The 72089-nt window shown below is 42.9% G+C and overlaps 1 long non-coding RNA gene across 2 annotated transcripts; it reads left to right on the plus strand.

Annotated features, from left to right (window-relative positions):
* Positions 1 to 35245: 35245 nt before the first annotated feature.
* Positions 35246 to 50441, plus strand: LOC147906368 (uncharacterized). Of its 2 annotated transcripts, none has more exons than XR_015542082.1 (2): positions 35246 to 35602; positions 50375 to 50441. It is a non-coding gene; the product is annotated as an uncharacterized LOC147906368 (long non-coding RNA). The 2 variants fall into 2 exon arrangements; XR_015542081.1 differs by lacking the exon at positions 50375 to 50441 and adding an exon at positions 48569 to 48921.
* Positions 50442 to 72089: the final 21648 nt, after the last annotated feature.

Here is a 72089-nt window from a genome sequence, read left to right on the forward strand (position 1 = left end):
GTCTAATGTTGCGTCTACCAGCGCGTCTAAATGCCCGTCTACTATGTGTATTTAAACGCGCCTGTAGATGCGCTAATAGACGCGACTATAGACGCGCTTACTCTGTGTATTTAGACGCGACTATAGACGCGCTAATAGACGCGACTATACCCGCTACTTTTAAACCTGCTTTTCGGCGCGCCGCTCGCTTTGCTTTTCTTTTAACTACTTAAACTTCGCGAGCGGCTTTCTTCCTTCTTTATTAGCAGTTCTATAGATTCGAAGCTTAAGAGAGAGCCTCCCATACACACAGAGTTCCAAGCTTTCACTCAAGACAAAGGGACCGTACCTACACAGCTTGCTTCCAAGCCTAAAGAAGAGGATCGGAGGAGTACGAACAAGGAGAAGAAACAAGTTTGGAAAAGAAAGATCCTTCCATACCTTTTTCCAAGTAAGTCCTTTTGAAGTTGTTCTTGCTTGCTCTTTCCAGTTTTGTACTTTTTCGCATCCACGAAACGCAGCATCTAGGTATGAGCAACACATTCTTTTGTTGGGCGAAACGTCCTTTTTCACTTTTGAGTATTCTCGACTGTCGGAGCGCGTGTATACAGGCGTCTGGGGCGCGTCTAAACGCGCGTCTATAGATGCGTCTATTTGCACGTCTGGCTTGCTACAGACACGCACAGACGCGGATATAGACGCACAAATAGACGATCTGTTAAACGAAAGTTTAAATGAATTGTTAGACGCGCTGTTAGACGGATGTTTGGACGGGCTATTAAACGCGCTTTTTAACGAACTGTTAGACGGGTGTTTTGATGGTCTGTTAGACGCGTTTATAGACGCGAAAATTAGACGGGTCTATAGATGCGCTCTGACAGAGCCTCTTTTTTTTTTTCCCCCCTTTCTTCTCAGCTCCCAAAGTAATAGATTTGTTTATTTTTTTCCAGTTTAACATGTGGGGAGGAAGTGCTTCTAGCTCACCTGATCCGCGTGAATCGATATGGAAGGATTTATATAATATTTTAGGGCACCCTCCTAGTCCTGCGGAGTTATACGGGTACATGACGGGTACCCTTAACACTCCCCAGGAGTCGGCAGTACAGACTCCGAGCCACCCCACACCGCCTGAGATCACCCCAGCGGAGTCCGCACAGCCGTCTTATGCCCCGTCTTATGCCCCTTCCCCCGTACCGTCTTATGCCCCTTCCCCCATGCCATCTTATGTCCCTTCTGCCATCCCGTCTTATGCCCCTTCCCCCATGCCTTCAGGAGGTCCTTCTGCCTCAGCGAGCCGTCGACGTACTCCCCAGCCGTCGAGACTCGGTTCTCCCACAACAAGACAAAGCACCCATAGACGCGCGCACAGACGCGTTTCATGAACTAAATAAAAAACTTACGGGCGCGTCTATTTGTGCGTCAGGAGACCTGCGTCTATTAGCGCGTCTATATATCAGACTTACGCATGTATAGATGCGCTTATACACGCGTAAATAGATGCGCAAATAAACGCTTTGGTAGACGCACGTATAGACGCATCTCGAACAGACAGACGCGAATATAAACGCGTTTTTAAACGCCCTTATAGACGCGCCTTTTTTTTTAAAAAAAAATTTACAGAATACTGTGTATGTTGTGTATGCTATATAGTTACAAGAATCCCATATCCACATTTTGTAATTCAATTCTTACAGCCAACCTCATTTTAATTACAATTCCAAATAAAATATTACAACTCCAAAACGCAATAAAATTGAAAGCTCAAAAAGTGCTTGTATATACATATAGCACGAAGCTAAGCCACGTCATGTGGCTCCAAGTACAAAAAATAAGGAAGCTAAGCCATGTCATGTGGCTTCAAGTACAAAAAATAAGAGGAGTCTATATACAAGAGGCACGAAGCCAAGCCAATGGCTTTAAGTACAAAAAAGAATAGTAGCACTACTTCTACGACTAATCCTCGCTGCCTTCCACGCTCCCTGATGCGCTGCCTTCTGTGCTCCCTTCTGCACCTCCTTCCTCCTCTTCCTCATCGTCTTGTGCAGGGGCGCCCTGTAAACAAGGGACAACATATATCAATGTATGAAAAATCAAATCTTTACTTATAATTTTGGCATTATTTAATTAGTTTCAAATACCTGGGGGGCATGTCCAGTCGCTCGGGTATACTGCTCCTCAGTAATCAACCCGTCATCATAGAAGTGCCTCCATGTATCTCCTCTGCGATGGTGGCGGTGGTAGGCTGTCTCCACTGGAGTAGGGTATCTGCCCACGATCTCAAGCTGCATGACCGCGATACACTTTGTGGAGGGATTAGTACAAAGAAACAACCAACCTCCTAATAAACTACATAAGCAATATAATTTGAGATCGATACTTACAAATTGGGCCTCCCATGATTCAACACCCCCTGCTCCAAAATGCGCGCTCCCATACTCCTCCATCTGGATCCTCCGTGCCTCCACGTGCTGCAGACTGGGCTCCTCCCTCGCTGACTTCATTGCCTTCTTCCACTCACGCTTCTGAGCGGTGTGGGGCGGGCCCCTTGGAGGTTGACCTGCCTTAAGTCTGGCAAGCTCCGCTAGTGCCTGCCTCTTAAGGGAAGATCTTTTATTGCTAAGTATCGTAACAATCTTTGACTTGGCCCATTTATCTGTGAACTGGCGATTGGGGGGGTTAGGATACCTAGAGCGAACAGTAGCGAGGGTCTCATCAGCCAACCTCTTTGGGTGGTCTTTATAGTGGATAAAGCAATCTCTGTAATTGTTAGCAATTACAGAGCGCATGAAGGCCATTATATCCTTCCCCCGTGCATCTAACAAGATGCCTCCTGTCTGATTGATGTCATAATAAATCGTACCATCACCCAGAGGCACGTCTAAATCATCGGAATCATCATCCTCGGCCTCACCGCCACATGGCCCAAAGCACTGTGCCATGCATCCGCCACCGCTCTCCCTGCTACTACGCCTGCCACCCTGTCGTGTCGAGCTCGTACGCTGGCCACTCGTAGCTGGGGACTGCGCGGGACTACGCTGACCACTCGTAGCTGGAGAACCGAGTCTCGATGGCTGGGGAGTACGTCGACGGCTCGCTGAGGCAGAAGGACCTCCTGAAGGCATGGGGGAAGGGGCATAAGACGGGATGGCAGAAGGGACATAAGACGGCATGGGGGAAGGGGCATAAGACGGTACGGGGGAAGGGGCATAAGACGGGACATAAGACGGCTGTGCGGACTCCGCTGGGGTGATCTCAGGCGCTATGGGGTGGCTCGGAGTCTGTACTGCCGACTCCTGGGGAGTGTTAAGGGTACCCGTCATGTACCCGTATAACTCCGTAGGACTAGGAGGGTGCCCTAAAATATTATATAAATCCTTCCATATCGATTCACGCGGATCAGGTGAGCTAGAAGCACTTCCTCCCCACATGTTAAACTGGAAAAAAATAAACAAATCTATTACTTTGGGAGCTGAGAAGAAAAGGGGGGAAAAAAAAAAGAGACTCTATCAGTGCGCGTCTATAGACTCGTCTAATCTTCGCGTCTATAAATGTGTCTAACAGAGCGTTTAACAGACCGTCAAAACACCCGTCTAACAGTGCGTTAAAAAGCGCGTTTAACAGCCCGTCCAAACATCCATCTAACAGCGCGTCTAACAAGTCGTTTAAACCTCCGTTTAATAGATCGTCTGTTTGAGCGTCTATATCCACGTCTGTGAGTGTCTGTAGCAAGCCAGACACACAAATAGACGCGCCTATAGACGCGCGTTTAGATGCGCCCTCAGACGCCTGTATACACGCGCTCCGACAGTCGAGAATACTCAAAAGTGGAAAAGGACGTTTCGCCCGACAAAAGAACGTGTCGCTCATACCTAGATGCTGCGTTTCGTGGATGCAAAAAAGTACAAAACTAGAAAGAGCAAGCAAGAACAACTTCAAAAGAACTTACTTGGAAAAAGGTATGGAAGGATCTTTCTTTTCCAAACTTGTTTCTTCTCCTTGTTCGTACTCCTCCTCTTCTTTAGGCTTGGAAGAAAGCTGTGTAGGTACGGTCCCTTTGTCTTGAGTGAAAGCTTGGAACTGGGTATGGGAGGCTCTCTCTTAAGCTTCGAATCTATAGAACTGCTAATAAAGAAGGAAGAAAGCCGCTCGCGAAGTTTAAGTAATCAAAAGAAAAGCAAAGCGAGCGGCGCGCCGAAAAGCAGGTTTAAAAGTCGCGGGTATAGTCGCGTCCATTAGTGCGTCTATAGTCGCGTCTATTAGCGTGTCTACAGACGCGTTTAAATACACATATTAGACGGGCATTTAGACGCGCAATTACACGCGATATTAGACGCGATGATAGATGCGGCGATAGACGCAACACAGAGTTTTTAAGTTAAGCATTTGAAGAAGAGCAAATTTGGTGGGTTGTTTGTTTGTAGGATGTCTCCATCTTCAACAAGCAGCTCCAGTGAGGATGAATCCCTCCGTATCCACCATCGCGAAATGTGGTTGGAGCAAAAAATCAAATGTCTGTGTGATCGATGTCGAGGAAACATGTATCGTGCACGCAGGATTACGCTCAATCATATCTGAAAGTATGGAGAATGGGATGTGACTGTAAACAGGGTAAGGATTTGTAAGTTAAGGTTGATTGAGATACCTATGGGTGTTCATATGTTTGAGTTATAATGATCCCGTTTTAATTTGATACAGGATGCAGTGCCACACCCGCACATGTTACCCTATGCCCGTCGTGAGGAGGCGAAGCGTCGGCGATATGAGGTGGGATCTTCAGGAGGGACCGTTACGGATGCATGGAGTGATGGTGATAGTAGCCCTCCACCATTACCTCATGAAGCCGTGGAGGAGGAGGTGTTTGATGATATGGTGCGGGATTTATATGTCCATCAAGGGAGGGATAATAGCATGGAGCAGGATAATCTTTTTACTGCAGCATCGACTCCACTGTTTGAAGGGTGCACATTCTCTGTTCTACGTGCCTCCCTTGAGTTACTAAACTTGCAAACCATCTATGGATGGAGCAATGCAAGTTTGAATGCATTACTTAAGTAAGCTTTAATTTAAAGTCGATTTTGCAAACATGATGAATTATGCGCGTGGGTCAATTACTCGAATGCTTTTCCTCATTTATGGTCTTCACATGCAGGCTATTGTGTAAAATGCTTCCAAGGGAGAATAAATTACCGACCTCAAGAGATATGGCAAGGCAACATGTGACCTCTCTTGGAGGATTAGATTACAAGCGCATCCATGCATGTGTCAACGATTGCGTTTTGTTTCGTGGACTACATAAGGATGCAAGAGAGTGTCCTACTTGTGGAGAGGCAAGATATAGAGCAGATCTCAAAACCTTGGACGTGCCTCGTAAGGTAATGTGACATTTTCCCATAATCCCTCGCATCCAACATATGTTTAAGTGCAAATCTATTGCAGAGCTCATGTCATGGCATTCCTCCCATCGATCAACCGATGGCAAGTGGAGAACTCCCGCGGACTCTCCTGCGTGGAAGCATATTGAAGACACATGGCCAAGCTTCAAGGAAGAACCTAGGAGCTTGAGACTTGGATTGGGTATGGATGGTGTGAACCCATTTGGTCTCAAAAGCACGTCTTATAGTGTATGGCCAGTGGTATTGGTGAATTACAATCTTCCACCCTCTATGGCTATTAAGAAAGGACATGTCATGCTGTCCCTTCTAATTCCAGGGAAACATAAAGTCAAAAACCCTGATGTTTATTTGGAGCCTTTGATTGATGAGCTAGAGATACTTTGGAGAGGTATCGAGGTGCATGATGTGAGCAGGCCTCCCTCGTCACGAGACTTCAACTGCAAAGCAGTCTTGATGTGGACGATGCATGACTTCCCAGGCTATGGCGAGTGTTCAGGTAAGAATTGCATTTTTTAATTATGAATAGGCAAGGACGTGGCACACTAAATCCACCTTCCACTCTTAATTGCATCTATTGTTTCAGGTCTCACTACATCGGGTTACCATGCATGTCCTGTTTGTGGTCCTTCGCTAGTTGCCTCACGGGCAGACGCATTGAATAAGGTCATCTATGAGAATCACCATCGATTTCTCCCACCTGATCATCCTAGATATGTTGCCCCTTGGAATGAAGTCCTCCCACAATCACTCACCGCGGGAGATTGGATGAGAATTTGGGACGGATCCACGACTCCTCCACCACTTGGCATGAGCCGGTAAGGATTTGTAACTATTGGCTGGAAGTAAAGATTGGCTATATTGATTGAAAGTGAAGATTGCACGCTAACACTTTATTTTGTTTAGATACTCCATCTTTTATCGTTTACCATATTGGTCCCACCTCAAGATCAATCACCTGCTCGATCCCATGCATATCTTCAAGAATGTGGCATCTACCATTTGGGAGCATTTGAATGGGACACGAGATTCGGCAGGCATAAGGGAGAATCTACGTACCATAGGGAGGATGCGTGAAGCTTGGCCTCAAGAGAGACCAAATGGGCGTGTTTTTTTACCTCGTGCACCGTGGATGTTATCAAAGCTAGAGATGGCGACGGTGAAGCGTGCTATTACTACAATTCGTACTCCCACTGGATGCATGAGGTGTTTGAAGGGAGCCTTTACAAAGAGCAAGAAAAGAGGTGTAGAGCAATTATATGGCTTGAAATCTCATGATTGGAACAAGATGCTCCAAGTAAGTATTTTATATGCATAATATCTTTTTCCTTTCAAATTTGTGAGTGAATAGCTATAAGCAACTAATCAACCACCTCCTCGCGGGTTCAGTTCATACTACCTACTAGCATTTCACGTAGTGCATCAAAGGACGTGAAAGATTGTATTTACAAGATGGGCGAGCTTGTGAGGTATGTGAGCTCAAAGGAAATAGATCCCACCACGCTTGAGAATGCTCGAGTTATGTCAGTGGAGGCGGTTTGTTTAGTGGAGGAGACATTTCCACGTTCTATTCTCACAAGCCAACTACATCTCATAGTGCATTTGGTGGATGAGATTGCTATATGCGGTACTATACATGCACGATGGTTGTTCTTCCTCGAGCGCTTCATGAAGACCTTGAAGGGCTTCGTGAGACAAAATGCAAGACCCGAAGGTAGCATGGCCGAGGGTTGGTTGGTACAAGAGTCACTTGTATATATTTCTGAGTTTCTTGTTGATGTGGATAGCTCTCTCCCACGACTATGGAGAGATGATGAAGACCTAAGGATGACCTCTATTGTGCCTCAAGGAAGAGGACGCAACAAAGTAATAGACACGGAGTTGCGTAATAGTATCAACCTCTTTTGCGTGCTTAATAGTGATGTGATGAAAAGATGGGTGACAAGATACGAGGATGCAAAGGCAAGAAGACAAGAAGAAAGGGCCCTCTTTCGTACACGCCACGGATCTCGTGTGCCATACCCTCAGCGTCTAAGAGCACTTCCAAAGGATATTCATGTGGATTGGCTACTTGATGAAATGGAGAAAGCAGAGAAAGACGAGGGGATGCATATCACAATGGAAGAATGGGAGTATGCTAGGGGATGCATGAGCAAGGTCGGTATATAGAATGTTATGCATAAGTTAGGAGGTTTTTATAATTTAGATTGCTTATTTAATTGATTTTTTCTTGGTGTAGTGCACTATGTTCAATGCTATATGGTGTGAGGGCAAGCATTTTCGAACACAACGGATTGATGATAAGAGAAACACACAAGATTGCGGCGTCATTGCTAGCTTTGAGGGAGCCAATGGAGTCATGGATGATTATTGTGGCATAATCCAACATATCATTATGCTTGACTTTCGACGCTTCTTTGTGTATGTTTTGGATGTAAAGTGGTTTAAGGACGTGGTAGAAAGAGGCCCTAATGCAACAATCAAACGCCATGCAAGTGGCTTTGTAACTATTGACTCCACAAAGTTTTGGCAAAGTAGGAAGGACACACTAATACTACCGCAACAATGTGAACAGGTATCGTGCACACACATAAAAATACTCGCTTTTAAATATTTGATGCAAGAAAAGTAACATGATTGTATTTGTGTTTGAATTAGGTTGTCTATCAACCAATGGTGGATAATAATAGGTGGTGGCATGTCATACCTATTATGCCACGTTCCAAAGTGATGTATAGTACATTTACTAATATGGAGCGTATGGAGGATGATCATGCCCATGGACGTGATGATGACCGTGATCCAAGAGAGGAGGATGATCATGAGATAGGAGATATAGATATTGAGGCCGGCATTACCCGTGAGGACGAGCCTACCATTGGAGATCTTGATTTCGATGAGCACATGAGTGGCACAAGTAGTAGCGGGTTGAATGTATTTGTAGATCTAAACACTTGTTTGGATTTTGAAGTAGATAGTTTGGCAAGGGTTGATCTCATTGAGGATGAGATTGAACCGTAGCCCCACAATTGATATTGGCAAAACTATTTTACATATTGTCTCATTCTCCTCATTTCCCTTAATTCTTGTATATGTGGGCTTGCAAAAAATTATGTGCTTTGGTAATCATGGGCAATGTTTGGAAAGCAATGATGTACACCAAAATCTCACTTTCTGTATTCTCTGGAGCGCGTCTAACAACGCGTCTAAATGCGCGTCTGATTCTCAGTGTAAACGCGCAAATACAAGCGCAAATAGACGCGCTAATAAACGGGATGTTAGATGGGCCCGTATTTTCTCAGGTCTAACGCGCAAATAAACGCGGTGGTTAACGCGTAAATAGACAAGCATTTAGCCGCGCTAATAGACACGCCCGTAATTTCTCTACTAGAGCAACGCCTTTAGACACGCCCGCTATTTTGCGCGTCTACCAAGCATGTCTATAGTTGCTTTGTGTTGTTGTGTCCAGCTACGAGTGGTCAGCGTAGTCCCGCGCAGTCCCCAGCTACGAGTGGCCAGCGTACGAGCTCGACACGACAGGGTGGTAGGCGTAGTAGCAGGGAGAGCGGTGGCGGATGCATGGCACAGTGCTTTGGGCCATGTGGCGGTGAGGCCAAGGATGATGATTCCGATGATTTAGATGTGCCTCTGAGTGATGGTACGATTTATTATGACATCAATCAGACAGGAGGCATCTTGATGGATGCGCGGGGGAAGGATGTAATTTCCTTCATGCGCTCTGTAATTGCTAACAATTACAGAGATTGCTTTATCCACTATAAAGACCACCCAAAGAGGTTGGCTGATGAGACCCTCGCTACTGTTCGCTCTAGGTATCCTAACCCCCCCAATCACCAGTTCATAGATAAATGGGCCAAGTCAAAGATTGTTACGATACTTAGCAATAAAAGATCTTCCCTTAAGAGGCAGGCACTAGCGGAGCTTGCCAGACTTGAGGCAGGTCAACCTCCAAGGGGCCCGCCCCACACCACTCAGAAGCGTGAGTGGAAGAAGGCAATGAAGTCAGCGAGGGAGGAGCCCAGTCTGCAGCACGTGGAGGCACGGAGGATCCAGATGGAGGAGTATGGGAGCGCGCATTTTGGAGCAGGGGGTGTTGAATCATGGGAGGCCCAATTTGTAAGTATCGATCTCAAATTATATTGCTTATGTAGTTTATTAGGAGGTTGGTTGTTTCTTTGTACTAATCCCTCCACAAAGTGTATCGCGGTCATGTAGCTTGAGATCGTGGGCAGATACCCTACTCCAGTGGAGACAGCCTACCACCGCCACCATCGCAGAGGAGATACATGGAGGCACTTCTATGATGACGGGTTGATTACTGAGGAGCAGTATACCCGAGCGACTGGACATGCCCCCCAGGTATTTGAAAGTAATTAAATAATGCCAAAATTATAAGTACTAAAGATTTGATTTTTCATACATTGATATATGTTGTCCCTTGTTTACAGGGCGCTCCTGCACAAGACGACGAGGAAGATGAGGAAGGAGGTGCAGAAGGGAGCGCAGAAGGCAGCGCATCAGGGAGCGTGGAAGGCAGCGAGGATTAGTGGTAGAAGTAGTGCTACTATTCTTTTTTGTACTTAAAGCCATTGGCTTGGCTTCGTGCCTCTTGTATATAGACTCCTCTTATTTTTTGTACTTGAAGCCACATGACATGGCTTAGCTTCCTTATTTTTTGTACTTGGAGCCACATGACGTGGCTTAGCTTCGTGCTATATGTATATACAAGCACTTTTTGAGCTTTCAATTTTATTGCGTTTTGGAGTTGTAATATTTTATTTGGAATTGTAATTAAAATGAGGTTGGCTGTAAGAATTGAATTACAGAATGTGGATATGGGATTCTTGTAACTATATAGCATACACAACATACACACTATTCTGTAAAATTTTTTTAAAAAAAAGGCGCGTCTATCAGCGCGTTTACAAACGCGTTTATATTCGCATCTGTCTGTTCGATATGCGTCTATACGTGCGTCTATCAAAGCGTTTATTTGCGCATCTATTTACGCGTGTATGAGCGCGTCTATACGTGTGTAAGTCTGATATATAGACGCGCTAATAGACGCGGGTCTCCTGACGCGCAAATAGACGCGCAAATAGACGCGCCCGTAAGTTTTTTATTTAGTTCATGAAACGCGTCTGTGCGCACGTCTATGGGTGCTTTGTCTTGTTGTGTCTTGATCCAGGATGAATTTGAGGGCGCTCCAAAAAGGAAAAACGCTCAATTTTTTGTGCTCTATGTGCTCGTCACATCACACATAGATTTTGATGCAAGTATCATACATATTTTAGCATCGGCATCAAATCCACTTCTTGCACACACATAAGCCTCTGTATTGATGCATCTGTCCTAGCACCTAAAACGAACAAAAGAAACGAAATCTTTTGAAGCTTTTCATCGCTCAAAAATTGGTCTAGATCTAGATCAGAGTAGATTAGATCATCCTTAGAGGAGAGAACTCCAAAGCATCCAATTAAAGCCGTGTCCAAAAATTCCAAACAGTTCCTACTCGGAGTCCAGTTCCTACGCTCACATGCGGTTTTACATCATCACATTTCCTGAAACCCAACCACCATCAGTTCAATGAGCAGACTTCAGAGTTTTCAGAGGAATTGGCTAATTGTTCAGTGGGCAGATTGTACATTATTTCTTTTTGCGCACACATGCCACCATTGTAAAGCCCTTATTGGTTATTTTCAAGCATTGTGCACATCATTTTGAGCCTTGTAAAGCCTCCTAGCTATTCCCAGCATCATTTTCTAGAAGCCTTTAATAGATTGGATATATATTATAGTTCTATCTTCATCGACAGTTCACATTTTTCAGTTGATATAGACAGTGTTTTGCAGTTGATTCAGACAGTATTTTTGCACAGGCACTTTGAGTACTATCTTGCACCATGTCTACCACTAGCAACCTAAATTTGGAGATAGCTGCTAAATTGGATAATTTAAATTACGGCACATGGAAATACTGAATGGAGACCATTCTTGTACTTCAAGACAAATGGGAGAATGTTAATGGGTCTACACCTAGACCATCTAATGGTCCAGCAGCAGCTCCCATGGTTGCCGCAGCACAAGCAGAAGGATCTACACCTGCACCAACAGTGTCTGCACCTACCCTAGATCCTACCATTGCCCGATCACAGGAAAAATGGGACAAGAAAGACAAATACGCATATCATTTGATCAAACAAAATGTAAAAGATGTCATGCTTGGAGCTACTCAACATAGTGAAGACATCCAAAGAAGCATGGGATATGCTCGCAGCTCTTTAGGAGTCCAAGAACACATCCAAGATTCTCATACCAAAAAACCTAACACCTGCACCAACAGTGTCTACACCTACCCTAGATCCTACCATTGCCCGGTCACAGGAAAAATGGGACAAGAAAGACAAATACGCATATCATTTGATCAAACAAAATGTAAAAGATGTCATGCTTGGAGCTACTCAACACAGTGAAGACATCCAAAGAAGCATGGGATATGCTCGCAGCTCTTTAGGAGTCCAAGAACACATCCACGATTCTCATACCAAAAAACCTAATCAACCAGAGTTTCTGCAACAGCAATGAAACTGATCATGCTTACGTACTCAGAATCAAGGATTACAATAATCAACTCGTAGCAGTAGGAGAGACCATGAATCCCACAGAAATGGTTCAAGTCATCCTAAATGGACTAGGAGAGGGACACGAGAATCTAGTCCAGAGTATTGCCATTCAACGGCAAATTCCAAAACTAGAAGAGTTATAGTCAATGTTACTTGGTGAAGAATTCAAGACTCAAGCCATTCAAGCATGCAAAGGTCATTCTAATGATCAAACATTCACAGCTTTAGACAAAGGTAAAGGTAGAGGTAGAGGTAGAGGTATAGCATCTCAGAGAAGTGGTCATCATTAGTCAAATCACCATCGTCATTAGCATCTACAACGGCATCAACATCAGCATCCAAGAGGAAATCATTCCAATAGAGAAGGATTCAAGGACAAGGGAATGTATCCACCAACATGTCAAACATTCAGTGCAACTACTCTCATAAGTTTGGACACTCGAAAGAGATTGCCGCAAGAAGCAATACGACCAAGGAAGTCAATCTAGCAACAATCAAGGGAATTTTTATGGAATAGAAAATCATCATGGTGGACATTCAAGTCACAGTCATTATGCCAATGAACCTCAGAATATGTTTCTTGCAAGTGAGGATATGCAAAAGACTAATACAATATATCTTGACATTGATTACAATTCAAAAGGGAAATGCAGTTATCAAGTCGATCAAGCATATCAAGATCCTTGGTACATTGACAGCAATGCATCATCTCATATGACAAGGCATCAGGAATGGTTCATAGAGATTTAACCATTAGAAGGACAAAAGAATGTTATCTACACTGCAAATAACACACCAAATCCAATTCAAGGAAAAGGCATTTTTATATGAACAATTTCACGGGTACATAAAGATTGGTACATAAGGATTGGTGAAAAATGTACTCTATGTTCCAAAGCTCAGCAAGAACCTCTTGTCAGTTGGTTAAATGACAAAACACAACTACAGAGTCATCTTTGATGGAGATAAATCAAGAGGATATTAGCTAGTAGGAAAATCAATCAAGAAAGGATGCTTATTTAGAATGCTAGCTTTACTACCAAATTTACATGCCAGGTCAACTCAAAAGAAACCAATGCCACTTTCCACAATATGCCATAAGAGATATGGACATGTCAATTTCAAAAGCTTGATGCAGTTAAGAAATCAGAATATGGCAATTGGAATTCCAAAACTATAGCTTCGTGGAAAAGTTTGTAAAGCATGTTACTTTGGTAAACAAAAGAGAACCAATTTTGGCAGAAGCACCTCTCGAGCAAGAGGTATTCTTGATTTTATTCATACATATGTATTGGGTTATGTACAGACCCGCATCATCAATGGTTCACTATACTACCTGACTTTCATCGATGACTATACTACCTGACTTTCATCATCAATAACTATAGTAGATATAATTTGTTGGATCTACTTTTTGAAAGAGAAATCTGAAGTCTTTTCTAGATTTCAAGAATTCAAATCCATGGTTGCAGGTGGAAAGATAAAAGTCATGAAATCAAATAGAGGAGGTAAATACATGTCTTTAGCATTCATGAACTTTTGCAAAAGTAATGGCATTCAAAGACAATTCACTTGTGCAGGTACTCCTCAGCAGAATGCAAGATCCAAAAGGAAGAACGGTACTTTAATAGACAATGCTAGAGCAATGCTTAGTGAGAAGCAACTTCCAAATCAGCATTGGGTAGAAGCCATTGCACTGCAAACTACTTACTTAATCAGCTTTTGGCTGAACCAATTCAAGGTATGACACCTTATGAAGCATTCACTGAATACAAGCCACGCATTGGGCATCTCTGCATATTTGCTTGCATAGCATATGCCCACATAGATGACGATCATTGTAGAAAGTTGGATGTGAAGTCACGTAAATGCATCATGGTTAGCTACACTGAAGAAAGCAAAGCGTACAAGTTGTATAATCCCATCAACCGAAAGGTCATAATCTCGAGAGATGTAATATTTTCAAGATAAAGAATCAGAATGGAAAACATCAAATACACAGGAGATGATCACACCGATCACTCAGTCACCTACAGAATTGGTTGATGAAGAAGAGCAACAATTGCCAAAGATGCCCCGAGAAGAGCAATGACAACTCAGACGGTCTACTAGGGAAAGCTGACCACCAACCAAATTGACATATGCTCAGAAAAGGCAAAGCAGTTCGTATTAAGACTAAAAATTATGCTCTTATGACTACATCATAGCCACAAAAGAGCTAGTGTACTTCAAAGATACAGTTGAAAAGCCAAAATAGCAAACTCCTATGAATGAAGAAATGGAAGCTTTATACAAAGATAACCCTTGGAAATTATGCGACCTTCCACTAGGAAAGAAGGCCATAGCAAACAAATGGGTTTACAAAGTGAAGTACAATCCAGATGGAAGCACTGAAAGATACAAAGCCAAACTAGTTGCAAATGGATTTGCACAACAATATGGTCAAGACTATGATGAGACTTATGCTCCAATAGCAAAGATGGATTCCATACAATTTTTTATATCCCTAGCGATATTCAGCAGATGGAATGTTACCAGCTAGATGTTAAGGATGCTTTTCTCAAGGGTTACCTAGATGAAGAAGTCTACATGCGGCAACCAATAGGTTCTGTTGAACTAGGGAAAGCGCATCAGGTTTTCCATCTCAAGAAAAGTCTTTACAGCTTAAAGAAAGCACCCAGAAGTTGGTACAGCAAAATCGACAAGTATTTTGCTAATCTAGGATTCCATACAATTTTTTATATCACTAGCGACATTCAGCAGATGGAATGTGTACCAGCTAGATGTCAAGAATGCTTTTCTCAAGGGTTACCTAGACAAAGAAGTCTACATGTGGCAACCAGCAGGCTCTGTTAAACTAGGGAAAGTGCATCCGGTTTGCCATCTCAAGAAAAGTCTCTACGGCTTTAAAGAAAGCACCCAGAAGTTGGTACAGCAAAATCGACAAGTATTTTGCTAATCTACGATACATGAAGTCCAATGCAAATCATACTCTCTACTACAAAGTTCAAGGGAAAGATATAATTGTTGCACTTTTGTATGTAGATGATCTGGTTGTGATAAGAAGCAATGATAACTTCATTAGCAAGCTTAAACAAGACTTATCTGCAAAGTTTGATGTGAAAGATCTTGGACTTATGCATTATTGTCTTGGAATTGAGTTCTGGAGAGACTCAAACAGCACCTTCATGAGCCAGCAAAAATATGTGGATAGTCTCCTGAAGAAGTTTCATATGGCAAATTGCAAGATTGTAGTCACTCCCATGGAACGGAGTTTGAAACTTACTAAGATAGCGTACAGTCAATGACAAGTACTATCGGTAGCTCATCGGGTCTCTTATATATCTGACTATCACAAGGCCAAATATTTGCTATGCAGTAAGCTCACAAGCACAGTTTATGGCAAATCCAAAATAGTCTCACTGGAATGCAGCTAAGAGAGTCTTGAGATACATTAGAGGTACACAACAGTTTCAAATAGAATACAGAGGAAGTCATCCAAGGTTGCATGGATACTGTGATAGTGACTATGCTAGAGATCTTGAGTCCATAATATCCATACAAGGATATGCATTTTTCCTTGGTCAAGGTGCTATATCATGGTTGTCAATTACCATTTCTTTGTCTTCAATAGAAGCAAAATATAGGGCACTCACAACAAGCGCATGTGAGGCTATATGAATCAGAAGACTATTGTTAGAAACAGATTACTTTGATGAGACAAAGCCAACAACAATATACTGTGATAATTAATCGGCTCAAGCATTAGCCAAGAATCTAGTATATCCCTCTAGGACAGAGCACATTGATGTCAGAGAGCACTTCATCAGATAAAGAGTGTTACTTGGTGACATCACATTACAACATCATGCTAGCAAGGAAAATGTTGTAGATATTTTTACCAAACCACTTGGCAAAGAGCTTTTTGAGAAGCACCAACAAGCTCTTGGTTTGATGTAGAGGAAGAACATTCCCATTAAGGGGGTGTGATCGAATCTAATGCTCAGTCCTTCTTCGATTCCCTAGAATCATCATCTTGAGGGTAGGCCTACTTCATGATGTTGATCTTGAGGGAAGGTGTTGAGGATTCATCTCAACATCATGTTCAATATGTGGATAGCATTAACCCAAAAGAATGCTAAAAGGAAAAGGGTTGGAAACCCTAACCCTAACCCTAAAGGGGTTTGTATATATTCATCATTTTCATAAATATCTAGTGTACAGCTAGTCATTTGTGGTGTGCTCTCTAGCTTTTCCCTCTCTCCCATTTCCACTCTTCTCCTCTTCTCTCTCCATATTTGTTCAGATGGGAAACAAGAAGTACAATAAAAACTTCACATAAACTTACCAATTGTAATCTTTGGAGTGCAGGAAACCAAGCTTGAGTATCCCTGCCTAGCATAAGTGTTGATACAACGAAGAGGATTGAGGGGATGGAGAACTAGATGGAGAGGATGGAGTGTGAGGAAGAGGTAGTCTGTTTACCTAAATGGGAGGAGAGTAAAGAATAAAAAAAGGCACCACAATGTTGTAGCAATTAACTAACCTATTTAGAAAATTAACATTAAAAATACCATTGACATAAGCGTGAATTTTTTTTCTCAAAGATGTTTTGATAGTTTTATAAATAGTATTACCAACAATTTATCTAGGCCATATTGAAAACTATATATAAGGTTATGTCTATGCTTAGGATATTAAAAAATCATTTATTTAACTCATTACGCCATCCTAAAAGCTTATTCTATATATAAAAATTTGATGAATGTGTAATATAATGCTAGTACTAAAGGATTTTGGATGGCTAAATGAACTCCAATGGTGGTAAGGCATTGCATGGGATACTATTTGTGTATGGTAGTATTTATGTTGAAAATTAGCCTATGAGATCTTGAAGAGTGGCCTATGATCCAAAAGCTTAGTACATTCTATGTTCTTACTCCACAAAAAAATGTTGGGATAAAATGAAAAATGTCACATGGAACCATAGGATAATAAATTTCATGGTTCTAAATAGTCTCTAAAATCAATTGGTCCTTGTAGGTATTTTAACGATGGAAAGTATAAAAGATTTCACTTTCCATGCTCTAATTTGATTTGTTAGCCCACTGTACATCAGAACCTATTGTGAAAGTAGTTCCGAATGAACACTAACTTTTCTTCCTCTCCTTCAAAGGCGAGGTTGATTGTTTAGATTTTGGCTGAGCCGTCATATACTAGAGTCTCACCAATGCTATCACTTTCTTGTACTTTTGACTCCTGTAGTGGTCGTGGCATTGCTATGGTGGCACTACCACTTGTATTGTTCTTGACGTAATTTGGTACTTCATGGATATCCACCTCTGATTGTTTTGAATTAGTTGAACAAATGGTATCATCATTGAGGGCCTTATTATCATCATCAATCCTTTTAGTACCTTGGGGCATTTCTTTTACTGTGGTGTCAGGATCGCTCTTCATTCAACCATGCGGTTTGAATTTCTGAAACTTTTTACATTGGGATTGTGGAGTTACTTTTCCACTAGAAAAGTATTTTCAAGTAATGGTTCATCTATTTTACATGCTTCTTCAAGACCTTATCGGTCCCATTCAAGTTTAGGAGGCTCAGCTGTTGGTGGTACTGGCTTGGTGAGGTATAGCTCCACATTCCTTTGTTGCACTCTTTCAGACTCATTGTAATGCTCAACCTTGGCTTTGCGTCAATTCCCACAATCATTGTTGAAGACATGGTCTTCCAATTGAGCATTTGTAACCTTTAGCCCATTGGCACTTTGTTGGATTTAGGGAGATGCCATGCTCCTTGCATTTAATGAGAAATGCTTCAAGGCACTATAGGTGGTCTTGCTTGTTGGAATGGATGCACGAGTCATCCAAGAAGAACTGAAGAAACTTATTGAGCAAAGACTTGAAGGTGGTAAACATGACTCTTGGAATGTGGCAAGGGCCTTGCATAATCCGAATAGCATGACTCTATAGGCAAAGATTCCCCATTGTGTTGCAAATGGTATTTTAGATTGATCTTTAGGATCTATTTGCATATAGCCACTAAATGCATCTAAGAAGTTGTATATTTCTTATCCTACCACCTTTTCTAATACTATTTCTATTAGGGGCAAGGGATAGTGAGCCCTGATGGTAGCAGTATTCACATTCTTTAAGTTCACACATATTCAAAGTGAGCCCTGATGGTAGCAGTTTTCACATTCTTTAAGTTCACACATATCTGTAGCTTCTTGTTACCTTTAGGCACAATCATGATGGGAGAATCCCAATCGGTGTGCTCTATCTCATAGATGAATCCTACATCCAAGAGCTTCTCTAGTTCATCATACACCATGGTGCCATACTTTTGTAGTAGTTGTGGCATTGCTATGGGGGCACTACCACTTGTATAGTTCTTGACGTAATCCGTACGTCATGGATATCCACCTCTAATTGTTTTGCATTAGTTGAACACATGGTATCATCATTGAGGGCCTTATTATCATCATCAATCCATTATAGTACCTTGGGGCATTTGTTTTGCTATAGTGTCAGGGTCGCTCTTCATTCAACCATGCGGTTTGAATTTTTGAAACTTTTACATTGGGATTGTGGGGTTATTTTTCCACTGGCAAAGTATTCCCAAGTAATGGTTTATCTGTTGTGCATGCTCCTTCAAGACCTTCTGGGTCCCATTCAAGTTTAGGAGGCTCAGCTGTTGGTGGTACTAGCTTAATGAGGTACACCTCCACAATCCTTTGTTGCACTCTTTCAGACTCATTGTAATGCTCAACCTTGACTTTGCGTCAATTCCCACCTTCAATTTTCTTTCGGGATCTCCTGCTACTATGTAACTTTGGAGGTTCAACTTTGGTTAGCTCAACAACCATGAGGGCATGTAGGATGGCTAAATCATTATTGAAGACATGGTCTTCCAATTGAGCATTTTCAACCTCTGTCTCAAGGTCCCATGGTCCGTCGGATTCGACTACACAAATATTACACCATAGCCTTGGAGGTGGATTTGATTGTGCATTGATCCTAGACCCCAAGGCGGGGCATTCACTTGCCCTATTGTTTGCCATGCAATGCAAGCACCATACATTTTTGCACCGTGGGTATGTTGGGGGTTGCGGTTGAGATACCTAAAGCTTTTGCTCCATTGCTTGCATTATTTCATCTTTTAGCTTCATGGTCATGGCCAAGAAGCGACCTTCATCAAATGTTTCTACAGTTGATTTAGATTTGCCTTTTTCTTGAGTGTCTGTCTTTACTGTTATCACTGTCAAAGTCTGAATAGGTCATGCCATCTTCAATGTCCACTGTTGTCGTCGCATGAGCAACACTGAACGTCTCATAATTGCTTATCTTCTTCATTTATTTGCAAATCTTCTTTTCTAGACTGGCAATGAGCTATGCCATTAGGTATTTGTCATTTGGGTGTGGCTTGCATTTGGCAATCAAGCACTTCATTTGGCCCAGATATGTGCGGGCTTCTTCTCTACGGCCTTGTTTGATCTTGCCCAGTTGGAGAGCTAGGTCATCTTAAAGGTGTTCCATTTGGAATCGCCACTTCAATTGGCTTGAAAGGAGGGCCCATGTGGCACATTCCTTGACAAGAATATCTAAGTACCATTTGGAGGCTTTGTCCATCAATACCATAGGGAACCATGTGGCTATTGTCTCATTAGACAACCTCCTGCTCTACCTATGGCATCAAAGAGTTGAAGGGACCTCTTTGGATCACCCTGTCCATTGTACTTTGGAATTTCAAGCTTTCCGAGGGGTCTTCTTCCATTGTTGTTGAAGTTTGGGTGATTGAAGAAGTTATTTTCATCGTTGTCCAAGTTAAGGTCATCATCATTACGATGAATATTTTCCATGTTGGGGATTGGAGGAGGATAAGGGTTTTGATTAATTAGAGGAGGCATATTCGGTGAGGATGGTTGTAGATAACGGACGGATTGTAGTTGGATGCACCCTTGCCGAGTGGTTGATTGAGTGTGTCCTCCTTTGGTCCAAAATTTAAATTGTGTGCATTATGGGTGTTAGAGATGTGTTAGTATTTTGGCAAATGTTGTGCTAGAAAATGTGCCTGGGATTGTCCCCCTTGAGAGTGGGAATCTACCAGTGCAAATGGATCATCAATCGGAGGTCACGAGTAAATGTTATGAGCGAATTAGTGCAAAAATTAGCCCACATGGGAGTGCAAATCAACGAGTGCTAGAGATGCCAAAATGGTATGTAATGGGGGGTCAAGGGGGCTATAGGGTGGTAGAGGAGGGGAAGTGGCGGGAAGAAAAAGGGGGGATGGTGTTGGTGGAGAGGGAGGCGATGATAGAAAACTTGACAAAATTTGAAAGGGAGGGGAAGATGAAAACCTACAACACTTTCCAAAATCTTTGTTGATTTAATGGGATTGTTGAGGGTGACAATGGGGTGGATGGCTAGGTCATCACAGTGAGAAGGGCTTGAAGCAAACCCGACTATGAGGATGGGAGTAGGATGGTGTTAGATGGAAAGGGAGTAGGGTCTTGCATGGGGCTCAGAATTTGGAAGAGGATGGAGGCTAGATGTGGAAGAAGAAGAGTGAGAGCATGGAGATGGTTTTTATAGGAATAGAGGTGGGAGGGGTTTAGCGTTAGGGTTAAACCCTAGAACCTTCCCATGCCCATAACCTTCCATAGTTATCTCGGATCACTTTTATGTAAAAAGGAGAAATGTTCAAAATTTTGAGCTGCACACGGTGATGTCAATTAGATGTCTTAATTTGTTCTTTAAGTGCTATTTTTTTTAAAGAAATATAAAATTTATTAAGCTACTAACTAAAGGTTTCTGCTTGGGATTCTTATTTTTTGCTAGAGTTGGAAAAATAATTTACTCTCCTAGCCCTTGAGTGATATGTCCGAGATAGTTCATGGTGGTTTGTTTTTCAGATTAACTTGTTATGTCTACTTTTTACTTAAGATGCTAGTCTCCCCAGCAACAGCGCCCAATTTTGGCTATATCCCACAACTTCCACAAGATGATCAAGGTGTGCAATTTTGAGGCTTTTTGTCACCTACTGATATATCAGTGTCATTGTTGTTCTAGTATACGTGTAGCTTAGGACCTTGGGTTGTATTCTAGTGAGAGACATAGGCTCAAGTGTGGGAAGAAAACATTGCACATGCTTGTGTGAAAGGAACACTGATCAACATGGTTGGGGTAATGATGACTTTCACTCCATTGGGGGCTTCAAGGTTTAGAAAAAGTTTTAGGGTTCAGAAGGAGGTTTAAGGTTGAGAAGGAGTTTCAGGCTTCAAAAGGGGCTTCATGGTTAGAAGGAGTTTCAAGGTCCAAAAGGAGGTTCTAGGGTTTGGAAACGGTTTCGGGTTCAGAAGGAGGTGCAAGGTCTTAGTTTAGAAGGGGGATCTAGGGTTTAGAGAGTAAAGTACATGGTGGAGAACTTGTCTCCCTCATAGGTCTTGGAGGTCAAGGGTTGAGGAACTACTCTAAGAGGGTAAGGGCTTAGGGGAAGCATAGGAGTCATAAAGAAAGAAGGTGTAAGAGCATGGGAATGGGAGAAAGAGAGGAGAAGGAAGGAGGAGAGGGAGAGGAGGAGTTGTAAGGTTGGAGAAGAGGGGACTAGGAGACAAGGTCAGGACATGCTTTTGGATGTGGAGTGCCACTTGGAGACAATTGCATAGAACACCAAAATAGAACTCAACACAATGCCCCAGAAAGTGTGGGATTCATTCCATCATGGGGTATTTATAAAAGTTGGAGAGCTTCTCTCTCTGCATGTAGAAATTGTAAGACTTTTCTCTCTCTACATGCAGAACTTGCATCTAGGATGCACACGCATTTAGAACATGCATGTAGGAACTCCAACTGCATGTAGAACTTGCATGTAGAACATGCATGTAAGAGTTGCATGTAGGACTTGCATGTAGGAAATTCATATAGGAATTGCATGTAGAAACTACATGTAGGAATTGTATGTAGAACTTTTATGTAGGACATGCATGTAGGAGTTGCATGTAGGACTTGCATGTAGGAACTGCATGTAAAAATTGCATGTAGGAATCATATGTAGAACTTGCATGTAGGACATGCATGTAGGACTTGCATGTAGAACATGTATGTTGGATTCCTAAGAGAGATTGTTCCTAGCCTTATGCAAGTACAAGCGGAGCTTTGCCTCTACCTCTCACACACATTCTGTGCCACTTGAGTCCATATTGACACAGAGTTAATAGTGACTAAAGCACATGAATATGGTAAAGATCATACCTCAAGTGACATAAAAAATTAGAGGCAAGTAGGGACCATTGAACAGGGTTGTTATACCTACAAGCATCATTATAACCATCAATTTTCTATGGTTTGATTAACAAATATACCTACAAGCATCATTATAACCATTAATTTTTTATGGTTTGATTAATAAATATATCGAGACTATCTTTTTTTCAATGGTTATATCAATGATACTTTCTACCATAGATAAATGTTATTTTTGCAAATTTTATAAGAAAATCATATTTTTAAAAATTGGCTAATTTGAAAATGTCATCAAGCACCTCAAAAACTGCAAAGCAATGCCGAAATAATTGCGATCACCTACATGAAAAAATATTATGTGAATGTGCATGATATAAGGGTACCATAAGTAGATAGGTTTGCATAGCTAATAAGAATATTTGAGCCTATGGGCATCTCAAACCACAAACACATGTCCAAAATAATGAAGTTCATTATTTCCTAAATAATTGGCTTTATGTGACAGTTGAAATCTTTTTCAATATGTAGATATTTTATTTTAAGGTGGTAAAGAGGAACCAGATGAAAGATGACATGTTGCATTACATTATCGACCCTCTGAATCACAATTACACCAAAACTATCGATGTTTGCTAAAAGAGGCAGACATAGCTATTACATTGAAAAGACACAAATAAACAAATAAATAAAATTGAATTGACAAAAATTAAATTGCAAAATAAATAAAAATGAATTAACAAAATTTAAGTTGCAAAACTACTAAAGTTGGAGGGAAAGAGGAGAAAAAAAGAGGCGAAGGGAAGGGCTAAAATAGAGGAAAAAAGAGGGATGTAGAAAAAAGAGGGATGCATTTGTACCCTAAATATTGTTGACAATAGCCCATTAGTAGATCTTGGAAACATGGTTTGTAAGCCTTGGAATATGATTGCAACTTCATTAACTGAGAGATACTCTTCTTGAATACCATGTATCCACTGCTTATCTTTAACCTATTAACCACAGACACAAGGGGAAAAAAATGAGGACACATGGCAGCTTGGAGGAGAAGAGCTTGCCACATGTGACAAAGAAGGAGCTCTTGGATGGAGGCTTGGATAGTAAAGGACTCAAAATCATACTCTCTTCCTTAGGGCTAAGAGGGATGTTTGACTTTTTTCTTTAAAATATCTATGGTTTTTTTACGCAAGTGACTAGATTTTTCCAAATCAAATCCATACACAAGGATATCTACATTTTGCACATTGAGCATGTCCACATGTAGATGACTACAACTTTTCTTTCCCTTTTTGCTTTATTTCAACATATCTAGATCATAATTTCCTTTGAGAGAATCTTTTCATGTTGTTCAGTGCCAATGCACTTCCACAGCAGAGCGAAAACATTGAGTTCTCAAAAACCTTTCATGACTTTTGCCAACCAAAATGGATGATTTTTGCAACCAAATTGGATGATTCTTCTCATCATTGGTGGGGCAAACATAGCAATTATTGCTCCCTCATGGAGCTCATTTACATTTCCCTCCCACATTTATTTCTCTTGTTGTCAACAATTTGAGATCTTTCTAAGTCCAACATACATTTCAATTGTTTCTCCATGAATCATTCCTCTATACTAAATAATTAGAACCACTAGTTGCCACTGTATTGGTTTTTGTAGGAAGTCCACTTTGGGCCACATAAATTGAACAACTTGTTGAAAGGAATTGTTTTCCAGATCTTCAATGAGTTTCTCTTGCTTCACAAAAAACAATCCCCACCATCCTAATGAGCTTGCTACAAAATATGCATGCGTAGCATTTATTGTTTTAAACAAGCTCTAAAGAAAATCAATCAAGAGATTCTCCTTTTGAGACTTTAGCATCTCATTCTTGGAAGAGAGAAACATTTAGTTTGCTCGGGTAATCCCATGTCATAGAACAAACAATAAAAAGTTGAGACTTTCCTCTATAATTTCTATACTTGGTCGTGGAATGTATGCATAATGTAACAAAGAGCAAATTTGAGGAAGATCAAAAGCACTTTTCTTTGCCAATTTGATAGAGAATCTACTAAACATTTGGTCAATCTAATCATGTGTGTGCCCCACCAACGAAAACCCATGCACTAACATATTAAAGCATGCAAGCAACACTTGATTTTTGTTATATCTACTAGTGTTATCTAGTTGTAAGTATAGAAAAATCGGTACATCACCCTACACTCTCTAATGAGCTTTTGAATAAATGTGACTATCAAGTTTGGATGATTGTGAATGCTAGGAAAATTTATAAAGACTTTATCTGACATGACACCATTGAATACTAATGCTCCAACCACATGAAGTTGGATAATATTTTCTTCCTTCAAAATTTTTGGCAGACATAGGAAATGAAGCAACATGGTTTTTTTTAATCCATTCCATAAATGACCAAGCCCAAGTACTTATCCTTTTAATCCAAGTTTTTTTTTCTATGTTTTGTTAATTTTTGGCACTCTATGGTTCGTTGTTTTCTATGCATCTTCAAAGCTTGTAGAATGGGCACTACAACAAACATTAAAAGGTTTAATAAACAAGTGCAAAATAAAACCATCATTCATTATAACACAAGACAAAGCTCTAAATTTAATTATTCAATCTTACCCTTTTCTTGTGCACTCTTTGTTGTATCCCACTTTGCTTTCAATTTGCATAATTTGGCAAACACCCATCCTGCTCTTTTTGGGAATTTTCACATTTGAAAAATATTGTCTCCATAACCATAGGAATGAGGGACATGAAAGAGTGCGGTTCACTTTGTCCCTCATTAACTCCACATAAAGACTGTACACTTCTCTTTAGTAAAATTGTTTGGCAAATGAGTGAAGCTAGAGTTAGGGAGTACTTCCCCATTAAACAATACAAAATTTTCTAAACACTTCCTTAGAATACAAAGTTGTGATGTCTCATCAATATTGAAAGCCTTAGGGATGCAACAAGTGTAGCTTTGTACCTTATTTATGGAAGTCATGATCCCATTTAAAACCTAGGTTGTATTTTATTGGAGGCAACTCCTCAATTGTGGTTGTCCACGCTCACTAGGGATTCCTCTTCCATGGTTGCTTGCCATTCAAGTTGTTTTATAGCTTCTTGACAAGATAAACATCACGGATCTCCATGACCTTTCCCATAGGGGCATATTTGGCAGTGTAACTCCAATTGTTAGGAATCTTCTTATCTTCTAAGCTATACAAGAGCTCTTTGCAATATACTTGCAACATATGAGTAAGTGAATTTTTTTTACATAATAGCCTTCCCTTTTCTAGGGGATTATGACTGCCATAAGACACACTTGTAAATGACTCTTTGGGCATTGAAGGAGGCATACTAGGCTAATAACATAGCTTCTCATAAAAAATCCATCACTAGAAAATAAGATCCCTTGTAGCAAGATCCAATACCCTGTATGCTTTTGCATGTCATCACTATATCCCATGAGAACATACCTTTGAGACTTGGCATCTAGCTTCCAACTCAATGAGCAAAAATAATAGAATCAAGTATTCTCAGTAGCGACCTCCTTTTGTATAAGGTTCTATAAATTAGCAATAGGAAACATGATCATGAGATATATTGTACTATTACATGCTTTAGATTAATATCAATGTGGGAAATGCTTCTCTTCAATTATTTAGTGGCCTATTTCAAAACTTACTATGATCTTACTCTCAACCACACCATCTTGTTGGCTGGTATACCTACATGAAAGTTCTCTTCTAATCTTGAGGTGCTTGCAAAATTATTAAGCAGATGAGACTTGTACTCACCATCATTGTCACATCTCATGTTTTGATGTGCTTCCATATGTACTTCTTCAAGAATTTTAAAACATTGTAAGTATTCGAAGGGTTCAAAATTTTAATGTAGGAAATAAATCCATGTATTTCTAGAGAAATCATCTATAAATATGATATAGTACCATTTTTTGCCAAATGACTGATGAGGGATTGATGTGAATCTTTCCCCCAAATATCTATATGCACCATATATCTATCTAGATTGTTGTCAAGAAATTTGAGATTAGAATTTGAAAATTTGGTGTGCTACTACAGGCTGGAGACTAAAGTGGATTTTGGTATATGAGAGCGATGAGATGTAGATATGAACTGGTGTGCAATTCGAGATCTAGGTGCAATGATGTGTTCGAAGTGATCAAGGTATTGAATCTAAGAAGGATTTAGGAAGCAAATAAAAAAGGGGTTCTAGAGTACTAACTTAGCAACTAAGTTTGGGACTATGACGGGATGAAATGCATATACTAGAATGTAGGTGTTAAAATTCAAACACTGGGAGTCAGCTCTAGATAGGGAGGATAAGGCTATCATTAACTTATGTGATAAGATGCACCTGTGAGATTGAAAATACCCAATCAATGTTTCTAGAGATTCATTGCAAAGAATATTTAAAAAGAGCTTGAAATTTTTTAAAATTCTTATAACAAAATCACTAAAATAAAATCACTAACGACAACCAACACTAGTGAACTATGCACTAGGGAACTATGCACTATGGCTACAAACTATGCCCAAAAACTATGTCTAGGTCACTATCAAGCTAGAAATAATCTCTTAGAGAAAAAAAAATCAAATATCTTAAGTGAAACCAGAATATAACAACAATGGACCTCAACAAGTTGATGAGCTTGAAGAATGTCTTGTTAGATCGAGCATAAATAGGTATGAAAACTAGAAAAGGCTATAAATAGGTGTGAATACCTCAAACTATTCTAAGCTGTCACCCCATGCGACCGTGAGACTAAGCCACCTTAGCAAGTACTATGGTCGTCTTACATGAGCAAGCCTTATGCAAGTACACGATATTAAACCTTTGTGCCAATATGGTTTGATGAGTAGTTGTCTGGATATAAAAAACCCATGAAAGATGCAAGCATACAACTTACCAGATCATTGCTATGCAGCCATGATGCGTACTGGCATCCATCTCGATCAGCAACTGAGTAAAATGGAGCTCCGAATCATTATGGAAAAGGCAGTCGATCTCAAACATGTAGTAGAGGACCACAATACAAGTCTTGTCACCCGTCAGATGCTCAAAGTGTATTGAGTAGCGCCAGAGTATCTAAGAAGCTATGAAGTCCAAATTAGCTCAGAAAACTACAATGAATTTTCAGGTCATAGAGGATGAATACGTGCAAACTGTGTCCCACCCTTTTGTACATAAGCATACATGCATCGATCAAGTTTGACAGATCTTGCTTGCACAATAGATGAAGGTGCTAGCCATTGGCAACCCTTATATAGATCCATCGTGCTCAGGCCGACTTGTTCGATCACTCCAAATGATTCGTCTTCATTTGAATAGCCAATTCACATGACTAATCAGTGAATCGACTTAGCCAAATTTTCATGCTTGTAAAAATTAAAACTTGGTAGAATTGCCAGCGTTGCATAACGATATACATTCAAAGTAATAGACAATGGCCTCTTTTTTAAACAAGGGTACTTTTTGTTATGGTTAAGCAAACTATGTATAAGCCATGACCAAATTTCTTGTCTATCCACTTTATCAAGTAGGTAGTATAAATTCTTGTGTGCTAGAGGGGATTTACCTTATCCTTTGTTACGACAAATAGACAATGGACTTCATAAAGCTCATTTGTTAGTCACATTTTTCCGTATCCAAGCTATTCAAATGTTTTTCCATTCATAAAAGAGAAACGTGAATAACTTGTACCAACGTCATGCTCAATACCAAAGCTTTAGTTGCTCTTATATCATGTATGTTATGGAAAACACATGGATGAGCATGATCATAAATGTGGCACACCGTCCTCTCAGTATACACACTTAATGAAAACACTTAGTGTGTGTGTGTGTGTGTGTGTGAGAGAGAGAGAGAGAGAGAGAGTGTGTGTGTGTGTGTGTGTGTGTGTGTGTGAGAGAGAGAGAGAGAGAGAGAGAGAGAGAGAGAGAGAGAGATGAACAAATATGGAAAGAGGAGAGGAGAAGCATGGAGATGAGTAGAGAGGGCACAACTAGAGAGCACACCACAAATGACTAACTATACAATAGATTTAGTTGAAAATAAAGAATATCTGCAAACCCCTTTAGGGTTAGGGTTTCCAACCCTTTCCTTTTTTGCACTCTTTAGGGTTAGGGTTTTCAACCCTTGCCTTTTCAGCACTCTTTTGTGTTAGTGCTATGCACAATATTGAACATGATGTTGAGATTTGAATCCTCAACACCTTCCCTCAAGATTAACATCATGAAGTAGGCCTTCTCTCAAGATGATGATTACGGGGAATCAAAGAAGGACTGAGCATTACATTCAGTCACACCCCTTTAATAGGAATGTCCTTCCTCTGCATCAAACCAAGAGCTTGTCGGGTGCTTCTCAAAAAGCTCTTTCCCAAGTGGTTTGATAAAGATATTTGCAACATTCTCTTTGCTGTCATATTGTTGCAATGTGATGTCATCAAGTAACACTCTTTCTCTAATGAAGTGCTCTTTGACATCAATGTGCTTTATCCTAGAGTGATATATTGTATTCTTGGCTAGTGCTTGAGCCAATTGATTATCACAGTATATTCTTGTTGGCTTTGACTCATCAAAGTAATCTATTTTTGACAATAGTCTTCCTAGCCACATAGCCTCACATGCACCTATTGTGAGTGCCCAATATTTTTCTTATGTTGAAGACAAAGAAATAGTTGGTTGCTTGTTTGACAACCATGATATAGCACCTTATCCAAGGAAAAATGCATATCCTTGTGTGGATCTCTCGATCTCATGATTTCCTGCATAGTCAGTATCACAGTATCCATGCAACCTTGGATGATTTCCTCTGTATTCTATTCCAAACTGTCTTATACCTCTAATGTATCTCAAGACTCTCCTGGCTACATTCCAGTGAGATTGTTTTGGATTTGCCATAAATTGTGCAAGTGAACTTATTGCACAATAAATATTTGACCTCATGATAGTCATATATATAAGAAATCTGATGGTTGCCAATAGTACGTGTCATTGACTGTAGGCTTTTCTAGATCTTTGGTAAGTTTCAAGTTTTGCTCCATGGGATTGGCTATAATCTTGCAATCAGCCATATGAAACTTGTTCAGGAGACTGCCAACATATTTCTGCTCTGGGTCATGAAGGTGCTGTTGAGTCTCTCCAAAACTCAATTCTAAGACAATACTGCATAAGTCCAAGACCTTTCATGTTGAACTTTGGAGATAAGTCTTGTTTTAGCTTGTTGATGAAGCTATCATTCCTTCCTATCACAATTAGATCATCTACATACAAATGTACAATAGTAATGTTTTTCCCTTGAACTTTGTAGTAGAGAGTATGATTTGCATTGGACTTCATGTATCCCAGATTAGCAAAACACTTTGATTCTTCTATATCAACTTCTGGGTACTTGCTTCAAGCCATAGAGAATTTTCTTGAGATGGCAAACCTGATGCTCTTTCCTTGGTTCAACATACCCTAATGGTTGTTGCATATAGACTTTCTCATCTAGGTAACCATTGAGGAAAGCATTTTTGACATCTAACTAGTACACATTCCATCTACTAAGTGTTGCTAGTGATATCAAAAATCTTATGGCGTCCATCTTTGCTACTAGAGCATAAGTCTCATCATAATCTTGACCATATTGTTGTGCAAAACCTTTTAGAAGTAGTCTGGCTTTGTACTTTCAATGCTTCTCGATCTGGATTGTACTTCACTTTGTAAACCCAAGTGTTGTTTTTGCACAAAGCTTTATCTCTCGAGTATCTCTCCATTCATAGTAGTTTGCCATTCTAGCTTGTCAACTGTATCTTTGAAGTAAACTAGCTCTTCTTTAGCCATGATGGTAGTCATAAGAGAATAATTGGTAGTTTCATTCTGAATTGCTTTCCCTTTTTGAGCATATGTCAATCTGGCTTGTGGCTTGCTTTCTCTATTATACCGTCTGAGTTGCTGCTCTGCTGGTGGATTCTCTGGTAATTCTTGCTCTTTGTCATCAACCTTTTCTATAGATGGAGTAAAGGTGTGTCTATCTCCTATATATTTGATGTTTTCCATTCCAATTCTTCATCAAATATTACATCTCTGAAGATTATGACCTTTTGATTGATGGGATCATACAACTTGTATGCTTTGCTTTCTTCATCGTAGCCAACCATGATGCATTTGCGCAACTTCACATCCATTTTTTTGTGATGATCGTCAGGTATGTGGCTATGCAACCAAATATGTGGAGATGCCCAATCTGTGGCTTATAAAACCAGTAAATGCCTTATAAGATGTCATACCTTGAATTAGTTTGGTCGAAAGTTGACTAAGCAATAGTTTGCAATGGCAATTGCTTATGCCCAATATTGATTCAAAAGATGCTTCTCAAATTGAGCATTGCTGTAGCACTGTCTGCTAAAGTACCGCTCTTCCTTTCAGCTATTGCATTCTACTGAGGAGTATTTGCACATGTAAATTGTCTTTGAATTCCACTAGCAAAAGTTCATGAATGCTGAAGACATGTATTCACGTCCTCTGTTTGATCTCATGACTTTGATCTTTTTGCATGTTTGGTTCTCAACCATGGCTTTGAATTCTTGAAATCTGGAAAAGACTTCAGATTTCGCTTTCAAAAAGTAGACCCAACTATATATTTTGTAGTAGTCAATGAAAGTCAAGTAGTAAAGTGATCCATTGATGCTATGGGTCTATGCATAACCCCATGCATCTGTATGTATCAAATCAAGAATACCTCGTGCTCGAGAGGTACTTTTACCAAAATTGATTCTCTTTTATTTATTAGAAGCAACATGCTTCACAAACTTTTACTGTAGTTTCGAAATTCCAATTTCCATATTCTGGTTTCTCAATTGCATCAAGCTTTTGAAATTGACATGTCCATATCTCTTGTGCCATACTGCGGAAAGTGGCATTAGTTGTTGTTGATCTGACGTGGCATGCAAGTCTGGTACTGAAGCTAGCATTTTGAATAAGCATCCTTCCTTTACTTTTTCTACTAGCTGGTATCCTCTAGATTTGTCTCTGATTGTGTATTCATCTCCATTGCAGATGACTCAATAGTTGTGTTCCATCATTTGCCCAACTGACAAGAGGTTCTTACTGAGCTTTAGAGCAGTGTAGATAACGTTCTTTGGTCCTTCTAATGGTTTCATCTCTGTGAACCAATCCTAATTCTTTGTCATGTGTGATGATGCACCGATGTCGATGTACTTATCAACTTGATAAGTGCATTCCCTTTTGAATTGCCATCAATGTCAAGATACACTATTTCATTCTTTTGCATATCCTCACTTACAAGATATATATCCTAAGGTTGATTAGCATAATGGCTATGACTTGAATATCCACCACAGTGATTTCCTCTTCCATGGAAATTCCCTAAATTATTGCTAGATTGACCTCCTTGGTCATACTACTTCATGTGGCAATCTCTTTCATAGTGTTCAAACGACAGTAGTTGCACTGAGTGTTTGACACGTTGGTGGATGCATTCCTTGTTCCTTGAAATCTTCCTCAATTGGAATGATTTCCTTGACATCTTGCACATTCTATTTGATCAAATGATATGCATATTTATCTTTCTTATCCCATTATGCTTGTGCTCTGGCAATGGCAGGATCTACTGCAGGTGACACCATTGGTTTAGGTGTAGATCCCTCTGCTTGTGTTGCGCTAATGGTGGGAGTTGCTGTTGGTGCACTAGAGGGTCGAGGTGTAGACCCATTAACATACTCCCATTTGTCTTGAAGTACAAGAATATCCATTCCGTATTTTCATGTGCCATAATTTGAATTGTCTAACTTAGAAGATGTCTCCAAATTGAGGTTGCTAGTGGTAGACATTATGCAAAATAGTACTCGAAATGCCTGTGAAAAACACTGTTTGAATCAACTGCAAAACACTGTCTGTATCAATTGTAATCTAAACTACTCATGAAGAAGAATTGCAATATATATCCAATCTGTTACAAGGCTTATGTGGCAAATGATGCCTGGAATAGCCAAGAGGATTTACAAGGCTCAAAATAGTGTTCACAATGCTAGAAAATAACAATAGGCTTTACAATGGTGGCATGTGAGTGCAAAAATGATATGATGTGCAATCTGCTTATTGACAATTATCTAATGCCTTTGAAAACTCTGAAGTTTGCTCATTGAACAGTGGAAGATCGGTTTCTAGGACATGTGATGATGTGAAACTGCATGTGAGCATAGGGACTAAGGAACTAGTCGGGAATTTTTGGGCAGGGGTTTGAGTGGATGCTTTGGAGTTCTCTCCACGATGGGCAAACTATGCTAAGATCAAAGCTAGACCAACCGTGAGCAATGAAAAGTAGCAAATAAATTTTTTTTTTTTTGTTCCTTTTAGGTGCTGGGTCAGCCGCGTCGATGGAGGTCCACGTTGCTTCTACTTGTGATAGGCTTGACTACTACTTAGCGTCAGATGCTGAGTAGTTGCCTTTGAGCCAAGGAGACGTGTCTGCTAACTGCTGCTGATAGGGTTGGCTATCAGTCGTGATGAAGCTTTGCTTTAATTTTTGCATTTCAATAGTCTCAAAGCGCTCTCTCTCTCAAAAACAAAGAGATTTGTCTCTCTTAGTATTTTGGAATCAACCTTTCTTTCTCTCCCTATCTCTCTTAGAGTTGTTAAGGGAAGAATATCTCACACAATACTCTCTCACTCGAAATTAATAAACCAATGAATAGAAATTTTCTTCAATAACTCTCAAGAAGATGAATGGAAATCTCTCTATGCAAGAGAAGAACAAAAATCTTTCATTAGTGGAATGAAATATGTAAACCTCTCAATCTCTTGATCAATTTCTCACACTCTCAAGGGTTGCAATGCCTCAACGGAAGGCAAGGGAGCTCTAATACCATGAACAAATATGGAGAGAGGAGAGGAGAAGAGTGGAGATGAGGAGAGAGGGCACAGCTAGAGAGCACACCACAAATGACTAACTGTATACTAGATATAGTTGCAAATAAAGAGTATATACAAACCCCTTTTTAGGATTAGGGTTTCTAACCCTTTCCTTTTTAGAACTTTTGTGTTAGTGCTATGCACAATATTGAATCCTTAACAAGCAAGACACATGATGTTGAGATTGTAAGAAAATAATACAACGTCTATGCTCAACAGATAACAGGATCTCGTACGCAAGAGAGAAAACAAGATAGTATGAAAAATTTGATTACTGTAGAACTGATACAATAGATGGCGCTGCCTCCCAACCGTGCGCTCCTGTGAAAGAAGCTTCGATGGTGTGCTGGAAACAGTAGAAGACGGAGGCTGGATGCTAAGGAATCAGGGTTGCTGTAGCCAGTGATGAAATGGGCTTCACGGGCTTGCTCTTATATAGCCATCAGTCGTAGTCGGTTAGGCTCAATTGGGTGATCGACCTAGTCCGCCCAAAACGGTCGATTGGGGGTCGGTCTCAAAATAGACCACCGACCATACGATAGAACCGATGCGCAAAATAGAGCAACATACCTACGGTTACCGTTCGGCCTAGAGCCATCCGGGATCATCTGAGGCTCCAAACAGGCCCCGCAACCCGAGAGTGGGCTGCCTCGGGAAATGCTCTATCTACCCTCAGTGCGGTCAGTCAAGGGATGCCTTCCCGCACTTGCATGTAGCCTAGTTGGCGGTGTGCCAACTCTATCTGAAGCCGTCCAGCCATCACGCCACACATGGCCCCCATCTGGTGTCCAAACCAGGACCTATCGGATAACCGAGCTACTCAAATGCCTTCTCCTCATATGGGGGGCTTACAAGTAGAGTTAGCTGGTTCCCGCGTAGTTACACGAGAGTGGAGCATTGATATCTAACAGAGATGACTCCTCAACAAGCAAGACACAAGGACACTATACAAGAGTATATACTATGCTCCACCTAAGTGGAATGTACCCATAAAGGGGTTATATACAAAGCAATGGATAAGGGAGGATGAACCTCATACCACATGTAATTATAATATCAACATAGAGATATCATTAGATGGTCTGTGAATGTGTCAACCCCAATAATGTCTAATGGGACATCAGACTTAACATCACTTGGTTGCGGGGGTTTGGGTTTGAGGGTATGATCCATACAAGCATGGCTGATGCCACAATCTTTGCAAAGTGGTGGGAAAGTAGCATAGCTTCCATGATGAGGGCATTATGCAATCCAATGATTCTCTCCACATCCATAACACTTGATTGGTGCTTGATATGTGTTTGGCTGAACTTGATTTGCATAAACAATAATTGAGCCTTCTACTCCTTCCACATAATACATTGGATAATCAACATCATATTCAAATTTAGGGTCCACTTCCTCAGGTGGAAGTTGTTGTGTTGGAATGGCAGGAGGAGCGGGCATCACTACTCTTGGGTATTGCTCTAGATTAGGTTTTTTGAGCAATTGTAGAGCTTGGGTTTGGATTGGAATAGGATCCAACGTTGTTCCTTGAGCAAAAGTTGGTTGCCTACACTAGAATGGTAGGAGGAGCAACGGGCGTCACTGCTCTTGGGTATTGCTATGGATTGGGTTTTTTTAGCAATTGCAAAGCTTGGGTTTGGATTGGAACAAGATTCAACATTGGAGATGGTGGTGCTTGAGAAAAAGTCGATTGCCTACACACTAGAATTGATTCCAATTGGTATTATTGAGGTAGGGGCGGGTTATTTCTTATGATGGAGATGCAATTACAATTAACTTATGTCAACGAGGACGCAGTAAATTGTGTCAAATGCATGGGTAAATTAGCGATAGAGCTTTGCTTATATTTACATGTTCGAAGGAGCAATCTTTCTCTTTAAAAAAAAAGGGAGCAATCTCTCAGGAATCTCCCTCATGAATCCTATACATGATTTATATATGCTCATCCTACATGTGATTCCTATGTGTGCATCCTACATGGGATTCCTATATGTGCATCCTAAATGCATTTCCTATATGCGCATCCTATATGTGATTCCTACATGGAGAGAGAATCAATTATTGTAAATGCCTCTTCTCATGTCATGAGTCACGAGGACTTCTATTGAATATTCAACAATGCAGGTTCTTCTGCGTGCTTGAATGCCCTTAAACCATTGTTAATTGGCAAGAGTACAGTCAGCAGTTGTGCCTTTTTTTTTGGATTGGTGCCGATTTTCCCTCCAAACGTGAACGCCGTAGACATGACAACAACGCAGCCAGGAGCTCCCTCTGTCGGCTCGAGTTCAGTTCCTTTGCTCGCGGGTAACGATGACCATTACGGTGGCTTCATCATTGACCCTATTTGCCTGCCCCCTGACGGGGCCTCCTTTTCTTTGAGCCTCAAAGCGTCCCTATCCTATTGGAAATCGCAGGTGCGTGAGCAGCTCGTACGTGTCGCCACGATACACCCCTATTTGATTACTTGTTTAATTTTTACCGCCTATTTGAGGTGTGCGAGCCCCGCCAATGTGTATTTATGGCTATCGGCCACTTGAGGTCGCATCAGACCAGCACATTTTACTTGAGAAGAGGAGCTTACATTATTTAGTTAATGAAATCCAGTCTTAATATTGAGAAGGTCTTCAGCTCTCTGGAGCCGATGGTGGCCAGGGTACACGAAGCTGTACTCAACAAAACGATCAAATACGGCTTTCGAGACAATGGGAAGACGAACAAACCTTGCGAGCGTGATCTTGAGTAGTACAGAATCATCTAATTGCCAACCTGGTTGGCAGCATATTAGAGCAGGATAAGAACTTAGGGCTTTAATCGGGCAAATGGAATGTACCCCATTTATTTTTAGGACTTAAAAACGCTTCGGATACATGTTAAGACACATATCAATTGGAAGAAATACTGAAAGTGCACGCAGGGCACCCTAAAACTGCCGATTAGATTGTCTGCTGGCCGACCCAAACAGTAGCCTATAAATAAGCATTACTGGGCCTTTGCCGTCCAGCAGCTCATATGTTAAATCCCCTCTTGGATCTAACCCTAAACATAGTCCAAAACTACAGTCAGCAAAACAGAAGGATAATCAGCAGGAGACTAACGTTCCAGCCACCCCCGGCTAGAGATTAAACTACTACAAGCCGACGGCTATAGCTTTGGCGTGAAGACGTGAGTCTAGGCTCAAGATCCAGACCATATTATCCAGTGGTCTGTACACGTTGAATACCAACACTTACATAGAAGAACATCATGCTTTATGGAAATTCTTGCCTAAATATAGCCAGCTGGCCCTTTGCTAGTGTTCAAGTCCTTTGGTCCCACGTTAACCTGAGGGTCCCCTAACCCTATTGGATTAAGTCCACTAATCAAAGGATTAGCGATTAGTTAAATAACATTCTTTCCCTCTTTTATGCATTTACTCTTACATGAAATTGGGAAAGTTTTTCCGCAAACTAGCAATTGACTTTGAAGTTGAGTCCTCTGCAAACCTATAACTTTGAACTCTGGAATCAACTTATTCCTATTTGCTTTCCTTGAAATCGAAAGGAACATACTTCAAATCCTCAACTTCAATAAGTGCTTGGGGCGAATGAGACTGTCTCTAGCTCCTAGCACCTCTTTTAGTCTACTAACACGAAAGACCGTGTGAACTTTTACATGTGGAGGCAATTTTGGTTGATTTGTTGTAACCTCATTAGTCTTTTTCAAGATTAAGAACGCTTCATAGTACCTAGGGCATCACTTTTCTACCAACCTTGTCCGTACCGTCTTTGATCGCAAGTATACACGCATTCCCTTGAAAAACTCTTTGGGTGAATGCCGTCACTTGCATGTCCAACAAGAAATCCTTAGTTGCATCCAAGTAAATACCCTTCAATCCAATCGTCACAGGAGATCTGGGTTGATATTCATACATAAGCATAAACGGACTGTAGCTAGTAGCCATATGCTCAATACTATTGTAGGCAAATTCTGCCATTGGGATATACTTCTTCCAATCAGATGGCCTCTTGGAGATGTATGCCCGAAGCATATCTTCCAAGACGTGATTCACCTTTTTTGCATACTCAAAGTGGTCCTTAATTTCTTCAATACTTCTTGCCAGAAGTGCCCAGAGAACTTTGGATCTCACATAAGCATAAACGGACTGTAGCTAGTAGCCATATGCTCAGCACTATTGTAGGCTGCCATTGGGATATACTTCTTTTAATCAGATGGCCGCTTGGAGATGTATGCCCGTAGCATATCTTCCAAGATCTGATTGACCTTTTTTGTATACTCAAAGTGGTTCTTAACTTCTTCAATACTTCTTGCTAGAAGTGCCCAGAGAACTTTGGATCTCTGTCAATGACTACGTCACAAGGCAACCTATATAATCTAAACAATTGCTAAACAAACCGATGAGCCAGCTCAATAGCCTTTAGGGTTGTTGTCTTTGTAGGTAAAAATCTTGCCAACTTCGTCAATCTATCCACCATTAATCAATAGTGTCATGTTCATGCTGGGCTCGGGGTAATCCCACAATGAAGTCCATGGAAATACTCTCCCATTTACTTCTAGGGATTTCTAGAGGATGCAACAAACCTCCAACCTTAAGGTGTTTTGCCTTTATTCACTTGACACTGCTAGCACTTTCCTACTAGTTAGTAATCTTGGCCTTGATCTTAGGCATTTTGCCTTATTTGCTTGACACAACTTGCATCAATTCAGCCCACCCCCTCAACTGAGGGCCATCACATATGTATTTGATAGACTCATGGGCTGTCAATGCTCCACATAGATAATGTCTCTAAGTTTTCAATGCGTAAATAAATAACTGCATGTAATTCCTCCTCTTGAGGTGTCATCTAGCTTTTTACTCTCAAAAGCTACAGGTCGGTCCTCTTGGAATAAGCTGTGCCTACTATGAAATCACTATTGTTACAAAAAAGCTTACTCTTAGACTTCTTCATATCATTGGGGCGAAGTCCACTTCCTTAAGGAGGTTCGTTAAAGGAATGGTTAGTTTTGAATAATTCCTTAGTGACTTCTTATGGAAGACACAAATTCTAGAAATGGATGGTTGCCTTACTCCTTGATTGGCAAACCATTTGGATATGCATGTGTTCCACTCTCTCTTGGCTAGTTGTTTGGGTGACTAGTGCTAGCCTCGGTAGTCTCCAACTGGGCAAAGCCCAATCCCTGTGAAGATATGTCACTGTTTGGAAGATGGCATCAATCTGGAGTGGTGTCATGGCGAACTCTGCCCATACAATCTGATGGGGGATTGAGTGTTGACTCCGAATCATCTTGGACCCAATAGTCACCTGTAGCCCTCTCGAATCTCTGCCAATTAGTCGCCGATAGATCACTCCCCCATAAAGGTGTTGCATACATGACTTGGCCTCACAAGTGTATCAAATAGCCATCCCTTTGTCGGGGGGTCTTGGAAGGATGCTTGATAGCACCATAGCTCTAGCCGAGCCAAAGCTCCTTGTTCTCGTGTACGTTGTGCCTTGGCTGCATGGGTCATCGTGAAAACTAGCCCTGTGAAGACTGCCCGTAGATAGGTGTATGACTACACGATCTTCACAAGCTCTCCTTGGTAAATGAAGCTGTGTCAATGAGGCACTACTCATTTGGTGTTGGAAATCATAACCTTGGTCTTGCGAAGGTTGACTATCAGGATTTTCTCTGTGCAAAACACCTCTAAGCCGTCTAGTTTTGTAGGCCTGCCGCTGAAGAGGAGTGATCTGCATACAATAGTATCTGTATCATCAAATCAGCAAGCAAGTATCCCTCACCTCCTAGGCGATGAACGAGTCAATGTAGAAGGGGCATCCTTGCTTCACTCCGATCATGCTCTCAATCTAGTCTGACAGGCCTCCAGCGGCACGTACTCTCCCTCTGACTGACTCATATAAACTCGTCACCTATCTCTGGGATCTGCATCTCCTGGAGTCTCTTAATCATGTGGGCTTGTGGGACTATGTCAAAGGCTTCCTGAAGGTCTACAAAGCAAGCGTAGACTTTCTGGGATCTTGATCATGCCTCCTCAGGATGTCCCATAGAGTCAAGATGTGGTCAAGAGTGGAATGCTGCCTCCGGCTGTCCCAAAGCCCTCATGCCTGTACCTTTGTGTAAGAAGCTGATCTCTCACTCTAGTACGGATCCATAAATTTTGGCAAGTGTGTGGCCAATCATAAGGGTGCGGTAGTTCCCCGTGTAGACACCGCAATGTTCTAGAGGGCTACAACACGGGAGGTACTTGAGCATCTTCATCGATGGGTTGGCATCAGGCCAAGATGTATCAGTGAGAGGGGGTGTTGGAAATGGTGTGGTAACCTCCCCATCTATAAGTGAGAAACTACATTAAGAAATTCTGGAAGCTATCTCAGTTTTCCCGTGGCATTGATGATGGGAGAAAATTGCTGATGTTTATTCATGGACTTCATCCCAACATAGCTGTTGATGTGTCAGCTCAAAACCCCAGCACCTTAAGGAAGCCAGAGACTTGCTGAATTATATGAATCCAAGTATAACCTGAAGGAGAAGGGTGTGGGTATTGGTCACTTGGACAGTAGGCTTGTCAATAAGCTTAGCCCTCCAATGGCTTCAAAGCAAGAGGAATCTTCTTCAACAACCTCTTCTATTACCAGGTATCCTACTGTTTATGACAGCAATCAAGCCTAGCCCTAAGGTGGAGCCAAATGACAAGAAGGATAAGATGGTAAAGCAATTGTCTCAGGCTATTGTTGAGGACAGAATGAAGAAGGACTTGTCTTTGTGGGGAGAAGTGGACCCGTGAAAATAGAAATGTTTGCAAAGCTAAGGCAGGTGCAAAGCTGAGTATGGTGATTGAAATTGAAGATGACCCAATTTCTGATGACCCTGCAGCAGAGCCAGAATTCCATGATTGTAAAATGAAGGCCAGGGTGATGTTGAGATTATTCATGGGTCCAAAAGGGAGCCCTCTTTTCCATTTGATCTAGGTGGGTCTATCTTCTGTAACACCATGATTAAGGGGGACTGGCAGTCCATGCTCTGATGCTGGTTCACTGCATCAGGATACCAGGCCCTATCTGCTTATTTCCAATTGGAAAAGTCGTGTTGATCATCAATTGACAGTCTGAATTCAAAAGTTGGTTCCAGGATGTATGGCATCTGTATTCTCTCAGCATAAAGTTTGTGTCCCGTCTAAGGTCTGAAAAACTCTAGCGCAGTGGTAGGTTCATTGAGGACGCTTCCTTTATGAGGCCTCTCATGGCCATACATATTGTCTGACTGCCATTGCCTATTGATTATAAGTCGGAAAATGACACCTTCAGGATTCCATTGCATGTATTCAGCATCCCCAAAACAATTGGTCAAAATGATTGGCATTTTCAGATGCATGCTGATCCCCATATGCTGTTCTATTGATCCGCCGTCTGAAAGTGCACTTCATAGCTTTGTCTCTAAAGACTCGTGCTTCTAAAAAATGAAACTTAGTTGTATCAGTCGGAAGCCTCTCATCAGCATGATTTTGTGTGTTCTCTTGTCCCTATGTTTTTAGAGCATCTGCAACCAAGATAAACAGGGGCAGACAGTAGATACTAGATACAATGCCCTTCGTGAGAGCCTTTAAGGACTAGAAGACTGAAAAAAGCAATATCTTTTTGGATAAATCACTCATCACCAATATGGTAGATTTTGGACTCTCAAGGGCTAATGCAGAGCTTAATATTCATCTTTCAAGAAAGGAAGTTGGAACAGTAGGGTCACATGGATCCTCAATATGTCTTGTGGGAGCAAGTGACAACAGGAAGTGATGTTTATGTATTTGGTGTTGTGTTGTTGGAGCTAGTGACAGGCCAACTTCAGCTTTTCCCTTTCGGCACACAAAGGAATAAAGCTTCTCTTCTAGTCAGAGATGGAGCATATGTGATGCTCATATCACTGCAGGAGATGTGTGTGCAGCATTAGGGAACCCTTCTTGTTCCGTTTTTGATATGGTTACTCTTGTGTTCTTCAGTCTTCAAGTGCCGAGCTCTCAGAATTGTCTGGTTCTCCACCATCATGTACAGTTGGTGTTGGGGCAGGATTGCAAGTGAACTCACAGTGTAAGACATGCGTGGATACTATCCATGCAACTGTTCATGTACCTTTATTGTCAAGACTTCCATCCAGCACATGTGCTGGTACAGAAACAAAAATGGAGGCAGGTGGATGTGGGACGTTTTCTCAAGGTGTTTGTGACTATACGGGGAGCACAAAACAACAGGACTTGTCAGCTCAGATGTCACTACGGAACTAGTCATAAGGCAAAATTCAGGAGGTGGAGGCTGTGCCTTGATGCATCCAAGAAAAATATCTGTGATTCAGATACCATCATTGTTGCTGCAGCTCAGCATGCATTAGTTGGGACTGTTAACAGCTGCATGCATTCAATGTTACATATATGCTATGACTTCTCCCTTTCATTCTATGGTTGTAAATCCTTGTCAGAGGGTAAATTTCCTTTGGGCAGGGTGGACTGTAATAAAGGTCAAATTTACTTAGTTAATTTCTAGTCTATTCAGCCTTTCAATGGCTTTGTAAATAAGCAGTACTTTAGTAGGATGGCCTAATGTTGCCACTGGCATCCTAGGGCAGCCATAAGCAAAGAGGTATTTTGTCCAGGCCTATACCTATAAAAGGGGGTCCTGCTGTACCATGTACTCATTCTTGGAACGCAACCTAATGGACATTCATTTACAGCCAAGCCCTGTTTTGCTCAGTGCTGAACTAGGATATCTTCTCCTAGGCTACGAATCTACATCCTAGCGTGTTGCTTGTGCAGCGCCTCACAAGCCATGGATTCCCCCAAGGTTTCCAAGTACTTTTGTAACGATTTGCTAATAGATTCTCATAATTACATGCTGTTCTGTCTTTTCGCTACTAGATTCTACCTCTAGGGCTAGTTTAGCTAAGGATTAGGGCTCAATTAGCTAGGCTGTGAGCTGGCTTAGCTACACTTGGCATCATGGTCACTCACAATTTCTTGGGGTAAGCCATGCGGCTTAAATACGTTTTCCATGAATTGTTGAGCAACCATAGAGGCTGTATATTGAGTCTGTGGGAATAAAATGGGCAGCCTTAGTGAGCCTGTCAACCAACACATATATGCTGTTCCAACCTTTATAGTCACTGGCAGACCTGAAATAAAATCCATGGAAATGTGTGTCCACTTTCCTTCAGGAGATGAGTAGGACTAAGGTTCAGCCCCCTATTTTGTTGACATGGCTTATCGCTCTGTACATAAGTATAGACATCCCTCCAAATGATTTGCTTGACTTTTTCATAAGTCTTGAACAACCCTATTTGGCCAGGCATAGGAGATGAATGCAACTCTTGCAGAATTTTCAAGAAGAAATATTACTGCCATTCTATGACAATAAACCATCGTGCAAATCATAGTTTGGAAGTCATGACATTCAGAGTTTTGCAACGCCTGGAATAAAATAGCAGCTTGGGATCAGAGTAGTACTCCTCTTGAATCCCATGAATCCAATCCTTGTGAATTTCTGAGATTGATGATGATCCTGGAAAGTGAGTTTGCCACTATATTCTATTCGCTCACTTTATATTCAATATCAAAATAATAATCTTGCACAATGGATAACCACCTTCTCTGCTTAGGAGATAGAGTAGTAGGAAGTATTTGAGAGTCCTATGGTCAGTTTTGACCTTAAAATGGCTGCCATAATTGTAATGATCATAATGCGATATCTCCTCTCCTTATCATCCAACTTGCCACTTCCATAGGCCAAACTCCACGACTGTGCTTAAGAACAGCCCCAATGCCATGTCCAGTAGCATCAACCTCAATAGTAAAAGGTTGAGAAAAATCTGGGCAAACAAGGTTGGTGCAGATGTCAGGGCATCCTTAAGTTCCTCGAAACCTATCTCTGTCCAAAAGTAGGCCTCTTTCTTTAACTGGTCAGTAAGAGGTTCAGCAATTTCTGCAAAATGTTCAATGAACCTCCAGCCCAAGGAATCCCCTCAGGTGTGTAGTATTACTCGGTATGGGTCAATCCCTTACAACATGTCACCTTACTGGGATCAACTCTTATTCCCTAGCTGCTAAACTTCATCTGCCACGAAAGTACACTTGCTGGCCTTGGCAAATAGTTGATGTGCCCTTAGCACTTCCAAAACCTGCCTTACATGCAGTAGATGCTCTTCCTTGGACTTGCTGTAGATTAATATCATCAAAAAATGCCTGTAGAGAAAAGGCTGCAGGGTCTTGTTCATAAGCATTTGTAAGGCTAAAGGCCATTACCTTGAATCCTAAAAGCAGTTTTGGGCTCCATTCTTATGTGATGATACCCTGATCTGAGATCAATCTTTGTGAAGAGCTAAGCTCCCTTAAGCTCATCCAAAAGGTCATCAATCCTGGGGATAGGGAAGTGATTCTTGATAGTGATTTTATTCAAGTCCCTATAGTCCATACACATTCTATAAGAGGCATCCTTCTTCCCCAAAAGCACAGGAGAAGCACAAGCATTGGCTACAGCTCACAAAGTAAAGGCTACAGATTGTACCAGCCTAGCATGACGAAAGTTATTGTCAATAGAGGTGTTGTTTCTGCTGATGAACAAGCAGCTTTGCCTTGGCTGGATTGTCAAAAACAGCGTTCTGTTAATGCCCTTTGATGTCTTTGACACACTACTGCCCCTCTTCAAGTCCGGTACAGATTCAGATCAGCCATTGGAGAGTTTACCTCCCCCACCTGCCAGCACTTCTCAGCCTTAGATTGATGCCCATGCTCAGCCTGATATGCCTCCGCATGATGACAATGCTATTGAGCAGGCAATTACTGAGGAAAGGGCCATCATTAGACAGCACAAAACAGTCTTGGGATGGCTGTTGGCTAATCTTAAGGACAGCAGTTGCCTGTACAAGAGGTGCACAGCGTCAGGTGCATAGCCATTTTTTAGATGTTGCATTTATTGCCACAGCTTGTAATGAGGAGCCTTTATACCACAAGGATGCTTTTGACAGCAAAGAGTGGATGGATGCTATGAAAGCAGAGTTGGATTCCATCCACCAAACTGGCACATGGGAGTTGTGTGACTTGCCTCTTGGTAAGCGTGCCATTGGCACAAAGTGGGTCTACAATTAAAGTGGAAAGCTGATGGCAGCGCAAATCCTGTCTTATTGCCAAGGGCTATGCTCAGCATCAGGGCATTGACTTTGAAGAAACATTTGCCCCCACTTCATGCATCATTGCCATCCATTGTGTCATTGCTATTGCAACTCCCATGCATTGGGAAGTGCATCAACTAGACATCAAGACTGCCTTTCTTCATGGTGACTTGCTTGAGGAAGTCTATGTCAGCCAACTTCCTAATTTTGAGGTTCAGGGATCTGAAAGAAAGTATGCCCGTTGTGTAAAGCTTTATATGGGTTGAAGCAGGCAACCCGGGCGTGGTATGCCAACATTCATGTGCACTTGATACGCCTTGGTTTTCAGAACATCCCTACAGAGACAACACTTTATGTCCGGAAGTGTGGAGCAGATTCGCTCATTCTGATTCTTTATGTGGATGACAGGCTTATCATTGGGCCATCTACTCAGCAAATTGCAGCCTTTAAGGCTGATTGCCAAAATCTTTCGCCATGTCAGATATAGGTCAGTTGCACTATTATCTTGGTATCTAGTTTGCTCATTTTGAGGGGGGCATTATGATGGTCAATGAGGATTGGGAGCCGATTTTGACACCTTTGGAGCCTGGCTTCCGTTTGTTTCAAAGGATGGCGGTGACAAGTTCTAATTTGAGTCATCAACGAATCCCAAGAGCAAACGAGCAACCTCCACATCTGAAGAATGCTTGCAGAACATATCTAAAGGCACCCTTTCTCAGGTGTCTCATCACACTGGCTGCTACAATCATGTCCTCAATGTGAGCCTCATCCTCATTCACATGTTGAGAATCAGCATCTCCAGGAGTGGCCAGCCGACCAGCCCCCATGCAGCAAGGGGGGCCAGAGGGGGTAGGCTGGCCGACCAGCTGGTCGGCCCAGTTGGCCTGACCGACCAGGCTGGTCGGTCCAGCCAGACTGGCCGACTTCCCCCCTGGCCTTCCCTATAAAAGGGCCTCCTTCCCTTCACTTCCTATCACTTCTTCCAGCAGCTCCTCAAGGCTCTTGTCTCAGCCTGCTCTTGGCCATCTTCACCGGAGCCTCCCTTCAGCTGTTCTGTTGGCTGCCCACGCTCCCTCTGCAGATCTTCTGGTGCAGCTCCTCCTGCCTCCTCGTTGCAGGCCCCTCCAGCCTTCTTGCTCCAGGCTCCTCCTGCCTCCTCGTTGCAGGCCCCTCCAGCCTTCTTGCTCCAGGCTTCTCCTGCCTCCTCGCTGCAGGCTCATCCAGCCTCCGTGCTCCACGCTCCTTCAGCCTCCTCGCTCCAGGCTCCTTCAGCCTCCTCGTTCCTAGGCTCCAGCCTCCTCGCCTCAGGCTTCTGCCTCCTCGCTCCAGGCTCATCCAGGCTCCTCGTTCCAGGCTCCTCCAGCCTCCGTGCTCTCAGGCTCCAGCTTCCTTGTGCCCAGATCCTCTGCTCCAGTTCAGCCCCTTCTGCAGCTCCTGTTTCTCATCCTGTTCAGGACTCCTTGTATTACAGTTGCTGCCCTGGTTTATGGGCTAAGTTACAGCAGATCTGTTTGTGGCACATCTTGTTGTCTCTAGTATTCTCTGTGTGATTCTGTAGCTTCAGTTTGCTTACATCTTCCGCTGCCACTCTTGACATGGTATCAGAGCACTAGGTGCTCCCCATCCTCTTGGTTACTGAAGCATCCACCAACACCTAGATGTTTTCTTCTATGCATCTCGTTTGCTGGTCGGCATCTTCCTAGGCACATGTCTTGTTGGTCGGCAGTACCTCTTGTGCACCAATTTTGGTCGGCATCCATCCTACCCCGAAGCCAGGCACCAGTCGGCATCTTGAAAATCGGTTTTGTGAATTTATTTTGAAAATTTGCTCCCAGTACCGCGGACTATTTGCTCCAAGTACCCCGGACTATCAATAGCAGCCTACTGCTTCATCAAGAGCCTCTCCCCCCCTTCCTTCATCGCGCATCGGGTCGGCTCCCGTCTTCACCCGTACGACTTTATTCAGGGGTTTCTGGCAGAACTTATTGGCTCTTGATCTTTGGGTTCGATTGTTCTCTGTTTGGTATTGAAACACATGGGGGGCCTCAGCCACTCAAGAAATCATCAGTCCTGTCTAAAAAGTACGGATCTCCACACCCAGATACAGATCCCAATCCTTCCCCACTTCTCCGAAACTCAGAAGTTTGATGGTACTAACTATGACACCTGGAAGGATAACATCGTCGCAGTTTCAGAGGGGGACAGACATCCTCTTCTCCATTTACTCTCTCGTACAGGTTCCCATCTACTGGATTCTCTTCACCGACAAACCTTCCTCATTTGCACTACACTCCGAGTCTTGGATTGTGTCTTTACATGGCCCCAACCGGAAACATACTCTCGAGGGGGACTCTCCCGTTCACCATCCTTCAACAGTCCGGCTCGTCATCGACAGTACCAGCTTCTTGCGGACTCACCCAGCTCCCTGCTTCTTCTCTGGCTGAGTATCGGGCTATGTGTAGTGCCACCTGTGAGGCTGTGTGGCTTCGGCGCCTTCTTCTCGATTGTGGTTTTCAGCAATCCACTTCTACCACATTTTTTTTGTGACAATCAAAGCTGTATTGCCCTTGCCCGCAATCCGGTTTTTCATGCTCGGACAAAACACATTGAAATTCAGTACATCTACACGCGAGAGAAGGTTCTTGACGGTACCATTGTGCTCCTATTCAGCACCACTTCCGACAACGTCGCCGACATATTTACCAAATCTGTTTCTCCTCCCCTTCTCCAACGTCATACCAGCTCTCTGGGTCTTGTGCCACACCCTGGAGCTGAGAGGGGGTGTTGAGAATCAGCATCTCCAGGAGTGGCCAGCCGACCAGCCCCCATGCAGCAAGGGGGGCCAGAGGGGGTAGGCTGGCCGACCAGCTGGTCGGCCCAGTTGGCCTGACCGACCAGGCTGGTCGGTCCAGCCAGACTGGCCGACTTCCCCCCTGGCCTTCCCTATAAAAGGGCCTCCTTCCCTTCACTTCCTATCACTTCTTCCAGCAGCTCCTCAAGGCTCTTGTCTCAGCCTGCTCCTGGCCATCTTCACCGGAGCCTCCCTTCAGCTGTTCTGTTGGCTGCCCACGCTCCCTCTGCAGATCTTCTGGTGCAGCTCCTCCTGCCTCCTCGTTGCAGGCCCCTCCAGCCTTCTTGCTCCAGGCTCCTCCTGCCTCCTCGTTGCAGGCCCCTCCAGCCTTCTTGCTCCAAGCTTCTCCTGCCTCCTCGCTGCAGGCTCATCCAGCCTCCGTGCTCCACGCTCCTTCAGCCTCCTCGCTCCAGGCTCCTTCAGCCTCCTCGTTCCTAGGCTCCAGCCTCCTCGCCTCAGGCTTCTGCCTCCTCGCTCCAGGCTCATCCAGGCTCCTCGTTCCAGGCTCCTCCAGCCTCCGTGCTCTCAGGCTCCAGCTTCCTTGTGCCCAGATCCTCTGCTCCAGTTCAGCCCCTTCTGCAGCTCCTGTTTCTCATCCTGTTCAGGACTCCTTGTATTACAGTTGCTGCCCTGGTTTATGGGCTAAGTTACAGCAGATCTGTTTGTGGCACATCTTGTTGTCTCTAGTATTCTCTGTGTGATTCTGTAGCTTCAGTTTGCTTACATCTTCCGCTGCCACTCTTGACATCACAAGCATTTGAAATTTCAAACCCCTCATCATGCGCAACTGGAGTCCCCTCTTGGACATTCACCGTCTCCTTCACTTCTTCACATACAATTACATCATTAACCCCCTTTCCTCCTTCACTAAAGTTGAAGGCAGCATAGCATCAGCACAATCTGCCACTGGAAAAACAGGGTTATCCATCCTGGTCTTTCTTGCTATGTCACAATACTTCTTTCTTTTCAGCAAAGTACACTGCTTCATTAAAAGACATCTTCTTCTTTTTCAGAACATAACCTTTGAAACTGTGGTAACAATGCATCCACAAAACACTTAAACTTTATAATGTTCCAAGCCACCATCATCCCAAATTGAAAGTGTATCTGATTACTTTGTCCTGAATCTTAGTGCCATTGAAAGACATGCTCCCCTGCTAACTATCTCAGACCTACATTCTAATGCAAGCTAACTAAAGGAGACTCTTGTAGCGTAACCGCTCAACCAGGGCACTGTTGGAAGTGTCACTGACCCACATGTGAGCACCCAATGAGGAGGACACATTAGGCATACCTAGATAGGTTAGGTCTGCACAAGTCTGAAGCTGAATTGAAGATCATCAACATGTGGAACTCTGATTGGAACTGGTGCGATGACACGTGGCAGGAAAGCAGCACTTGTATGGACTGGTTTGTGGTTTGTAAGAGACACAGTGATGCATTGGACAGTCTGCGTGGACCTTCTGCAGCAGATGGAGCATGATTTGACAGCATGGGGTCACCAGGATCAGGCCGGGACAGTTGCCTAGGTCTGGAGCAGTTTTCGGCACAGTGCAGGAGATCAGGACAGATCTGCGTCGGACAGATCTGCTGTTCCAGGTTGGGGCAGAAGCAGTCTGTTGGTCGGTTTTTACCAGGCCCAAGTCGCGGCTGGGCCACTGCCTATAAAAACCCTGGCCATTTCAGCCAGGTTCTTATGCAAACTGAAGCTTTTTTGAGGTCCCGTGATAGCAAGAGTATGGTAGAGATTCTTACTGATTGTTCTCAGCAGTTACAATCTCCTTGATAGCGAATTTTATATCCACCACCTTGGCTGGCTCTGTTTGAATGGAATCTGCCCACGTTTTGTGGATGAATAAACTGAGTTCTATTCTTCTCTATTGCTGTCTATTCTCTGTTTCATTTCAGTAAGTGTTTGCTGAGTTCCTGAGGGAGTTTGAGTGCTGAGAGTTCATTCCGCTGCGCTTCTCCAACAGGGCAACTAGACAAGGCATCCCAACTGCTCCTCACTACCAGAGGCAAAGATCTGTACCAAATAAGTGCATTTTGCTTAAGAAAATCACCAAGATATTATCCCACTCTACCTCGGGCCACTTGTACGATACACTTGCACGTCAGAAAACACATAAAGACCCCCAGGGTCTTCCTCCTTGGATCCGCAAAACACTGGCAATTTCATTCAAGGTAACCACAAACTGCCACCCAACAAACACCAACCAAACCCCAAGCTATCCAGAAAGCATTTCGGACACTTTGCAATCTCGTCAAAACAAGAGTTGAACAGCCTGAGAGACCTCAGCAACCAACCCCACAACCATATAATAATGCTCTGCTGACCATGTAATGCACCTCATGCTAACACCTTGTTGCTTGCATCAGCCGTATGTACCTCTGTGCACATACTGATTATTCACATGCATCAGAATCAGAAAAAGTGTCCAAGTCACAAATTTGGACTTCACTGAATCCTCCAATGTGGGATGTTTGTTAACAGTGCATGTATGCCTTTCTGCATGTCACGTATCGATATGCTGTAGCCTTGCTTTACCTTCTCATCTCCACGACAGCGCATCTAGTTCCCACTAGCAGCTCCACAATTGTCAAGTTCAACCTGTGTCTGCTGTACAAGGAATGCAGCTTCAGTAGTGGGTGCTAAAGGCATTGTCGGAGCTGGCTGGACAGGGTAACTTATGAGGGAAATTTTCTACTTAAGGATGATGTTAACAAACTCAATCTTTCAAAAATTAGTTTTTCAGTCATATGGTTTGTTTGAAGAGTTGGGTTTCAGCGGGGTTTGTTAATAAATTTATGTTTATACTATGGTCTACACACTGTTGGGTGCTGATGACGTCAGTGGGGATGCCATAGTAGCTAGTCCCTGCTATGCGTGATTGAGTTTATGGTTTTCAACCTTATGAGTGACTATCATGAGATTGAAACTGGAGTATGTTGTGTTTTTAGAGGATGAGTTTGGGCATGTTCCTGGTTTCATCTAGATATGTGCTGGGCCTTCTTTTTCCAAAGTGATAAGCAGACCTTGCTTGAGAATGATAATCTAGTTTCGAAGTGGCATTAAAGACTATCTGGCCTTATTTTTTGTTTAACAATCTAACTGCCTTATAACCGTTAACTTAGAATTGAAGGATTGATGTGAAGAACAGCTTTGTTCATGCATTTCGTCATGTCTCTGCAGTCTAAAAAAGGCATTTGGTTGAAGCTGCCTTTACAAAATTCAAACCTGGTTCACTGTGCTGTTGTGGTAAGGCCAACATTTATTTTATTTGGTCATTGTTTCCCTGGATTTTGTTTATATGGTACTGTCGAGTTTAGGTATGGCAGCATCTGCCATTTTTGAATTTGTTTTCTATGCTACTTTTACATGAGTCAGAATCTCCATCTGTGGTGTCTGCAAAGAAAATCATCGTTGAGGGATGTCTATTGTAAAAAGAAGCAGTAAGGGTTGAGTCTGCCCTTCACCTCCGGAGTGCTGACAGAAACTCCGTACGAAGATTTTGTATAAATGGATGCTCAAGTATGTGTGGGTGTGTGGATTTGTATGTGTGAGAGCATTTTTTTATACTAAGGTCTACACCCACTGTTGGGCACTGATGACGTCAGTGGGGATGTCATAGTAGCTAGTCCTTGTTATGTGTGATGGAGTTTATGGTTTTATACCTTATGAGTGACTATCATGAGATTGAAACTGCACTATGTTGTTGTTGTGTTTTTAGAGGATGAGTTTGGGATTGTTCGTGGATTCATCTAGGTATATGTCTATTGATAAAAAGCAGTGGTAAGGGCCAGCTTGGAGACAGCAGGTGTAGGATTGGGGTTTGATAGAATCCTCTCGATGATGAGTAGTTGAGTGAGGCACTCGCCTCTCTTGATATGGAGAGTTCTTCGATTTGCCTGCAGATGTTTCGACTTGGAATCCAGGTTGACTCCCCAAAGAAGCGTACAGAGTCAGTCATAAGCTCACTACAAAAGCAGCCTTGCCCCCCCCACCCCCGGCCCTGGCCCAGCATTCCTCTCTCGCTCACCCTACTTTCCCACCCGATCCCCCTTCCAATTTGTTTGTCATTTCTTCGATTACTGGTCCCCCTTCCAAAACATAGCCTCCACCTTCATGTTGGATATCAGAGTCTTAGTGTGAGCCTTGGAGAGGTAGAGTGAGTGTCCCTCACTTGTGTGGTTGTGAAGTGTCCTTAGGTGTGGATAGGATAATTGTGCCATGTGTTACTATCTTTTGTGTGTGTTCTGTGATATCCTATGGGTCAAATGATAAGGCTTTAAGCCTATATAAGCATGTACTCAGTTAGGGACATACAGCCTTATTGGTTTATCATCTTCTTCTTTCTAATTTAACATGGTATTAGAGCATTCGATGTCTCTCTTGTGTCGTTCTTTCGTGCCTGCCATTATGCTCTCTTTCCATTTAGCCTCATCTCCTTGTCTTTGACTTCTTGCTGTGACAATCCGAGACAATGCACTCTTGCACTTTTCGGCTATGCTACCTGCAGAGATTTGCTCCCAAACTCGAAAAAGGAAAGCAACACTGGTCCTCTTACCAGGACACTGCGAACTTGGTTTGCTTTCTTGAGCTCCTTACCACGAACCAGGCTCTGATACCATGTGAAGATAGTGGGAGAGAAGGAAGGAGTCTCACTTGCGGCTTTCTCACATACACAATGGGGGAATACACACAAAGGTGGAGGCTGAAAACAGTTTTCCTCTTCTTAGTTGTGTAAGCCAAAAGAACTCTAGTACAAAGAAATAGAAGCTCCTTACCACGAACCAGGCTCTGATACCATGTGAAGATAGTGGGAGAGAAGGAAGGAGTCTCACTTGCGGCTTTCTCACATACACAATGGGGGAATACACACAAAGGTGGAGGTTGAAAACAGTTTTCCTCTTCTTAGTTGTGTAAGCCAAAAGAACTCTAGTACAAAGAAATAGAAGAACCCTATATGTGGGTCTCAAACCAAACTCAGCTAACTAAGGTGGCATACTAAGTGAGCCACGAACTAGAGTAGATAAGGATAGCTATCATCCAGCTATTATTCATGGGCAGTGTACCAACCGCATCTGCAGCTAACAAGTTGGTGACATAAATGCACAACGGACACCTTGGCATATCACGAGTGGATTCGATATCTTAACATCTCGCAGTGATAACCCAGCCATCCACCCATCGTCCATTGTTCCTCAACAATCTCGTTACATCGAGAAAGACTTGGAGAGTGTTCAGGTGACCTCCCTTTCAATTTTCGTCTGTCAAGTTTTTTATTTCTTCTCTTTTTTTCCTCCTCCCTCCTCCCCCCTCCATTTCCACCACCCCTTCCTCCTCCCCCATCCATTTTCATCCCCTCTCCCCCCTCCATCTCCACCACCCCTCCCCCCTTCCCCTCCCCCCTCCATCTCCACCATCCCTCCTCCCTCCATCTCCAGCACTCCTCCCCTCTCCATTTCCACCACCCCCTCCCCTCTCCCTCCTCCATTTTCACCACCCCTTCCCCCCTTCCCCCTCCATTTCCACCACCCCCTTCCCCCTCCCCCCTCCATTTTCACCACCCCTTTACCCCTCCCCCCTCCCCCCTCCCCCTCCCCCCTCCATCTTCACCACCCCTTCCCCCTCTCCCCTCCATTTCCACCACCCCTCCCCCTCCATCTCGAGTAAGTCAAAACATTGAGCAACTGTGTTCGAGCGATGCTTGTGATGAACTTTTTTTGAACCTATAGTAGCAATAGTTTTTTACTAGAAATGGTTGAATCTACATGACCATATTAGAGATTGTTCTTACTTATTTTTCGTATGATTCTTGGCAACATACAAAGATAAAACCTACTATTTGGGATAACTGATAAGTCCATACAAGTCAGCAATGATTCAATGAATACCAAATGAAAACTTATTGGCAACATACAAAGAGAAAACCTATTATTTGATAAATAATAAATCCATGCAAGTTAGAAATCATTCAATAGATACAAAAGGGAAAATGTTGTAATGTCTACACCTCGAGGTAGTCGCTCAAAATTATGTAAGGTAGCATGTGAGTTGAACGGGTTTCTTTATTTTGTGGACTTACATACAAACAAAAATAGTCCCATCCATGATATAGAAGCTCCTCCTATAAAAATCATTCACAAAAAACTATTTGTACTATGTAGCTCATCGATTTTTATGCTACCCATATGATATGATCCATTTTGTGCACAAAATGATAACATGAATAAAATGTTTAAACTATGGAGCTAATAAATTATTGATCACCTTATGACCATGATGCTAACAAAATATGGCTCAACTTCATATGTCCATGACCATGTATATACTTGTGGGAGGGAGGGAGAGAACTAAGGACCCGAACTCTATATGAGAAAAATTTAAGAAAATATAAGAGTTTGATAAGGTTTAGCTTTGATGAAATAAAGATAAGTACAAACTTTTTAAAGTTGTAGAATTTAGACACTCTAACATGATAAATAGATTCACTCATATCATTTCGATCGTTTTGACTACAAACATAACCATATTTGGAGTTTGATTGACCAAGTTATGGCCCAAATAAAATTGGCAAAAGGAGCCTCCCAGAGGTCGGGTTATTGCGGCCTCTTGGGAGGCTCCTTCTCCCATTATCTTTTGCCTTAAAAATGGAAATTTCACAAGAAAAACACATACTCTAACCCCTTTCTTCGACCCCTCCTTCTTCCTTGACCCTTGCAAAAACATTGCAAAATATTTTTCAAAAATTGTTGTTTGTATGTAAGGCAATTGATTCTTCACAATATCATGGGTAGTACAACAACTTTAAAAGTAAGCAATGCATGCTACTTTTTGAACATAAATCATCACACTAGAATGTCAATTTTATGAAAGTCCTCGCTCGAACTGTCACCTCGCTCGAACGCAGTCGCTTGAATTCTGGTAATCCTCCATCTCCACCACCCCTTCCCCCTCCCCCCTCCTTTTCCACCACCCCCTCCCCTCTCCCCCCTCCATTTTCACCACCCCTTCCCCCCTCCATTTCCACCACCCCCTCCCCCCTCCATTTTCACCACCCCTTCACCCCTCTCCCCTCCCTCCTCCCCCTCCCCCCTCCATCTCCACCACCCCTTCCCCCTCCCCCCTCCATTTCCACCACCCCTTTCCCCCTCCCCCCTCCATTTCTACCACCCCCTCCCTCTTTCCCTCCCCCTCTCCCTCTTTCTCTCTCTTACTCTTTCTCTCTCTCTCACTCTCTCTCTCTCTCTCTCTTTCCCTCCCTCTCTTACTCTTTCTCTCTCTCACTCTCTCTCTCTCTCTCTCTTTCCCTCCCCCTCTCCCTCTTTCTCTCTCTTTCTTTTTCTCTCTCACCCTCCCCCTCTCCCTCTTTCTCTCTTACTCTTTCTCTCTCTTACTCTCTCTCTCACTCACTCACTCTCTCTCTTCTCTCTCTCTACTCTCTCACTCTCACACTCTCTCTCTTTTCTCTCTCTCCACACACACACTCTCTCTCCCCCTTACCCCCCCTCTCTCTACCACCCTCCCCCTCTCTCTACCATCCCCCTCCCGCTTCTCTCTTCCCCCCTCTCTCTACCACCCCCCTCCCTCCCGCTTCTCTCTTCCCCCCCTCTCTCTACCACCCCCCTCCCCCTCTCTCCTCTCCCCCCTCCCCCCACTCTCTTCCACCCCCCTCTCCCTCTCTGTTCTCCTCCCTCTCCCCCACCCCCCGCTGCCCCGCGACGGCGCCTCGTAGAGCCGCACCTCGCAGTAGCGACGCTCCCGCGGTGCCTGCGACGGTGCGCCAGTGCCCGCCCACGGCCCTTGCCCCCCACTCTCCTCCGAACTCCCAACCCCATGCCCTCAACACTCCCCTCCCCTCCCCTCCTCATGGCTCCCCTGCGCTCCCTCCTCCGACCCCGTCCCCTCTCCCCTCCCCTCCCCTGCGCTTCCCCCCGCCGCGACCACCCTCTCCCCTCCCCTCCCCTCCCCTACACCCCCACATGAACCCCTCCCTCACCGCCACACAAAACCCCCCCTTCCCCCCCCCCCTGCCGCGCCGCCGCGAGGAAACCCCCCCTATGGAAAAAAAACCCTAATATTAACCTTAGGTTAGGTTAACTAACCCTAGGTTAACTAGGTTAGGTTAGTATTAACTTTGGTTAGGTTAGTTTTACCTTAGGTTAGTGTTAACCTACGTTAGGTTAGTTTTGACCTTAGTTCAGTTAGTTTTCATCTACGTTAGGTTAATTTAACTGTTATTTAGTTACACTAACTAGGTTAGTTGAACTAACTATGGTCAGTCTAACCATCATTAGGTTAGGTTAGTAAAGTTAGTCTAACCTAGGTTAGTTAATTTCAACTACGTTAGACTAACTCTTAAGTTAATAACTAACTACAGTTAGTCAAACCTCCCAGTTATAGTAACTGGGAGGATATAGGTTAGTTAACCTAACTAAATCAACTTGGTTCCAACCCCTCAGTTGGAATTTAAGTCCATTCACACCACCCTTAGGCCCCCCCCACAAAAAGGTCAATTTTACCCCTCCATTAACCCCTCGTAACTCATCCGTTTGGGACCCAAACTGAACCCTGTTTGAACCCAGATTTCACACACAAAAACACCACGCTACGAGGTATTTTTCCAACCCATTGCACACCATTTCGGCATCCCTAGCACTCGCTCATTCACGCCCCCGTGTGGGCCTCGTTTTGCACAAATTCACTCGTATCTTCACACCGTGACCTCCGATTAACAATCCGTCTGCACTGGCACAGTTCCCTACACACGTAGGATAATCTTAGGCACATTATTAACAATGGTTTCCCATGGCCTTAACTAATGAAGCGTCTGAATGATACCTAGACCTTCTAGTGGAAGAGCGTGCCGCATGGGACCTACTTCAAACAGAATTCAAACGATGCTTTCAAATAGAGAGGCTACAAGATGATCCCGTTGTCCAACTAAGTAAGCTTGAACAAGGCCGGCGAGAAGATGTACGCACGTACCTGGGAAAGATGAAGAGATTGATTGCCAAATGTGACCCACGCCCAGATGCAAAGTACCTCACGGCATGGTTCATAGCAGGTCTAAGAAAGAAAATCCGAAAGGATATGAAAAAGATAAGCAGCTATGAAACATTTAGTGCTGCTCATGCGGCAGCAGCCATTGACATCGAGGATGGCATGACCGACTCAAACACTAGCAGTGATGACGGCAGGTCTAATACACGAGATAAGCACTTGAAAAAGGGTAAATCAAAGGACACTGCCGAAACATCCAATGAAGATCGCCTAGAGGCCATGACCATGAAGCTAAAAGAAGACATGATGTAGGCCATGGAACAAAAACTTCACTTGTATTAGCCGTCAATTCAGACATCCACGGCGAGAAAATGTCTGGTGTCCACATTGCATGGCCAATCATATAGCAAAATGAGTGTTCGGTCCTAAGAGCCAGGATCAATGCACAAGCAAATCCACTGCCAAGGTTGTGGTGTCATATCTGCGTCGTTGGTGGCCATGATGAGAACAATTGCATCTTCAACATGCGCAACAACCCGCCTCGACCTCAACAATACCAAGCGGCACCCATGCTTGTATATAGGCAATTGACATTTGCACAAGCGCCCGCAGCTCCAAGGCTAAATCATGTTCCCGTTCAGACACAAGTCCCACAACTACTCAGGAATCCGAATCCTCGACCATATCCAAGAGCACCAAATCCAGCTGCTTAGGCAGTTCTCATACATCAATTACAAGCCGAGGAAGTAGACTTGCCGTTTGAGTATGAAGCAGAGTGCCCAGTGTACTATGTGGAAGGTGCAGAGGGTCTAATACTAGTTTATGCAAATCAAGTATGTCCCAACACATATCGCACACCAATCAAGTGCTATGGTTGTGGAGAAAATCACCGGATCACAGAGTGCCCTCATTGTGGTAGCCCAACTACTTTCCAACTACTTTGGAGAGATTGTGGCACAGGACATGCCTGTATGGATTGTCCCATGAAAAATAAGGTCCCAGAACAAATAGAAATTAAGCCTGACATCCCCATCGGCATCATTGGGGTGGACCATCAAAGTTTGGGTCCGACAAGTGTAAAATCACAACCTCTCCTAGTCTAACGTTGTGGTGTCCTACTAGTGTACTTCTCTTCTACTCTAAATACTATGCTTCTCCCCCTCTTGAAGCTCTCATATAACAATGTATACCATATTCCTTGGATAAGTAGGAAAAAGATATTGGAAACCTCATACTTGAGGCCATTATAATCAATCATAAATTAATCTCTAATACATTATCAAATATGGGAAGGCAAGGAATGAATTTTCAAAATATTCCCAATTCTCCAAACCTAAGTACTTTTAAGGAAATGTGGTCTCTATTGAACTCCTTCCTACCATAATATGAATTAGGAAGAAGTTGTAACTCTCATATACATCTTGAAATTTTTACTTTTTATCTTTTATAACTATCAAAAGTATAATTTTAAGCGTACCATTGCATAGATCATGAAATTTTGAACATTTTTCCTTTTTACAGCTCCTCAATCTTAGATAAGGAGCAAAAGTTATGACCCCTTCTGCGTAGGCTCTCCAAGGGTATTCCGCCGGAGGAATAGGGTTGGGGGGCAAGCTCTTCAAACCATATTCCTCTGGAAAAATACACTTAGAGGGTCTATTAAAAAAGTATTATATTATTTTCTTAGGTCATCCTGAGGAACTATAAAGAGGATATTTGCTCAAAATTTCATGATCCAACCAATGGTGAAAGGAAAAGAAAGGATTTTTGAAAGTGATAAAATAAGTCACCACTTGGATATTATATGTGTATATTATATAAAGGTATATTTATATCTATATCTATTTATTAGTATTTCATATTTACTTACATATTCCTTGAAATAATTTGGATTTTTTTGCTCCCCAAAAATGACTTGAGCCTATATATTTTGACCCCTCCTACCTTTTGTCCTCTCGTCACTCGGGGGTTTTTGCTCGGAAAATGGAAACCCCCAATTTGCAAATCCCCCTCCACCTATGAACGACATTGAAGATATCCCTGTGCGGATGGGTGAGAGAGATGACATACACAACATTACTGTGCCTTTGATCCACACGGCATATAATGAAGTCCAAGCCATAGTGGATGGTGGAGCAGGTGTAAATGTCCTATCAAAGGAGCTCTACGAAGAATGGGGTCTCCCACCGATGCAAAAGGCTAATTTCAACATACGCGTTGTCGATGATTCACGGGCTAAACCCTTGGGGATAGTGAATAATGTGTCCACAAAGATTGCAGGAGTCCACTTTTCCCTTCAATTCACAATCTTGGATCTCCCCAAAAAATCCTATCAAATCTTACTGGGACATCCTTAGTTACGGGAAGCATTAGTCCTCCATGACTGGGGAATTGATAGACTGACAATCCAGAATCGAGACACTACAGTCAGGGTGAATGTGGGGACAGGAGCTATTAAACCAATTGTACCTAGAGCATTGGATGACACATCTTCAACAACAATCTCAAGCAAATTAGCTCCCTTGCAACAGCATGCCATAGCAGGTGACTCACAAAGCAATGTCAATAATTGGATACAAACATTGGCAACCATCGACAACTGCCATTCATTAGACCCCATCTTCGCACAGATCGATGCTAAGGCGCTACAGGTAGATCCTCCACTCCAACATGAAGAACCAATCAATCTAGAGGTGCCATTCTTTATGGCTTACCTCGAGTGGGATAATGAACCTGAAGAAGGTACCCATACCAATGATGACTCAGATTTTCCTTGGGACCTTGAAATAGAGGCTACAAATGCTGAAATTGAAGGTCAAATCTTTGATAATGACTTAGCCATTCTGCATGCCCTAATGGCAGTTGAGCTCCCAAAAGTTGAACCTCCAAAGTTGGATAACAGCAGAAGATCCCGCAAGAAAGTTGGAGGAAATCGTAGAAAAGCCAAGGCCGAGCATTTCAATGAATTCGAACAAGTCCAATCAAGGATCGTCGAATTGTACCTTGCAAAGTCAGCTCCCTCAAAATCAGAATCACTGCCTCTTGAATGGTCCCCTGAGGGACTAGAAGGAGTATGCGCGGCACATGAACCCTTACTTGGAAACACCTTACCAGTGGAAAAGTTACCCCACAGTTCCCAACGTAAGAAGTTTCAAAAATATAAGCCACATGTGCGGATGAAGCTCAATTAAGAGACTTCAAAAAAAGAAAGTCAAGAAGAGCCTAACAAATTAATAAATGCAACTATGCCACCCAGTACACATGACACATGTCAGGCTAGTTCAACCCCATCAGAGGCTGTCAAGAAGTGCCGGAATACTTCAAGAATTATACAAGTGGTAGTGCGCCAATAGCAATGCCAAGACCACTCAGAGAATCTGAAGTTCAAGAAACCGATAGCATTAGAGAAACTCCAATCTATGAGGGACCGGCAAAAACACGCACAATAAACCTCGCCCTTGAAGGGGAGGAAGAAAAATTGGTTTTCATTGGGAAACAGCTTCGTCAAGAAGATGAAACTAAACTCAAAGAACTCCTAATGGAATACCGTGACTGCCTAGCATGGTCATACAAAGAGATGAAAGGAATTTCACCAGAAGTGGTAGTACACATGATACCTATAAGGGAAGGTGCTCACCCTAAGGTATGTGGACCTTATCACACAAATCCTAAATATGGCACCATGGTTTATGACGAGATGGAAAAGCTACTAGATGCCGGATTCATCTACGAGATAGAGCACATGCAATTGGGAGTGTGCTTTGTCAACCTGGTGAACATAAGAAAGACTACCCATTCTACTTCGCCAGTCGACAACTCAATGATGTAGAGATCAACTATACAACCACAGAAAGAGAAGCCCTAGCAATGGTGTATAGTGTAAAGAAATTTTGGCATTATCTATTGGCAAATGATTTTGTCTTCTACACTGACCATCAAGCATTGCTTCATCTTGTGAACCGTCCATGTACAACACGCAAAATAACCCGATGGCTCCTCTTGCTTCAAGAATTCAACTAAGACGACTTACCAAATGTCACACTATTTCAAATAGATACTGTTCCTGAGTGGTGTGGAGATATCATTGGGTACTTGATGGCAGGAAGACCACCCCCTGACATGAAAGCAGTAAATGCCAGAAATTTGATTCTAAAGGCTGCACCCTATCAACTCATTGCAGGACAATTGTACAAGATGGGCAAGGACCAAATATTAAGAAGATGTGTAATGCCTCATGAGATCATGCCAATCCTGAGTGAAGTCCATGAAGGCATTGCAGGAGGACACTTCCAAGGGGAAGCCACAGCAAGAAAAGTTATCCTCGCAGGGGCTACTAGTGGCCAACACTATGGGCAGATGCCTATGAATATGTAAAAGGCTGTGATGTATGCCAACGGACTATTAAACCACAACACAAAGACTTCAATCCCCTAACACCAGTTGTTGCATAAAAACCATTTGAAAAATGGGGGATTGGCTATGCGTGTCCCATACATCCAGCAGCAAAAGGAACACAGGCACGCTACATCATCGTGGCCACTTATTACTTTACAAAATGGGCTGAAGCTAAAGCAGTCAGAAAGGTAGATGCCAGAAGCACAGCAAGATTCTTATATGAAAATGTGATCACCCGATTCAGATGCCCCATTGAGATTGTGTTGGATAGAGGCACACATTTGTCAATGAGGTAATTCAAGAACTCTTGTCTGGCTTCATGGTAATCCATAGAAAAAGCACACCTTACTACCCCCAAGGGAATGGACTAGCAGAATCCACCAACAAAATAATATGCATTATCCTCACCAAGGTAGTAGAACCACAATGTTCTGATTGGCCAGAGAAACTAAATGCAGCTTTATGGGCATATAGAACCACATTCAAGGTTAGTACAAGGAACACATCTTTTCAATTGGTGTACGGCCTTGAAGTATTTGCCACAACTTGAAGGATGCTAATGGTGTTAAGACTCCTCAAGAGTTCAAGATCATGTCCTTGGAGTTCCCACTCAAATTTGTAATACCAAGCCTACGCATAGCAGTACAGGAACGCATGGGAGACCATGAATCCTTAAAAGAAAGGCTCTATCAGTTGGAGAAGCATACAGAGACAAGACTAGTCGCCTACCATGCCATGACAATAGAAAAACGTAGAAGAAAGGCATGGTTTGACAGAAATCTGAAAGCTAAAGACATCAAGGAAGGTGACTTAGTCCTGTTATACAATACCAAAGTACACAAGGGAAAATTAAAGTATCTAGGTCAAGGACCCTACCGAGTACGAAAGATGAATCCCATCGGAGATGTGCTGCTAAAAACATTGGATGGAGTCCAATTCAGCACAATAATAAACGGGAGCTCACTAAGCGCTACTACATCAACACGCAAGCCATCCCCGACACAAACGAAGATTTGGGAAACCAAGTCTTCCTTAGTTAGGATTAGATTATATCACGAGCACTCACTTGCATATGTACGTCTTCGCACATATAGGTAGCATCAATCGATTTTACCTAGGGCTCAGAAGTGATGAATGAGTTCTAGCTACCCTATGAAAATCCTAGCAAAAAAGCATATAGTTAGCCCCTACCTAGCTACTAGGTCACGTGCACTCATACGCTTTCGCTTAGACACATAGATGATTGCATGAATAATTGTACCACACACTTTCATTCCACACCCTCAAAGCATGTATAAAAATAAGATCTCTCTCTCTCTCTCACACACAGAAAGGTCATACCGGCATGCCAATCAATCTAATGATCAATGTGCACTACATGCACATGGATGCAGGTTTTGAAAAGATGCCGCCACTAAAGAGGATGCGCAGAAAGAGCCCACCACCTTAACCACGAGACCCCCTCCAGAGTTCGCAACCATCTACATCCTCTCTACCACGGAGACCACAAGCATTCGTGGTCCAAAGTGATAGCTCCGAAGAAGATTCAGTGCATGACCAAGCAGAACAAATGCCACCCCAGTCACAACTGGCCTACACAGCCATTGACAAGGCCCAATCATTGAAACTTGTCTGGCCACCCACATTGACTTATGCTCTTTCCCAGGAAGCAACATCTTACTTAGAGCAACGGGGTCTCTAGGCAGTTTGCATGAGAGCCTCAAATCCTTGGAGGATAGTCCTACCCTGACCACATACATCAAGGACTTTCTCCATTCTTACCACTCTAGCAATGCAAAGGTTGGCAAGTACGGTACAATCAGTGTGTCACAGAGCCCACTCAACATTATCCTCGACAGTACAGTCATTCAAAGGGTACAGTCTCTCCTCACCAAGGGCACACTGATCCATAGAGATGGCATATTGCTTCGTACAATCCTTAACCATCACCTCAAGGAAGCAGCACAATTCCTATCCACAATCCTGGGGGTTAAGTACAACAAAGATCACTCCCTTCTACTCCGCACATTTGTTTTGCTGAGTAGGAAGCTAAAACAAGACTGGGTCCAGCACTTCATCATCTTCTTTACCAAGAAACTCAATGGTTCATCATCTTCTTTACCAAGAAACTCGATGGTTCTTCAGGCCAAAAATGTAAAATTCCACACTTATTGGCTATAATCATCAAAAAAGAACTACAAGAAAGAGAAATGACTCTGCCCCAGTCACCAAAACCAATTGAGGAGTTGGACATACCCTTCTCACCAGTATGGGAGCCGTCACCAACTATCACATTGATAAGTGCAGATGCCTTAGTAGAAATACCTATTCTAGAGGTCGGGATTGCAGAATTGCCCCACGAGATGCTACAACTCGGTGCACAACTGCAACCAATAAGTCTCCACCAACAGCAACAACCAGAGCTCATGCCAGTTGATGAGCCACAAGGGGAGCTAGTGCCAGATCAACAGTATGACTATTGTACACAAGGGACTGAAATGCCATTGGAACAACCTCCCCCAAGTACTACAGAATCATCGGGATGGCTACATGGGCACCACTTGTATCAGCAATATCGCCAGACCTCATCACCATTTGTCATTCTCCAACATCAAGCTAGCCAAATGATCCAAATGTCAAAACCATTCACTAGCTTGGCCAAGGAAGAATATGCAAGAGAATTGGAAAGGCAGACTGCATCAGAAATCAAAGACCAATTCCAGGCAATCGCCATAGCTCGGTCAAGGCACTTCGGGCATAGATAGATGAGAAGGAGGTAGAAGAAGTGTGCATGAACCAAGCTCTCCAAGCTCAAGAGAAGGCAGTAAGGGATGTGACCTCCAACCTCCACAAAGTCAAACACAGCTGACTGAGCTGATTGCGGCAGTAGAAGCAACATCAATCCTACAGACCTACTATAAATCCTTGACATCTGCACATGCGCAATAGATGGAGGTAGTGGCACAAGCTCGACTCACTCATTCACAAAGAAGAAGAGCTTCAAGATTGCAAAGACAAGCTTGAAGACATGAAACAATCTTTGGCAGTACGTGCCTTCAGCATTGATGAGGTTACAAGGGAATGCAGAATCTTAAAAGACCAACTTGCTACAATTCAAGAGGCCAGCACTTCACAAGCACAAGTCTTGGACCAATGGTCCAATACCACTGAAGACATTCCTCAACAGGCAAAGGTCACCTTGCAAATGAGAAAGCTTAAGGAGGCATACACAACCATCTACCTTCAGCATTGATGAGCTTACAAGGGAATGCAGAATCTTAAAAGACCAACTTGCTACAATTCAAGAGGCCAGCACTTCACAAGCACAAGTCTTGGACCAATGGTCCAATACCACTGAAGACATTCCTCAACAGGCAAAGGTCACCTTGCAAATGAGAAAGCTTAAGGAGGCATACACAACCATCTACCATCAATACAAAGAAAAAATGAATGAGATGCATTCCCAAAAAATAATAATCTCCAAGCTTGAACTCCAATTGCTAGTGCACAACAATGAGGCATTGGAAGACAACACCAATGACGCCCCACTACAATGCACAACAGTGGTGTACCAAGAGCTTGTGGCTGCTCTACAAGTGGAAGATCATCTCAACGCACGCGTGCTTATCCAATGGAAGCAACTCCAAATCAGGATCATATCTGCTCATCCAACAATCAACTGGGAACGTTCCATCGAGACTAAAACCCTGCGCATAATTTGCCAAGACTTGTCTGAAGATGAGAAAAATATCTTCTGCCTGTCTATACATGCCGGGTTTATAACACTCAGGACGGATGCTTTCATTGCATATGTCTGCCTCATGGGTAGTCCTCCCCTCAGCGTTATTGCAGGTTTGTTGCCATTGCTACAAAGGCCATCCCTATTATTTGCAAGGCACGACATAACCAACATCCCACCCATGCAACTGATCATCCCATCGCACCAGCAAAAAGAAGTGTCGGAAGATGACAAGGCCTATCTCACATCCAACTTCCCATATCTAACCACTCTTTCAACCAACATCATAACCTCACTTACCCTTGCTGCTACCACCCTTTTAACCTTCCCGGAGCTCCATCCTAACATTTATTCCCTCCATCATCTCTTTGCTCATGCCTCTCACCATTTTCAACCAACCCAACAGCCACAAACTTACGAGCCCCTCACACCTAGCTTTTCCCCTCCCTTGCTAATCCTACCCTTGAGGATTACCAAGCTGCTCAAAGCATTTGCCCAGTTCTTCCCGCCCTCCCCTCTACTCCCCCTTCTGCCACTATCACTCTGCAATATTTCTCCCCAATGTCCCCTGATTCTCTCCCTGCCCGTCATCACCTCCGACACTTCTGGTGCTTTTTTCAGTAGAAAATGACACAGTATTTGATTTTGAATATCAGGATCCGAATAATCCAATTCGTACGCCCATGCCAAGTTCCAATGATGGGTATGATTTTAATGAGATACCACTTCCCAGTAACCCCATCAAGGAATTTTGGAGCAAATATCCTGATATGAAAACTCGAGGTGGATGGACCCTAGACAACTTTCCTACCAACCTTCGTCAGCATCAAATTAGTGAGGGTTGGATTAGCAAGTTGGATCCACAACTTGATTCACACCGTCCCAAGCTCTTTGATGTAATCTTATTAAAGGAGTACTTATGGGCACCTCCATGTCTCAGAACCCATCCCAAGTTCTATGCAGCTCCACGGCGTAAAAAATGGGAATCCAACATACACACTTTGGCTGAAGATCGAGTCATTAATTGGCTAATGATCGAACCCTACTCTGGTGTAGAATGGAATATCCAAGGCACAATGGTCCGAGCACTTCATCAGCATGAGCAAATAATGCGTGGCAACATTGATCGCTTCCTTCGCCAAAGTCCTATATTCTGTAAAACATTGGAATTCATTCTGGAGGTCCCATGTTACCTTGATTCCCATTTGCCTCCACTCAGCTTTAATCCCAATGAAAGGGTTGATGCTCGGATTACAAGCCGGCTCTATCAAAGAGTGATCTTCTTAGAAGCATGCCACATATCTCTGTTCGAGCAAATGGTAGATACATGCTACTTGGAAACTGTGCAAAAATTGTATGGCACTAAGGCTTTACAGCAGGATCGCGATTGGCACAACACAAGTTCCACAGCCACTGGACAAAAAGCATGGCAATCTAGGTACATGCTCGCAATCAGCCATAACTCGAGGACGGGTAATAAAATGGATCCGGGAGTATGTTGACTCTGTGCCAACATGGACTTATGTAGAAAGAGAATGTGTTACAACTTCTATATACGACTTCTACATGTAGAAAGAGAATGTGTTACAACTTTGTGTTACAACTTCTACATACGACTTCTACATGTAGAAAGAGAATGTGTTACAACTTCTACATACGACTTCTACATGTAGAAAGACAATGTGTTACAACTTCTACATACGACTTCTACATGTAGAGAGAGAATATGTTACAATTCCTACATGTAGAGAGAGAAGCTCTCCAACTTGTATAAATACCCCATAATGGAATGAAGCCCACACTCTTTGGGGCATTGTGTTAAGTCTACTTTGGTATTCCAAGCATTTGTCTCAAGTGTCCATGCTTCCTTGCACTCCACGTCCAAAAGCATGTCCTAACCTTGCAACCCCTCCTCCCCTCTCCTCCAACCTTGCAACCCATCCTCTCCCTCTCCTCCTCCCTCCTCCTCCTCCCTCCTCCTCCTCCTCTCTCCTCCTCCTCCTCCCTCCTCCTCCTCCTCGTCCCTCCTCCTCCTCCTCCTCTCTCCTCCTCCTCCCTCCTCTCTCTTCTTTCCCCCATGCTCTTACACCTTCTTCCTCTCCCACTCCTATGCTCCCCCTAAACCCTTTGTTCCTCAATTCTTAAACTCCATGATCTACGAGGGAGACGAGTTCTCCACCATGTACTCTAACCTGAACCTTGGATCCTCCTTCTAACCCTGGACTCCTTCTGAACCTTGGAACCTCCTTCTAACCCTGGAACCTCTCTCTAAACCCTGGAACTTCCTTCTAACCTTGGAACCTCTTTTAAACTCTGGAACCTCTCTCTAAACCCTGGAACCTAATTGTAGTGAGCTTCAAAGAAAGGAGTGGATGGGGCAGCATGTGATAGTTTCCATTCATGAACTTTATTTGTGCCTTCATTAAACGATTGTACCCTAAAAAATAGGTGGACAGTACCTTCTTAAATGACCATACTGAAGGGAAAATTGATGTAATCATACCTAGAGTCCTAAGTTCTAAGGTTGTGAGTGTGTGAGCACATGGTGTGCTTGGATAGGTGTCAGTATGTGTGATTGAGTGAATCTAGATGTGTGGTGTGTGATTGAGAGATTCATGGAGGTGGTAGCTTGATTATAGGACCTTGGTGGCTTCTGTTGTGACATCACATATGATGTACACTGGGTGGATACAACATGGTGCCTATATAATGGCCCTCTATTCATGAATATAAGGCTCTTGCCTTTGCTTCTATCTCGTGTACTCTCTGCCTCTACCATGATCGCCATTATGTTCCTACAAGTGGTATTAGAGCCACATGATCCACCATAAGCCTAGTAGCCCAAATCCTAGTTATATGCCACATCATCATCCCTACCAAACCTCCTTCTTCCTCTTCACCATTTTCCCCAAATTTGAGTTGACCTTGGGAGCTCAAATTCTCAGCATACATTGCACCATTTTGAGTGTCCTTCTAGCTGTAGAACCTTCATGATAAGGCAAACCTCTGGCTAAGAGCGATTTTGGAATAAACGCTTCCACTGCCCATGCTGCGTCTCTTCTTGTTCGGTGAAATTGTGCCTCATCCTAGAGCTGTGGTTACAATCTCGAAAATTCCTTTCGACTTGGGTTTAGCAATGTTGTGAGGAGCCTTTAGCCCAAAGCTAAGCTCATTTGGTTGCATATTCAAGCTAGCATTGTCAAAACAAAGTTCAAATTTACTATTGTTGCCCCAGGAAGAGGTGCAAGTATTTTGCCCATGCTTTGCTGAGCGCATTCTCTGATGAACCAAGATCCTTCCTGCTACAAAATCCTCTTCATTGCTTTAGTTTCCACTTCAAATTTTGGCCTACACTTCGAAACTACCCAAATTGGGGGTAACTCACAAATCTTGGTCAAAGTTTGACTTTTCTAGAAGTTTGACATTTCAAAACTTTTCTTCTATATGTGCTTCATTTGGTTGAAGTGATAGATCTTGAATTGACTGAGTATTGACTTCAATATGGACCATGGAAGTATCATAGTATTTTTCATATTGAAGTGGTTTAGAGTCAAAGATTTGACTATCTTTATGAAAACTATGCTTTGCATGATGAATGCTTACTTCAACAAAGATAAAGCATGTATATTCTATGATGATGATATTGTGATGACATGGATGTTTGCTATGTATGAGCTTCGATGTATAAGAGTAGACACTGCCCTTGTTCTTTTTACAAGTGGTAAGACCCTCTTCATATTGGATCTATTTGAAGGCATATGGGATGCATGTGATCATAAAGTTGAAGTCAACTTGCTTGAGGCTACTCATTTGGTAGCATATGTCATAAAGAGAGAAGGTATGAAGAAAGATGCAAGAAAGATCAAAGGGCAAAGGAGTTACAAGAAGGGCTACACCAAGAACCTCTCCAATGACAATGTACCTCACACTATGGTAGCTTGGAAGAAAAGGAGGAAAAGGACAAGATATGCCATCAAAGGGGGGAATTTCCCCACATCTTCAAATTAGGAATATTTTATGTGGTCAATAAGGGTTCTCTGCCTTGGGATGTCTCCCTCAAATGATTGTTAGTATTATGTTTTACCTTGTTGGATCTAAGGGTATTCCCATGCACAGTCATTGTCTATCTCCCAATTCTAAACCAAAAGACCAAAGTCAGAGTGAGATCATGTTGGGATGAGGATGCCCAAATGAGTCTACTGTTGATGCAACTAGAGTGAGTAGTAGGTTATGGATCATGTGTGTTGCCACTAGAGGTGGGCAAGCCATGAAGTTTCACATGGACTACCACTAGGGTTGAGGTCATCAATTTGTGGGGGGGAATCAAGGACAAATTGATGTAATGGGATCATACCTAGAGTCCTAAGGTCTAAGGTTGTGAGTGTGTGAACACATGGTGTGCCTAGATAGGTGTAATAGGTGTGATTGAGTGAACCTATTGTGACATCACATATGATGTACACTGGATACAACATGGTGCCTATATAATGGCCCTCTATTCATGAATACAAGGCTCTTGCCTTTGCTTCTATCTCATGTACTCTCTGCCTCTACCATGATCTCCATTATGTTCCTACACATACCATAAAAAATAGGTGGACATTACCCACAGATCTTCTCCCCTTGAATAACCAACAAGGGGAAAAGTGGGTTTGGTGAGGTAGCTGTTTGTTTCTTTTCCTTGTAACATATTCTAGGTTGCAGATCGAGGTGTTTGAGTATATACTATAGAGTGGGTTTGAGGTGTTTGTGTTGATAACATCCTTGCTTGCCCAAAACAAATCTAGTCTCCCCTAAACAATTAGCAAGAAACTTGGCATTTTGGGTGCTCATGCTTGGTGTTGGTGAGCACATGAAGAGGCTTGGGTTTGGTTGGTAAGTTTGGGAATTGGCTTGCCTTGGAGTAGCTTGAGGTATTACTCTCTATGATGATTCAAGTAGCTAGCTTGAGGTGTTACACTCTATGATGACTCAAGTAGACTCTTGACAAGCATGACTACGAATCAAATAATAAAAGAAAGATTTACCAATTGATTATTTGAGGGGGTGCATCATAGCACCAGGGGAATTTTGTAAGGGGAACTATAGCATGGAGTAATGACCAATGGCCTTGAGCCAAGAAACACCAAAAAACAAAAAAAGGATGGCCAAGGGGAGACACAAGCGAAACTGGATGAAAAAGAAAGACCTTTCAGTATGAAGGACAATCGATATGTGTGGCATTTATCAGTTACTTTCCTTCCCTTCTAGCTTTAATCACTACCTTTGTTGTAGCTTGGAACAAGGCTTGAGGTTTCTCAGAAGTAGAAACTCAAAGATGAATGAAAATAGTACTCTTGTCGAACAGAGGCTGAATGAATTGAAGCATGAACTGAAGCGCGATCCGAACCGTGAGCTCTTGAACTGATGTCCAACTATTCTTCTCGTTCTTTGGGTTTCTCCTTCCTTGTGTCGCTTAACCATTCCACACTTCCCTACTCGCCATACTTGCTCCTTTGTTTGCTACTATTATTTGCACTTGCTGGTTTCTACTTCGAATCACTAGGGCTTAGATTAACCGTTGTAATCTCTTTGAGCACCTTGTACTCATGGTAGTCTTTCAAGTGTGCGGGCTAGCTCTCACTCTCACATGCTTTGACTTGCTCTCCAACTCATATAGTGGTTGTACTTTACTAGTTGTTATTGTAAGAAAATAATACGTCTGTGCTCAACAGATAACAGGATCTCATACGCAAGAGAGAAAAAAAGATAGTATGGAGAATCAAAATTTTGATTACTGTAGAACTGATACAATAGATGGCGCTACCTCCCAGCCATTCGCTCCTATGAAAGAAGCTTCGATGGCATGCTGGAAATAGTAGAAGACGGAGGCTGGATGCTAAGGAATCAGAGTTGTTGTAGCCAGTGATGAAATGGGCTTCACAGGCTTGCTCTTATATAGCCACCAGTCGTAGTCGGTTAGGCTCTATTGGGTGACCGACCTAGTCTGCCCAAAACGGTCGACTGGGGGTCGGTCCCAAAATAGGCCACCGACCATACGATAGAATCGGTGCACAAAACAGAGCAACTGACCTTCGGTTCGCCGTTCGGCCTAGAGCCATCTGGGATCATTTGAGGCTCCAAATGGGCCCCGCAACCCGAGAGTGGGCTGCCCTGGGAAATGCTCCGTCTACCCTGAGTGCGGTCAGTCAAGGGATGCCTTTCTGCACTTGCATGTAGCCTAGTTGGTGATGTGCCAACTCTATCTGAAGCCGTCCAACCATCAGGCCACACATGGCCCCCATCTGGTGTCCAAACCAGGACCTACCGGATAACCGAGCTACTCAAATGCCTTCTCCTCATATGGGGGGCTTACAAGTAGAGTTAGCTAGTTCCTACGTAGTTACATGAGAGTGGAGCATTGATATCTAACACCCCCCCTCAATGTCCACCCGCAAGTGAACTTACTTTTTCGGCCCAATGCCAAGTCGATGAAGATGCCTCTCCAGCAAGTCTCTTCCAAGAGCCTTCGTGAAGATGTTCGCAGCATTCTCTGTAGTCGGACAGTACACCAAGTCGACCTCTCCATCCATGATGAGCTTGCGTACAAAGTGATATTGAATCTCAATGTGTGTTGTGTGAGCGTGGAACATCGGGTTCTTTGCAATCTCCATGCAACTTTGATTGTCACACGATAACTGCATAGGCTTGCTCTGCACTGCACCCATGTCCCCCAAAATTCTCCTCAACCACACTGCCTCGCAAGAAGCAAAGCATGCAGATTTGTACTCCGTCTCGGTAGAAGAAACAGAAACTGTGGATTGCTTCTTGCTAACCCATGACACAACTCCAAATCCAAGTGAGAAACAGTACCCTGTCACTGATCTCCTACTGTCCACGTCTCCTGCCCAATCCGAGTCACAGAATTCGGTCAAAATGTTGCCCTTGGTATGGGTGATGCCATAATCAAGTGTGCCTTTGATGTATTTTAGCACCCGCATCCCTGCCCTCCAATGGTTCTCTCGAGGCTTATTGGAAAACCTGCTTAGTACACCAGTCGCAAAACTGATGTCCGACCGTGTGTTGCATAGGTAAATCAAGCTACCCACAAGCCTTCTGTACTTCGCTTCATCCACCAGTGGTGATGAATCCTCGTTTGAAAGCTTTGCGTCAACCTCCATAGGGGTACCAACTATCTTGCACTCAGCCATGCCAAATGCCATCAGTATCTCTCCAGCATACTTCAGCTGTGAAATGAAGATCTGTTTCGGCTCTTGCCAAACTTCAATCCCCAAACAGAAATGCATCAGTCCGAGGTCTGTCATTTCAAACTCTCTTCCTAGCAAATGCTTCGTCTGTGAGATCTTCTCTTCATGGTTCCCTGTTATGACAAGGTCATCCACATAAAGGACCACGATCAAACATCTGCCTCCTTCTCTGAAGATATACAAATTTGCATTAGATGGGCTCCTCCTGAACCCGTTTTGTAGAAAGTAGGCATCAATTCGCTGGTACCATGCTCGTGGGGCCTGTTTTAGCCTGTAAAGTGCCTTCTTCAGTTTGCAGACTTTACCTTCTGAACCGGGGATCTCAAAACCTAGTGGTTGTTCCATGTATACCTCCTTGAGATCTCCATTCAGAAAGGTGGATTTCACATCCATCTGAAACACGGGCCAACTTCCCTGGGTAGCTAAAGCCAAAACACTGCGAATTGTGGTTAGTTGAGCTATGGGAGCAAAAGTATCTTGATAATCAAAACCATGTACCTGTGCAAATCCTTTTGCCACG

The sequence above is a fragment of the Dipteris shenzhenensis genome, chromosome 1, assembly GCF_047967505.1.
Source record: "Dipteris shenzhenensis isolate YYH24624 ecotype China chromosome 1, Dip_SZ_1.0, whole genome shotgun sequence".
NCBI lineage: Eukaryota > Viridiplantae > Streptophyta > Polypodiopsida > Gleicheniales > Dipteridaceae > Dipteris > Dipteris shenzhenensis.